General features: G+C 33.4%; 3 protein-coding genes, 1 long non-coding RNA gene and 1 other non-coding gene across 5 annotated transcripts; 4 read left to right on the forward strand and 1 right to left on the reverse strand.

The window, feature by feature from the left end:
- Positions 1 to 11,134: 11,134 nt before the first annotated feature.
- Positions 11,135 to 11,242, forward strand: LOC112768503 (small nucleolar RNA R71). The gene has a single exon (XR_003185922.1). It is a non-coding gene; the product is annotated as a small nucleolar RNA R71 (small nucleolar RNA).
- A 19,773-nt stretch (positions 11,243 to 31,015) lies between these two features.
- LOC112765268 (uncharacterized) lies at positions 31,016 to 32,072 on the forward strand. Its single transcript, XR_003183580.2, has 3 exons — positions 31,016 to 31,175; positions 31,302 to 31,442; positions 31,945 to 32,072. It is a non-coding gene; the product is annotated as an uncharacterized lncRNA (long non-coding RNA).
- A 138-nt stretch (positions 32,073 to 32,210) lies between these two features.
- On the forward strand, positions 32,211 to 32,938 carry LOC140180530 (beta-galactosidase-like). The gene is made up of 4 exons (XM_072221752.1): positions 32,211 to 32,222; positions 32,430 to 32,517; positions 32,605 to 32,723; positions 32,828 to 32,938. The coding sequence occupies exons 1-4, from the start codon at positions 32,211 to 32,213 to the stop codon at positions 32,936 to 32,938; spliced, it is 330 nt and encodes a 109-aa protein (XP_072077853.1).
- Positions 32,939 to 40,091: 7,153 nt separating this feature from the next.
- LOC140180531 (uncharacterized) lies at positions 40,092 to 40,730 on the forward strand. Its single transcript, XM_072221753.1, has one exon. The coding sequence runs from the start codon at positions 40,092 to 40,094 to the stop codon at positions 40,728 to 40,730; it is 639 nt and encodes a 212-aa protein (XP_072077854.1).
- Positions 40,731 to 46,398: 5,668 nt separating this feature from the next.
- LOC112766888 (trans-resveratrol di-O-methyltransferase) lies at positions 46,399 to 49,358 on the reverse strand. The gene is made up of 2 exons (XM_025812791.3): positions 48,386 to 49,358; positions 46,399 to 46,835 (listed from the first exon to the last, which is right to left on the reverse strand). The coding sequence occupies exons 1-2, from the start codon at positions 49,169 to 49,171 to the stop codon at positions 46,530 to 46,532; spliced, it is 1,092 nt and encodes a 363-aa protein (XP_025668576.1). The 5' UTR covers positions 49,172 to 49,358; the 3' UTR covers positions 46,399 to 46,529.
- Between the last annotated feature and the right edge of the window lie 22,731 nt (positions 49,359 to 72,089).

Raw genomic sequence — 72,089 nt, forward strand, 5'->3', positions numbered from 1 at the left:
ATCTCTATTAATCTCAAGGATGAGATATTCCCCCTTTCAAAAAGAATTTGATTTCCTCTTTTTATATATAACAAGCATGCATAATTCCCCCTAAAGAAGTGAAATATATCAAGGCATGCACATTAACTTAAAATAGGGGTACCAAGCCTATTTTGAGTTATTCACCAAATAAGCATACAAGCATTAATCATTAAACAAAATTATGAAGGAAATATCAAAGTATTTAAACCATAATAGAAATCCTTAGCTTACTAGGAGTTAGTTTAACAATTCATATAATCAAATAAACATAAAGCAATAAAAAGTGACTTGATGAAGAGGAGACAATCAATCTTGGTCTTCATCATCATCATTATCCTCTTCATACGGTAGGTGGATGCCGAAATGCTCATATAAGTCATCAATACGACGATCCAAGCGACCCGTGCGATGATCTACACGAGACACACGACGATTAAGTGCTTCAAGTTGCCTACCATGCTCTACTTCAATCCTTTGGATGTTTTGGTTGATGGATTGTAATTCTCTCATTACATCAACCAAGGAGGGTGGTTCTTGAGCTTGAGGTGCTTGTGGAGGAGCTTGCTCTTGAGGACCTTGTTCATCAACATTTCTTCTTCCCATTTTGTTGAGAATATGAGTGTTGATACAAGATTGAGGTGGTACTTCCTTGGCAATCTCATTTGATATATCAATACCAACATAATCAAAGACTTTAGACCATAGGCAAAGGAATCCTAATCCACCATTCCTATCCTTCATCTTGAGCCTAATCATATGTTGTACTATAAAGTATGGCCAATTAATCTTAATCCCATTCATCATAGCCCACATGACAATCAAATCTTCATCATTTACATTCGCATGCCCGGATATTCTAGGTTGCAATACATAGGTGACTAGATATAACAAAGTTCTATGTTCCGCACTCATTGAATTGCAACTAATTTTGGAGTGAGCTCCTTGTACAAGGTTGAACAAATGCATGGCATTGTCCTTTGAATAACCCCATTCATCAATTGGGGTTTTACCACCTTGAAACAAGTCACCTTGATTTGGCAACTCCCAAATGGTGGCTAACTCATCACCATCTAGCCTATAATCCTTTCTTCCTATCTTGAAGAATAATGTGAAATTTGATTCATCTTCCTCATTAATCTCAAGCATGAGTGTACTATAGGCTATGGCAACTAAATCCGGATAATATTTACTCTTAATTTGAACAAAATCCATGAGGCCTTGATGAACTAGAATAGCCTTAAGAGTATCAAACTTATGAATGACAAGAAGGGTCGGATCCAAATACCTCGGAGGAATTTCCTTTCTTCCGGCGAGCCTTGCCTCATAGAATTGAAGATCTTCATTAGAAGCAAAGTACCTTGCCAAAGGATGATTATTTGGAGGTGGAACCACACTTGAAGAGCCTTTTGACTTCTTGATGGTTCTCTTGATTCTAGGCATTGTGGATGATTTTGTTTTATGGGTTTTGTAGAGGAGAATGTGGGGACTTCAAATATGTAATTTGTTTGTAGTGGGTATCTAAGTTTTGTGAGTTGTATGAAGCTATATGTGAGCTTGTTTTGGAGGTTATGGAGGTTTGAATGTGGGGATATGAGTTGTGAGGTTGAAGATGATGAAAAAGTGGGGTTTTGTTGCTTAAAAATGCCAAATTCACGTGTTTTTGTGCAATTTGGTCGTGTTTGCATCAATGCAAAGCTTGGTTGCATCGATGCAACATGCATCATTTTGCCCAAAATCACCAAATTTTCATCCTTTGGTGGTTCTTTCTTCAATCCTTTGAGTTCCATCATGTATATACTCACTTAAACTATTATAAACTTCAATTTGTTGATCCTCTATTGTTTATAATCTTCAAATTCTTCAATCTACCTCAAGATTAATCACTCATTCATCAACTCATAAACCTACAAAACAATGGCTAATTGGATATCTCCAATGCTTAAGTTAGTAAGAGATACAAAAATAGCAATATAAATACAATGAATTCAAACAAATCATAGTAGATTAGAATCCAAGATACCAAGTTCATTTCGGATGTTAAAAAAACTTTCTTTACATAAAGGTTTAGTGAAGATGTCCGCTAGTTGTTTACTAGTTTCGACAAATTTAATAACCACATCACCCTTTTCAACATGGTCTCTTATGAAGTGATGTCTAATCTCAATATGCTTGGTTCTTGAATGTTGAACCGGATTCTTGGTTAAATTTATTGTACTAGTATTATCACATTTGATAGGAATGTGATCAAGCATGAGTCCATAGTCCACAAGTTGTTGTTTCATCCATAAAATTTGGGCGCAACAACTACCGGCGGCTACATACTCGGCTTCGGCGGTAGACAAGGCTACACTTACTTGTTTCTTACTATGCCATGAAACAAGAGAGTTTCCTAGCAAGTGACAAGTGCCGCTAGTGCTTTTCCTATCCAATTTGCAACCGGCAAAATCGGAATCGGAATAACCAATCAAATCACAAGTGGATCCTTTCAGATACCACAATCCAACATTTAATGTTCCTATGAGATACTTCATAATCCTTTTCACCGCACTTAAGTGAGATTCCTTAGGATTAGCTTGGTATCTCGCACACATGCATACACTAAACATGATATCTGGCCTACTTGCCGTTAGATAAAGTAATGATCCTATCATGCCTCTATACTTCTTTACATCTATGTTTTTACCTTGTTCATCTTTGTCAAGGTAGCAAGTAGTGCTCATTGGTGTGTCCATTGCCTTAGCATTGTCCATTCCAAATCTTTTGAGCAATTCCTTGCAATATTTGGTTTGGCTAACGAAAGTTCCTTCTTTTCCTTGTTTGATTTGAAGACCAAGGAAGAAGTTGAGTTCGCCCATCATGGATATTTCAAATTCACTTTGCATGAGGTTTGAGAAAAACTTGCAAAGTGATTCGTTAGTTGAACCAAATATTATGTCATCGACGTAAACTTGTACCAAAAGGATATTTTTGTTTTCAATCATGATAAATAAAGTTGTATCAACCTTCCCTCTTCTAAAACCCTTTTCTATTAAAAACTTGCTCAAACGTTCATACCAAGCTCTTGGAGCTTGTTTAAGACCATAAAGAGCTTTCTTGAGTTTAAAAACATGATTAGGATTTTCATAATCCTCAAAACCGGGAGGTTGTTCAACATATACTTCTTCTTGAATGAAACCATTAAGAAAGGCACTCTTAACATCCATTTGATAAAGTTTGAAGTTATAAGAGGATGCAAAAGCAAGTAACATCCTAATAGCTTCTAATCTAGCTACGGGAGCATAAGTTTCGTCATAATCAATGCCTTCCTCTTGATTATAACCTTTAGCTACCAATCTAGCTTTGTTTCTAACAATTGTACCATTTTCATCGAGTTTATTTCTAAAAACCCATTTTGTTCCTACAATTGTTTGATTACTTGGTTTAGGCACCAATTCCCAAACGTCATTTCGTTTGAATTGGTTAAGCTCCTCTTGCATTGCCATAGCCCAATGTTCATCATCAATTGCGGACTCAATGGTAGATGGTTCAATTTGAGAAACAAAAGCACTATATGCAAATAAATTTCTAAAAGTGGATCGAGTTGTTACCCCTTTCGAAACATCACCAATGACGTTGTCTAGAGGATGATCCTTTGAAGTACGCCAGTCCTTTGGAAGTGCATTTATTTGTGCTTGTGATGGTTCAATTTCTTCAACTTGAACACTATCCTTTGTTGAGCTTGTAGAGGCTTCATTTAAATCTTTTTCTTTGTCTTCACCATTCAAATTTAGTGAATCAAAGTTTTCTACATTTTCATCAAAATCTTTTCTAGCACAACAACGGTTAGTTTCATCAAAAGCGACATGAATACTTTCTTCCATAGTCATGATGCGTTTATTATATACTCTAAAAGCTTTGCTAGTTAAAGAGTAGCCTAAGAAGATTCCTTCATCAGCCTTAGCATCAAATTTGCCTAAGTTATCTTTTCCATTATTTAGAATAAAGCATTTACAGCCAAAGACGTGAAGGTGGGAAATATTTGGCTTTCTTCCTTTGTACAATTCGTACGGTGTTTTCTTAAGAATAGGTCGAATGATAATCCTATTCATAACATAACACGCGGTACTAACCGCATCCGCCCAAAAGTACTTAGGAATATTAGCCTCATTGAGCATAGTTCTCGCCATTTCTTCTAAATGACGATTTTTCCTTTCAACCACACCATTTTGTTGCGGTGTTCTAGGAGAGGAAAAATTATGCTCAATGCCATTTTCTTCACAAAAAGTTTCAAAAAGATTGTTTTCAAATTCTCCACCATGATCACTTCTAATAGATGATATATGTAAATTCTTTTCATTTTGAATAACTTTGGCTAATCTTTTGAATGCTCGAAATACATCACTCTTGTTTGCTAGGAACAAGGTCCATGTAAATCGAGAGTAATCATCAACAATAACTAAAGCATAGTAATTGCCACCAAAGCTCATAGTCCTAGAAGGACCAAATAAATCCATGTGCAAAAGTTGTAATGGCCTTGTTGTTGAAACAATGTTTTTGGATTTAAAAGAGGCCTTTACTTGTTTTCCCTTTTGACATGCGTCGCAAAGGACGTCTTTTTCAAAACGTAGCTTTGGTAAGCCAATTACTAACTCTTTAGAGACCAACTTGCTAAGATGGTCCATGTTAGCATGAGCTACTCTACGATGCCATAACCAAGTTTCATCATTTTTACTAACAAGGCATTTCACATCATTTGAGGAAACTTCATCTAGATTAATCATGTATACATTGTCAACACGGTGCCCAATTAGCACAATTTCATTAGTGTCTTGCCTTTTTATCAAACAACATTTTGAATCAAAGGTGACTAAGTTTCCTTTGTCACAAAGTTGGCTAACACTAATGAGATTATGTTTGAGACCTTTGACAAGTATAACATTATCTATGGAGGTAGAAGAATTTTTACCAACTTTTCCAACGCCGATTACTTTGCCGGTGTTGTTGTCTCCATAGATCACGTTTCCTCCGTTTGTAGGCTCTATTGCGGTGAACTTTGATTCATCGCCGGTCATGTGTTTGGAGCATCCACTATCAACATACCAATTTGTATCCTTAGCTCCAACACGTACCTACAAAACAATTAAAATTGGGATTTAGGTACCCAAGTGAATTTGGGTCCTTGATGGTTAGTATGAGCATAATGCCCATAAGGTGCCCATCTCGTATCTTGACTACGAAAGTTTATATGTTTAATTCTAGTAAAGCATACGGGTGCTATATAACCTACTTTATTACAATAATGACATATGACATTTGGATTATGCATCCTATGCATGTTTCTAAATGGTTGCCTAGGTTGTTTCCTAAATGCAACATCTTTTTATCTATATGCATTGTGATTATAATTTCTAAATGAAGCATGTTGAGGAGGATGTTTAAAGGCTTCATTCCTTTTAGGCATGCTTGCCTTTTGGGCTTGCGGTTGCCTAATAGGAGTTTTAGTATTTTTAAATTTTCCTTTTTCAAAACCTAAACCTTCCTTATTATGAACATGCTTTTGGTTTTTCAACATTTTATCTAAGTTCTTTGAAGATTCATTGAACTTAGCTAAAGTGTTCTTAAGATTTGTAATTTCATTTTCATGCATTTTACAAGATTTGTATGGATCACTACTTGTGCTACACTTATCTTTTCCAAGATTGATATTCTCGTTTTTCAACATCTCATTTTGTTTTAAAAGATCCATATTCTTTTTCTTTAGGAGAGAATAATCTTGGGTAAGTTTTGTGTACACCTCAAGTAAGGCATCATATTCATCTTGTAAATTAAAAGAAGTGGAGTTGTCATCACTAACCTTTTCTTCGCTTGCCATTAAGCAAAGATTTGCAACCTCGTCGTCATCGGAGTCGGATTCATCCTCGTTCTCCCATGATATGTATGCTTTCTCCTTCTTCTTAAATTTCTTGTTTTTGTCCTCCTTTTGAAGTTTTGGACAATTGGGTTTAATGTGTCCAACTTCTCCACACTCATAGCATTTTGGTACCTTTGTTTTGCTCTTGAAGTTTTTCTTCATTGCAAACTTATTGAATCTTTTTAATAAGAGTGCAAATTCTTCATCTCCTTCTTCTTCATTATCATCACTCTCTTCTTGTAGTGATGTTGTTTTAAGGGCGAGACTTTTCTTCTTGCTTTCTTCACCTTTTTGTCTATTTAGCATAGTCATTTCATAGGTGAGAAGATTACCTCGTAGTTGATCAAATGTAAGTTGATCATAGAGCCTTCCTTCCATAATGGCGTTCACTTTGGAGTTCCATTTTGGTGTAAGGCTTGTAAGCACCTTGGTCACAATTTGTTTATCATTGTATTTTGTGCCAAGCATGCTTAGGTTGTTGAAGATCTTGGAGAGTCTTTCAAGAGCTTCTTCAATGCTCTCTTCATCTTTCATTTTAAAATTTTCCCATTCATGAACCAACATAAATACCTTTGATTCTTTAACGTGGTCAGTTCCTTCGTAAGTGATTTGGAGTTTATCCCAAATCTCTTTAGCGGTTTCACATGTAGAGATCTTCATATAATCATGCTCGTTAAGTGCACAATGAATGAAGTTGATGGCTTTATCATTCATTGCCACTTTCTTCCAATCATCGTCACTATATTCATCTTCTCCTTTCGGTACTTGCTTTGAGACGGAGACTTCTCCTTCTTTAGCGCTTGTTGTCTTTGTTGGAATGTGATTTCCATTCTCAATCACTTTCCAAATTCTCACATCTTGAGAACGGATCCAAATTCTCATCTTATTTTTCCAATAAGAGTAATTTGTTCCGCTAAAAAGAGGAGGTCTAGCGGTTGAGTTACCTTCACTAGTGTTGTTGTTGTTAAAGCCTGTGCTTGCCATGATCTTTTCCCTTAAACGGTTAAGTCTTTCAAAAGGTTAAGCTCTGATACCACTTGTAGAACCTATGCACAATTACTCAAGAGGGGGGGTGAATTGAGTATTGCAACAACAATGAATCTTTTTGCGAAAGTTAAAGACAATATACAAAAGTGTTATTGTACTAGTATTTTTCCAAGAGCTTAACTCAATTGCTAAGCATTTATAAGGAGCTTTTACTTTTCAATAGACACCAACTCAAATAAATTGATCAAGCTTTTCACCAATCGGACTTAAGCTATTCCTTAAGTACTTACGAAGCTACTTTTCGATCACAATTTATTTGCTCAAAGGTAAAAGACAATAATATTGAAGAGATGAGTTTGGAGAGATGCAAACGCTATTTAGAGTGGTTCGGCACAATCCTTGTCCTACGTCCACTTTCTTTCTCAATCGCTATTGAGAAGTTCCACTATTGCCAAGCTTCAAGGTGCTCGCGCAAAACTTTTTTCAATCCGAGTCCTTAGTTTCTAACACCTCACGGTATATGATCACCACTCGTATACTAACCCACTCCACTTAGAGATACCTTCTCTAAGATTTGCCTTGAGTACTTAGTATACTTCTTTGGTATCCTCACCGACTATAGTGTTTATAACTCTTGACTCAACCTTGGAGATCACACTCCAATTTACAAAGTGTACAAGAAAACAATTCTCAAAGAATTCTTGAGACGAAATGAGTACTCTCTAGAAGAGTGTATGATTACAAGTTTAGCACTATTGAACCAATTGATATTGCTCTCTCAAATTGTGTATTATAACACCTTAAAAAATGTGTAGAATGAAAGAATATGAACAAGATAGTTTGCAAATACTCAAGTATTTGAAATAAGGCTTCAATCCATCTATTTATAGACTCCCCAAACCTTAGAAACGTTGGGGAGTTAATGGGATGGAGCCTTTTTGTCAAAACTAGCCGTTTTTTATGTTTTTGAATCATTTGCATCGATGCATAACACTTTGCATCGATGCAAATGTGTCTTTGAAGCTGAAATTTGAATTTTCAGCTAGGTTGCATCGATGCAAACATCTTTGCATCGATGCAACAAGTCGTCGCATGCTTTGCATCGATGCAAGATGAGTGTGCATCGATGCAAACCTTAAAGAATGGCTTAAAATCACTTCAAAATACTTAGGATTGATCTCAAACTTGTTGGAGTCAATTCCTATGCTTTTGTACCTTTGAAAACAAGTTTTTAAACCATTTGGCTAGCATCGAATTGCAAGATGTGCATCAAAACATTTTGTGAGTGTGTGTTGAGAGATTTAGCAATTGGTTCTTAACAAGAAGTTACCTAAGTCCTAAGACACTATACTTGTCTTCAAATGTTGTGGACTTGAGTTTCTTGTTGTTGTTGTGTTGCTTTCAACTCTTCATTCCTCAACGTTGAATGTTGGTTGATCTTTCAACATGCTTGTTCATTCAAGTTGTTTGTTGGTTTGTCTTTCATGTCGTTTGTTGGTTTGTCATTCATCAAAACCTACGAATACAAACTTCGCATACAAGCAACATGATTTACAACAACTTCATAGAAGTAGTCTTGATGCACCATTGAGAGGAATCTCTCCATCTCCCATGACTCGGAGGTGGAAGCTTTTTCCTTCCCTTTCCTCTTTCTAGAGGTTTCTCCGGCCTTTGGTGCCATAAATGGTTATGGAAAAACAAAAAGCTTTAGCTTTTACCACACCAAACTTAGAAGGTTGCTCGTCCTCGAGCAAAAGAAGAAAGAAGAGAGTAGAAAAAGAAGAAATAGAGGAGATGGAGTGGGCTTTGTGTTTCGGCCAAGGGGTAGAAGTGGTGTTTAGGTTGTGTAAAAATGAAGGAGTGAAGATGGGTTTATATAGGGGTGAGAGGGGTGTATATGGTTCGGCTATAGAGGGTGGGTTTGGGAGGGAAATTGCTTTGAATTTGAATGGTGAGGTAGGTGGGGTTTTATGAAGGATGGATGTGAGTGATGAAGAGAATGGTGGGATTTGATAGGTGAGGGGTTTTTGGGGAAGAGGTATTGAGGTGATTGGTGAATGGGTGAAGAAGAGAGAGAGTGGTGGGGTAGGTGGGGATCCTGTGGGGTCCACAGATCCTGAGGTGTCAAGGATATCTCATCCCTGCACCAAGTGGCGTGCAAAATGCCCCTTTCTGCCAATCCTGGCGTTAAACACCAGGCTGCTGCCTATTTCTGGCGTTTAACGCCAGCTTCTTGCCCATTCCTGGCGTTAAACGCCCAGAATAGTGCCAGACTGGGCGTTTAACGCCCATTCTGCTACCTTTACTGGCGTTTAAACGCCAGTAACTGTCTCCTCCAGGGTGTTCTATTTTTCATTCTGTTTTTCACTTTGTTTTTGCTTTTTCAATTATTTTTGTGACTTCACATGATCATCATCCTACAGAAAACATAAAATAACAATAGAAAATAGAAATTTAACATAGATAAGTAAAGATTGGGTTGCCTCCCAACAAGCGCTTCTTTAATGTCAATAGCTTGACAGTGGCTCACATGGAGCCTCACAAATGTTCAGAGCAATGTTGGAACCTCCCAACACCAAACTTAGAGTTTGAATGTGGGGGTTCAACACCAAACTTAGAGTTTGGTTGTGGCCTCCCAACACCAAACTTAGAGTTTGACTGTGGGGGCTCTGTTTGACTCTGTATTGAGAGAAGCTCTTCGTGCTTCCTCTCCATGGTGACAGAGGGATATCCTTGAGCTTTAAACACAAGGGAGTCTCCATTTACTTGAATGATTAATTCTCCTCTGTCAACATCAATCACAGCTTTTGCTGTGGCTAGGAAGGGTCTGCCAAGGATGATGGATTCATCCATACACTTCCCAGTCTCTAGGACTATGAAATCAGCAAGGATGTAATGGTCTTCAACCTTTATCAAGACATCCTCTACAAGTCCATAAGCTTGTTTCTTTGAATTGTCTGCCATCTCTAGTGAGATTCTTGCAGCTTGTACCTCAATGATCCCTAGCTTCTCCATTACAGAGAGAGGCATAAGGTTTATGCTTGACCCTAGGTCACCCAGAGCCTTCTCAAAGGTCATGGTGCCTATGGTACAAGGGATTGAGAACTTTCCAGGGTCCTGTCTCTTTTGAGGTAATCTCTGTCTAGTCAAGTCATCCAGTTCTTTGATGAGCAATGGAGGTTCATTCTCCCAAGTCTCATTACCAAATAACTTGGCATTTAGCTTTATGATTTCTCCAAGGTACTTAGCAACTTGCTCTTCAGTGACATCTTCATCCTCTTCAGAGGAAGAATACTCATCAGAGCTTATGAAAGGCAGAAGTAAATTCAATGGAATCTCTATGGTCTCAGAATGAGCTTCAGATTCCCATGGTTCCTCATTAGGGAACTCCATGGAGGTCAGTGGGCGTCCATTGATGTCTTCCTCAGTGGGAATCACTGCCTCTTCCTCCTCTCCATGTTCGGCCATGTGAGATGTGGTTATGGCCTTGCACTCTCTTTTTGGATTCTCTTCTGTATTGCTTGGGAGAGTGCTAGGAGGGAGTTCAGTAATTTTCTTACTCAGCTGACTCAATTGTGCCTCCAAATTTCTAATGGAGGACCTTGTTTCAGTCATGAAACTTTGAGTGGTTTTGATTAGATCAGAGACAATGGTTGTTAAGTCAGAGGGGTTTTGCTTAGAATTCTCTGTCTGTTGCTGAGAAGATGATGGGAAAGGCTTGCTATTGCTAAACCTGTTTCTTCCACCATTGTTATTATTGAAACCTTGTTGAGGTCTCTGTTGATCCTTCCATGAGAGATTTGGATGATTTCTCCATGAAGGATTATAGGTGTTTCCATAGGATTCTCCCATGTAATTCACCTCTTCCATTGCTGGGTTCTCAGGATCATAAGCTTTTTCTTCAGAAGAAGCTTTCTTAGTACTGCCTGTTGCTGCTTGCATTTCAGACAGACTCTGAGAAATCATATTGACTTGTTAGGTTAATATTTTATTCTGAGCCAATATGGCATTCAGAGTATCAATCTCAAGAACTCCCTTCTTCTGAGTTGTCCCATTATTCACAGGATTCCTTTCAGAGGTGTACATGAATTGGTTATTTGCAACCATTTCAATGAGTTCTTGAGCTTCTGCAGGCGTCTTCTTCAGATGAAGAGATCCTCCAGCAGAGCTATCCAATGACATCTTGGATAGTTCAGATAGACCATCATAGAAGATTCCTATGATGCTCCATTCTGAAAGCATGTCAGAAGGGCACCTTCTGATCAATTGCTTGTATCTCTCCCAAGCTTCATAGAGGGACTCACCATCCTTCTGTCTAAAGATTTGGACTTCCACTCTAAGCTTACTCAATTTTTGAGGTGGAAAGAACTTTGCCAAGAAGGCATTGACTAGCTTTTCCCAAGAGTTCAGGCTTTCCTTAGGTTGTGAATCCAACCATGTTCTAGCTCTGTCTCTTACAACAAAAGGAAAGAGCATAAGTTTGTAGACTTCAGGGTCAACCCCATTGGTCTTGACAGTGTCACAGATTTGCAAGAATTCAGCTAAGAACTGATGAGGATCTTCCAATGGAAGTCCATGAAACTTGCAATTCTATTGCATTAGAGAAACTAATTGAGGCTTAAGCTCAAAGTTGTTTGCTCCAATGGCAGGAATTGAGATGCTTCTCCCATAGAAGTCGGGAGTAGGTGCAGTGAAGTCACCAAGCACCTTCCTTGCATTGTTGGCATTGTTGTTTTCGGCTGCCATGGTTTATTTTTCTTTGAAGAGCTCTGTTAGGCCCTCTAAAGAGAATTGTTCTTTAGCTTTTCTTAGCTTTCTCTTCAAGGTCCTTTCAAGTTCAGGATCAGCTTGAACAAGAATGCCTTTATCTTTGTTCCTGCTCATATGAAAGAGAAGAGAACAAGAAAATAGGGAATCCTCTATGTCACAGTATAGAGACTCCTTGAGGTGTCAGAGGAAAAGAAGAATAGAAGGAGGAGGTAGATGGAGGAGAATTCGAACATATAAAGAAGGAGGGAGTTCGAATTGTACCTTGAGGAGGAGTCTTAGTCCCTTAAATAGAAGGATGTGAGAAGAGGGGAAGAATTTTTGAAAATTAATTAAAAGATTTTAAAAAGAAATTTGAAAATTTGATTGAGATTTTCGAAAACTAAGATTGGGAAAGAAATAAAGTGATTTTTGAAAAAATTTTGAAATTAGAAAAAGATATGAGTGAAAAAATTAATTTTGAAAAAGATGTGATTGAAAAGATATGTTTGAAAAGACATAATTGAAAATAAAATTAAAAAGAGAAAGTTTTAAAACTAAAGTTGATTACTTGACTAACAAGAAATTAGAAGATATGATTCTAAAATTTAAAATTTGATCCTTTCTTAATAGGCAAGTAACAACTTGAAAATTTTTGAAGTAAATCTTGAATTGAAGCAAGGATTTTTGAAAATAGTAAAAAATAAATATAAAATGGAAAGAAATTGATTTTGAAAGAGATATGATTGAAAAGATATGATTTGAAAAAGATTTTATTTTAAAAAAATATGAAACCTTGAAAAAAATGTGAATTAAAAACAAAATCTTCCCTCTAGTGTCATCCTGGCGTTAAACACCCAGAATGGTGCCCATTCTGGCGTTTAACACCCAAATCTCTACCTTTTTGGGCGTTAAACGCCCAGCCAGGTACCCTGACTGGCGTTTAAACGCCAGTTTTCCTTCTTCACTGGGTGTTTTGAACGCCCAGCTTTTTCTGTTTGATTCCTCTGCTGAATGTTCTGAATCTTCAATTCTCTGTATTATTGACTTCAAAAGACATAGTTTTAAAAATAATTTTTGAATTTTTGATGATGAGAAACAATAAAAATGCAACTAAGATCAAATAAACAATGCATGCAGGACACCAAACTTAAAAATTTGTATGCTAAGGACTATAACAATGTAAAAATGCATGTAAGAAACAACAAAACATACAAAACAAGAGAATTTGAAGATCAAAGCAATGAAATCATCAAGAACAACTTGAAGATTAATGAAGAACATAATGCATGTATTCGAAAAATACAAGAATAAAAGCATGCAATTGACACCAAACTTAAAATTAGACAATAGACTCAAACAAGAAACATAAAATATTTTTGGTTTTATGATTTTAAAATTTTTTTGTATTTTTTTCGAAAATTATATAGAAAAGAAAATAAAGAGAATCAAAACTTTTAATAAAAATTTCAGGAATCATGCAATGTTAGTCTAAAGCTTCAGTCTAAAAAGATTAGACATGTTTGGCCAAGCTTCAGCAGGACATTACATTCAATAGCTAAATTGATGAGAATCAATCAGCTTTTGTGATGATGGGAACATCACCTTGAAACTCTAGAATTCATTCTTAAAAATTCTGAAAAAAAAAATACCTAATCTAAGCAACAAGATGAACCGTCAGTTGTCCAAACTCGAACAATCCCCGGCAACGGCGCCAAAAACTTGGTGCTCTCAAACGTGAATCACACTTTGTCACAATTCCGCACAACTAACCAGCAAGTGCACTGGGTCGTCCAAGTAATAAACCTTACGTGAGTAAGGGTCGATCCCACGGAGATTGTCGACTTGAAGCAAGCTATGGTCATCTTGTAAATCTCAGTCAGGCGAATTCAAATGGTTATGGAGTTTAAGGTGATGAAAATAAACATAAAATAAAGATAGAGATACTTATGTAATTCATTGGTGGATTTCAGATAAGCGTATGAAGATGCTTTGTTCCCCTTGAACCTCTGCTTTCCTATTGCCTTCTTCCAATCATTCATACTCCTTTCTATGGCAAGCTTTATGTTGGGCATCACCGTTGTCAATGGCTACATCCCGTCCTCTCGGTGAAAATGGTCCTGATGCTCTGTCACAACATCGGCTAATCAGCTGTCGGTTCTCGATCATGTCGGAATAAGATCCATTGATCCTTTTGCGTCTGTCACACGCCCCACAATCGCGAGTTTGAAGCTCGTCACAGTCATCCCTTCCCTGATCCTACTCGGAATACCACAGACAAGGTTTAGACTTTCCGGATCTCAGGAATGGCCGCCAATAATTCTAGCCTATACCACGAAGGTTCCAATCTTAGATTAGAAACCCAAGAGATACGCATTCAAGCCATTGCTAGTAGAACAGAGGTGGTTGTCAGGCACATGTTCATAGATGAGAATGATGATGAGTGTCACGGATCATCACATTCATCAAGTTGAAGAACAAATGAATATCTTGGAGAAGAAATAGACTTGAGTTGAATAAAAAAACAATAGTACTTTGTATTAATTCATGAAGAACAGCAGAGCTCCACACCTTAATCTATGGTGTGTAGAAACTCCACCGTTGAGAATACATAAGAACAAGGTCTACGCATGGCCGTGAGGCCAGCCCCAAACGTGAAAAGGTCTATCAAAGTCTGAGTAAAAGATGAAAATACAATAGCAAAGGGTCCTATTTATAGAAAACTAGTAGCCTAGGGTTACAGAAATAGGTAATTAATGCATAAATCTTCTTCCGGACCCACTTGGTGTGTGCTTGGGCTGAGCATTGAAGCATTTTCGTGTAGAGACTTTTCTTGGAGTTAAACGCCAGCTTTTATGCCAGTTTGGGCGTTTAACTCCAACTTTTGTGCCAGTTTTGGAGTTAAACGCCAGAATTCTTGAGCTGACTTGGAACGCCTGTTTGGGCCATCAAATCTCGGGAAAAGTATGGACTATTATATATTTATGGAAAGCCCAGGATGTCTACTTTCCAACGTAATTGAGAGCGCACCAATTGGGCTTCTGTAGCTCCAGAAAATCCACTTTGAGTGCAGGGAGGTCAGAATCCAACAACATCTGCAGTCCTTTTTCAGCCTCTGAATCAGATTTTTGCTCAGGTCCCTCAATTTCAGCCAGAAAATACCTGAAATCACAGAAAAATACACAAACTCATAGTAAAGTCCAGAAGAGTGGTTTTTATTTAAAAACTAATAAAAATATAATAAAAACTAATTAAAATATACTAAAAACAATGCCAAAAAGCGTATAAATTATCCGCTCATCAATGATGCTATTATTTAAGTGTGGGGAGGTCGCCATCTCTGGCGTACTTTATTTGGTGAACCACTTTTCAGACTCTCTTTATCCTAGTTTGCTTATTTTTTTGTATTTTTATTTTTATTTTTATCTTTCAGTACTTGCACATTTCTCTTTTGCTGTATTTTTTCTTTATTTCTATATTTTGCACTTTAGTTTATATATTTACCTTAGATATTTAGTTTAGTCTAGTTGCAATTTTAGTTATTAAGTTGTGATATAGAACATATAGATTAATTAGTTTAGTTTACCCTTTTAGCATACGATAACTTGGATTAATTGAAAATAAAAAGAGTAAACTAGAAACTTTAATATAACAGAATCACAACAATCCACACACTGTATATATATAGCAATAAATGATTGGTTAATTTACACAATATTTTTTAAGGAAGAACACTAAGATTTTAAGAGCCACCCTAATATTCACATTGAGAATAATGGGAACCCTTGATTTCCACTTGCATGACATACATAACTGATATATGGTTTTTGAGCCAGAGAACACACAACCTGTGAGTTTTTGAGCCTATTTGTATGGTTACATTATTTAACCATAATTATTTCATTCTTGTGTGTTTGTCCTTCTTTTTTATTCTGATAATCTTTACTTTGTTTTAATCTATATGTCCAATATAGAATGTAGATACATACCAATATATGATTGAGGCCATTATTTAAATTGCTCACTTATCCCAAATTAGCCTACCTTTTACATCACTCCTGTTAGCCCCCTTGAGCCTTTTAAATCCCCTTCTGTTCTATAACCACATTACTAGCCTTAAGCAGAAAAACAAAATATGAACCCCAAGTTGAATCCTTGGTTAGCTTAAGATAGAAATTGTGATACACACTAAGTGTGGGAAAATGTAGAAACATGGGTTGATAGGAAAGAATTAAGGTAATAAAATAATTAGGATTTTGGGAGCATGCTCATGTAAAATCAATTTAAACCCAAACACCATGTGCATTGATATATGCTTATGTTTCAAAAAAAAAATTTATATCCTTTTTATAATATGAATAGATCAATAAGGGGACAAAATTACCCCAATAATAAGTTTAGTAGAGAGATCAATGCACATGGAAGTAAAAGAAAAAATAATTTTGGCACATGAGTATGTAACACAAAAGTGGAAAAATTGGGAAGACCAGGATAGTTTGGAATTTTTATGTATATGTTAGGTGAGACCTTAGCCTAATTAAGGATTCAACTTATAGCTCACTTAGCCTTATATATATACCCCTACCTTTACCTTGGCCCCATTACAACCTTTAAAAGACCTCATGATGTTTGTATGTACACATTGTATATTTGTTGATTGGTTAGATGAAGAACAAAGTCTTAGAAAGAAAGAATAGAAAAGAATAGAGTGATTAACCCCAAACACTGAGTGACTAGAGAGTAAACACAAAATCCAGTGAGGGTTCAATAGCTCATCGCCATATATCTCTGCTTAATTGTTTAATTGTCATGCAAGCTTATGAAATATTTTAACCCAACTCAATTGTGACAGTGCTTTAACATGAATTATGTTTGGCTACACATATATGATTCCTTGAAAATATGAAACAAATTAACCACATGTAAGCTCTATATATATAAGTGGATGATAATTAAAATTGCATGATTCATATAGGTAGTTTGCATTTAGAATAAATTGCATTGCATGAGATTCCACCATTCTAACTTTACCCTTTCTCTTGGATTTAGCATGAGGACATGCTATTGTTTAAGTGTGGGGAGGTTGATAAACCCATATTTTATGATATAATTTGTGCTCAAATTGAGTGTTTCTATCAATTCTTCACCCACTTATTCATGTAAATTGCATGATTTTACTATTCCTTCCTTATTTTATGATATATGTGAAAAACATGTTTCCTATGCTTTAAAAATATTAATTTTAATTACCCTTTACTATCATTCGATGTCGTGATTTGTGTGTTCAGTACTTTCAGTTCTTATAGGGTAGGAATGGCTTAAGGGACAAAAAGGAAACATACAAAAATAAAAGGAAAACAGAAAAATAGAGTTTTAAAGGAAAGGCAGCGACGCGAACGCATGGACGATGTGAACGCGTGCCTAGCGCGAAATGGCAGTGACGAGAACGCGTGGATGACGTAGACGCGTGCCTTGAGCAGAACGCAATTGACGCGAACGCGTGACAGACGCCACGTACAAAAATCTGCAGAAAATGCCCCCAGCGATTTCTGGACCCTTTTTCGGCCCAGATCCAAGCCAGAAACACAGAATATAAGCCAGAGAATGGAGGAATCAAAGACATACATAGAACAACTTCATAATACATAAATTTTAGGTTTTAGATGTAGTTTTAAGAGAGAGGGGTTCTCTCCTCTCTCTTAGGTTTTAGGATTAGGATTTCTTTTATTTTTATTGCTTCAATACCAGGTTCAATATTTTCCCTTAATTAATGTTTCTCTTCTATTTTTATTTATTCCAATGCTTTTACTTGTTAATGTTCCAAATTTAGCTTATGAACCTTTTCATATAAAGATTCGAATATTTTATTTAATATTATTTAAGGTATTTCAAATTAATGATTATTTTATTTTATTTATGAATGCTTTTAATTTAATTTAAGATATTTTCCCTTTTTGGCTTTGGTCAAGTAATTGGCAACACTTGAGTTATCAAACTCAGCTGTTGATTGAAATTGGAATTCTTTACTGATTAATTTGTACTCCAATAACTCTAGTATTTTCATAGGAATTGACTAGGACCTGAGGATCAAATTAATTTTTCCACTTGACTTTCCTTTGTTTAGCAAGAGTTAATTTAAGTGGGAGCAGAATCCAATTCTCTTCACACTTGATAAGGATAACTAGGATAGGACTTCAATTTCTCATATCTTACCAAGAGTTTTATTATTTATTTAAATTAATTCCTACAGTTTACTTTCTTGCCATTTACTATTCTTGCTTTTTATCTTATACATTAAAAAACCCAAAAATATACAATTTTCCCATAACCAATAATAAATCATACTACCCTGCAACTCCTTGAGAGACAACCCGAGGTTTAAATACTTCGGTTATAAATTTTATTGGGTTTTGTTACTTGTGACAACCAAACTTTTGTACGAAAGGATTTTCTGTTGGTTTAGAAGCTATACTACCAACGCAATATATTTTTATAAAATTCTAAATTAGCAGAAATCTAATCGTCAAAAATCAATCATAAAGTTTTCAAAAATATGAAGGAAAAAATGAAAAAGATTTTATTTTTGAAAAAGATTTGAAAAAGATAGAATTTTGAAATTGAAATTGATGAGTAAAGCAAGGAAAGATATACTTTTGATTTTTGAGTTTTTAATGAGGAGAGAGAAAAACATAAAATTGATGCAAAACACAAGAAATTATGAATCAAAACAACTAATGCATGCAAGAACACTTTGAATGTCAAGATGAACACCAAGAACACTTTGAAGATTAAGATGAACATCAAGACTTATTTTTGAAAATTTTTAAGAAAAGAAAAACATGCAAGACACCAAACTTAAAATTTTTTAAACTTTAGACACTAATAATTCAAAAATGCATATGAAAAACAAGAAAAGACACAAAACATAAAAATGCAAAGATCAAACAAAGAAGATCATCAAGAACAACTTGAAGATCATGAGGAACATCATGCATGAGTTTTCAAAAATGTTAAGAAAAATTAAAAAGATGCAATTAACACCAAACTTAAAATTTGACACGAGACTCAAACAGGAAACACAAAATATTTTTGGTTTTTATAATTTTATTAATTTTTTTTGTAATTTTTCAAAAATTATTTTGAAAAAGTAAAATAAGGATTTCAAAATTTTTAATAAGAATTCCAGGAATCATGCAATGTTAGTCTAAAGCTTCAATCCAAAATTTTAGACATGACTTAATAGCCAGCCAAGCTTTACATGAAAGTTTTGGTCCAAAAGACTAGACATGACCAATGGCTAGCCAAGTTTCAGCAGATCATTACATTCAACAGCAAGATTGATAGAAATCAACAAGCTCTTGTGATGATAAGTTGAAACCTTAGTCCAAAAGGTTAGACATGGCTTCACAGCCAGCCAGACTTCAAGAGATCATCATGAAACTCTAGAATTCATTCTAAAAAATTTTGAAGTCATAGAATTATTTATTTTCATTTTGAAAATATTTTTTTTCGAAAATAAAAATAATAAAAACAAAAAGCTTAAAATTAAAATAAAATTACCTAATCTGAGCAACAAGATGAACCGTCAGTTGTCCAAACTCGAACAATCCCCGGCAACAGCGCCAAAAACTTGGTGCACAAAATTGTGATCTTCAATGGCGCCAACAACTTGGTACGCACAATTATAATCTCAATTCCTTTTTACAATTCCATGCAACTAACCAGCAAGTACACTGGGTCGTCCAAGTAATAAACCTTACGTGAGTAAGGGTCGATCCCACGGAGATTGTCGGCTTGAAGCAAGCTATGGTCATCCTTGTAAATCTCAGTCAGGCAGATTCAAATGGTTATGGGATGTTGATAATTAAAATATAATTAAAATGGAAAATAAGATAGAAATACTTATGTAATTCATTGGTGGAAATTTCAGATAAGCGTGTGGAGATGCTTTGTTCCTTCTGAACCTCTGCTTTCCTATTGCTTTCATCCAATCAGTCATACTCCTTTCCATGGCAAGCTGTATGTTGGGGGATCACCGTTGTCAATGGCTACCGTCCGTCCTCTCAGTGAAAATGGTCCAAGTGTGCTGTCACCGCACGGCTAATCGTCTGTCGGTTCTCACTCATGTTGGAATAGGATCTATTGATCCTTTTGCGTTTGTCACTACGCCCAACACTCGCAAGTTTGAAACTCGTCACAGTCATACCATCCTAGATCCTACTCGGAATACCACAGACAAGGTTTAGACTTTCCGGATCTCAAGAATGCTTCCAATTGATTCTAGCTTATACCACGAAGACTCCGATCTTTCAGAATAGAGGCTAAGAGATACACGCTCAAGCTATTGCAAGTAGAACGGAAGTGGTTGTCAGGCACGCGTTCATAAGTGAGAATGATGATGAGTGTCATAGATCATCACATTCATCAGGTTGAAGTGCGAGTGAATATCTTGGAATAAGAATAAGCTTGAATTGAATAGAAAAACAATAGTACTTCGCATTAATTCATGAGAAACAGCAGAGCTCCACACCTTAATCTATGGGGTGTAGAAACTCCACCGTTGAAAATACATAAGTGAAAATTCTAGGCATGGCCGTGAGGCCAGCCTCCAAACGTGTACAATGGTCTCAGCTTCAAAATATGAAAACTGGATACAAAATAAATCTCTAAAAGTAGTTTTTATACTAAACTAGTAACTAGGGTTACAGAAAATGAGTAATTGATGCAAAAATCCACTTCCGGGCCCACTTGGTGTGTGCTTGGGATGAGCATTGAAGCTTTCATGTGTAGAGACTTCTCTTGGAGTTAAACGCCAGGTTGCAGCCTGTTTGTGGCGTTTAACACTGGTTTGTGACCTGTTTCTGGCGTTTAACTTCAGAATAGGGCAGGAAGTTGGCGTTTGAACGCCAGTTTGCATCATCAAAACTCAGGCAAAGTATGGACTATTATATATTTCTAGAAAGCCCTGGATGTCTACTTTCCAACTCAATTGAGAACGCGCCAATTGGGTTTTTGTAGCTCCAGAAAATTCATTTCGAGTGCAGGGAGGTTAGAATCCAACAGCATCTGCAGTCCTTTTTTAGCCTCTGAATCAGATTTTTGCTCAGGTCCCTCAATTTCAGCCAGAATATACCTGAAATCATAGAAAAACACACAAACGCATAGTAAAGTCCAGAAATGTGATTTTTATTTAAAAACTAATAAAAAAATAATAAAAAAATCCACCAAAACATACTAAAAGCTACTTAAAAACAATGCCAAAAAGCATATAAATTATCCGCTCATCACAAACCCTTGGGAACTCCCATGCACCCTAATTCAAAATTAGATAAGGGAGAAACTTAGAAAGATGTAGATGAGACTAGTTATAGAGGAATGATTGGTTCTCTTATGTACTTAACTTCCTCTAGACCCGATATTGTGCAAAGTGTTGGATTGTGTTCAAGGTTTCAATCCAAACCTAAAGAGTCGCATCTTTCTGCAGTTAAGAGGATCATTAGATATGTTCATGGCACATCCAACTTTGGTCTTTGGTATCCTAAGATTGATTATTTTTCTGCAGTTAGTTATTGTGATACAGATTTTGCCGGTGATAGAGTTGATAGAAGGAGCACTTCAGGCCTATGTTGCTTCCTTGGAAAGTCTTTGAATGTTTGGTCAAGTAAGAAACAGCTAACAGTGGCTTTATCCACTGTAGAGGCTGAGTATATAGCTGCTTCCTCATGTTGTTCTCAACTTATGTGGTTAAAAACACAGCTTGCTGATTACAAGTTAAATGCTGAAAATATTCCCCTGTTGTGTGATAATTTGAGTGCCATTAATATTTCAAAAAATCCAGTTTTTTACTCTAGGACTAAACACATTGAAGTAAAATTTCATACAATAAGAGAACATGTTCAAAAGGGGGATATTAGCATTCAATTTGTTAAATCGGAAGAGCAATTGGTAGACATTTTCACTAAGCCACTGCCTGAGGACAGATTCTGCATGCTTAGGACTAGTCTAGGAATTTTGAGTTATGATTCTTTGTTTAAAAATTGCTGATGTGCTTGCTGGAGCATTTTGTCTCATAAACAGGTATGAGACAATTCTGGGCATATGAAGGCCGTTCCCTTCAATCAGCGTGCTCTGAGCTTGTCACAAGTAAAGATTGATCTGGGCCAACCTCAGAAATTCAGATCATGGGTGGTCCAATGCGTTTCCTTAAATCCAACCATCTCTGGGCTCAAATATGAATGTTACATTTTTGTTTGGTTGATATTTTTGTTGGCTTGTGTGTTTATTTTTTTTAAAAAGGGTTTTTATTAAAAGTTTTCTGGTCCAAAAGGATTTTCAGTTTGATTTAAATTTTATTCAAAAAGGGTTTTGAAATTTAAAATTAATTTTTAAATCAAATCAAATATTTCTTTTATGAGGTCATGTCTTTTCAATTCATGTCAAAAGATGAAGCAGTTGCATGGTTTATGAAAAACTTCTTTTGGGTACGGTTACCAATACTCCCTCTCTTCCCTCCATTAACTTCTCTTCAACTCCTCGGTTACCTCCACTCTCTTTACTGCTTCTTTTCCCTCAAAAGCCTGAATCTTACCAAATGAGGAAGAAAGCCATTGCTAAAAAGCCTCCTCGTAAAAAAATCTACAAGCCTCCCACAAAGCCTTCAACTCGCTCTCACGACCGAACATTCACACCCTTACCTTCTCCTCCTACCTCTTCTCCAAGAACTGTCCCCATGGCACGGACCAAGAACACTCCTAGGTATCCTGCCTCTGCCAAGTCAACACCACCACCAAAGGCAACGCCTTCCAAACCAAGCTCCTCGAAACCTAGCTCATCCAAGGGCAAGCACCCTACTACTGAAGAACCTGTTCCTGAGACAACAAAACCTAAGCCAAGGTCTGTTCCATTGCGTTCACAAAGAGGTAACCCTCATCTCCCTCTCAAATCAGTTAGAGAACCAGACATTGATCCTTTTGCTCACAAATCTCACTTCATGACATCTCACTCCAACTATAACCCCCATCGATTCAAATATGCCATGAATCACGATTTTTTTGAAGGAGTTATTCAATACCGTACTCTGTGTCCCTCTTTTCTTGCTGATTTACCTGCTTTGAAAAAGAAAGGTTTTCCTTTTGTTGAAAGTCTGGAATCTTTAGACTGGAATCACCTTTTTAAAATAAAAAAACCTGTGTATCCTCTGCTGGTCAAAGAGTTTTATGCAAATATGACTTACCATGAAGGAAGTGTGCATTCTTATGTTAAGGGCAGAGACATTATTTTAAATAATGAAACAATCAGTGATTCTTTGAAGTACACTGATGTTGGGCCGTGTGCTTGTACATAGGGGTGGCAAGCGGGGAAGCCCGCCCCGCCCCGCCCCGCCCCGCCAGAAGCCCGCCATTTGGCGGGCTGGCCCGCCCCGCCCCGCCTAGTGAGGCGGTCCCAGAATCCTAGCCCGCCCCGCCTAACGGCGGGCTGGCGGGCCGGCGGGCTAAGCCCGCCAAATATCCTCTTTTTTTTTTTTTTTTTTTACTTTTAACTATTAAATAATATATATAAAGATATAAAAAAATCTCTTTTGTTTTTTACTTTTAACTATTATAATTTCTAAAAGTATAAACAAATTATAATTTTTGTATTCACAAACATTAAAGTCTTTGTAATTATAAATATTGTTTCCAAAGCAAAATAAACATAATCCAAAACATAATTAACAATATTGTCTCTAAAACAAAACAAACATAATCTAAAACACCCAATTTTCATCTTCATTCTCTTGTAAATTGGGTTGGGGAAGTTGGGTTTTGGTAAAAAAAATTATAAAAATACCCCTTGCTAAAAAAAGACTAAGCCCGGCGGGGAAGCCCGCCCCGCCCCGCCAAAGCCCGCCAAAACCAGCGGTTTAAGCGGTGCGGGTTAAGCGGGCTTTTGCTATTTGGCGGTCCCAATTTTCCAGCCCGGCCCGCCTTTTTTGGCGGGTTACGCGGGCCAGCCCGGCGGGTTTAGGCCCGTTTGCCACCCCTACTTGTACATCTGTAAAGTGGGATGAAGGAGTTGGTATCTCTTACCATGATGCTTTGGCTCACATTTGTGAACATGTTTCCTTAATTGATGGCATCACACCCACTAACAAAGCCCTAGGATATGAACGTGCTCAATTGCACCGAATTGTCGACCACATTTTACTTCCTCAAAGTGGTTCATATCAAAGGGTTTCTTACACAGACACACTTATTTTGTATGCCCTAATCACGAAAACAGAAATTTCTTTTGCCTATTTGATGGCTAGATACATGTTTAATTTTGTTAGAAGTGAGAAAGATAAAGCACTTCCGTATGGCATGTTTCTAACTTGCATATTTGAGCATTTTGGCATTGACCTGTCAAATGAGGATTATGAAAATAGACATTCATATCTAAAAGGGGGTGGTTCAGTGAAACAGCAAAAAGGACCCACTAGATCTGAAAGGGTGGTCTTAGATGATGAAGATGATGAATTTGTCCCTGAGAAATCTCCTACTCCTTCCACCGAGTGTACTTCCATATCTACTGGAAAGAAATCTGCTCTGCTGAATGTTGTCAAGGATGTTGTTCAGGAGTTTGTCTCCCAATCTAATCACTTGATTGCTATGAGCAAAGAGCAAAGGAAGCTAGCAAGCAAGCATGAGAATTTCCTCCGTAAGTCAAGAGATAGAGTGGCTGTATTCATGACTTTCATTGGTAACCTTCAAAAGGATGAAGACCCTACCACTGATGCTGATGAAGAAGTTGATTCAGAGGGAAATGGTTCAGATGCCTAGGATTGCTACATAAAGCTGCTGCTAACTGCTGTTTTTGTCTCATGAATTTTGTTCATTTTGCTGCTTTGGGACTTATGTTTCTTATTTCTGGATGACTATAATACCTTAACAACTACTGCAATTACTTTTAATTTATTAGATATTTTGAACTGTGTTCTAACACCTTCTTGCAGGTTTAAGTTTATGTTTTTGTTGATCTTGCTTATTATCCACCCTTGATGACAAAAGGGGGAGTAATAGGTGCAATAGCTGGAATAAATGCTTGGATTTTGATAGATTTTGATTACTATTTTTTTTTTGTATTTTGACTGCTGCAGATTTTAATAATCTTGATTTGCAAATGTTGTGAACTGTTGGAAATTTGCTTTATGATATGTTGCTGTATTGACCCTGACCCTGATGTGTTAATGCTCTGTTTTGGCTATTAAAATCATCACTGTTTGCTGCATCTTTGGTTAGTATATAGTATCTGTTTGGTTCCAAATAAGCATATGTAAACAGGAAAGAAGAGAAGAGCATAAATCCAGGGGGAGCTAATCTTGAAAAGGAAAGGGGGAGCAACATAAAAGCAAATGACAAAAATCAAAGGGAGTTTCTAAACCTTACTCAAATTCATTTTCTTTTGATCATTGCTTAAATCATGTTTGTCATCAAGGGGGAGATTGTTGAGTTAAAAAATTAATTAATATAATTGATGATGACAAACATTTGATTAGTGGGCTAATCACCAAATTAGTTTTGATTGTTTTGGATAAGTGATGCAGGCCAAAATTAAGAGTTGTAGCAGCCCAACATTAAACAAAAGATATCTCCTGGTGGGCTGAATAGTAAATGAAAATAAAACAAGCCTAAGTCATTCATCTCAAGCTCAATTCTTCAAAGAAGCAAAGGCAAGGCACCAACGGGCTGAACTTGAACAGAACCCGATCCAATCCCGAATTGATTTCAAGTCCCTCTCACTTGTTTTCACCAAATCAACGTTCTCCTTCTCTGTCTCAGTCAAATCACAGAACTCAGAAAAAGTAAGAAAGAGAGCTTAGTTCCTAAGCTAGTCATGAGAGAAGAAAGAAAGAGAAAGACCAAGCTTGAAAGGCAGAAGTCTAATCATCCATTTCAAACCAAATCAAGCTTAGGTAAAGGTTAAAGGTAACTCATTTCCTTTCTCATGCATCAGATCTTCTTCACTTCTTCCCAACTCTCTGCAAGTCCAAAAATGACATACAAGGGAAAGTTGTTTTCTGCCCTAATCTGCTGTATATCTACGCTCACAAGTAAGTCTTAGGGACCAAGTAGCTTTTCAATGGCTCAGATTCGGTTGACCATTGGAAGACTCTTGTGGTTACTGCTTTATGGCTTTTGGTCAAGATAGAGAAGTTAGAAGCAAAGTTTCTATTTTGAAGATTACTGAGAAAAAGGTGATCGGTTGGGTTGGTGAAGCTCAAAACTCAAGAAGTTGACCTAGGAAGATGAACCCAGCAACATGCAAGGAGATAAAAGAGGTTTGTTGTTCATTCAGAAGCCAAGGAGAGAAAACCAGAGCTTGGTGAGTTGTGTTCTGTGAAGAAGTTCCTCTACTTGGATAATGCTTTCTTTCAAAGAGGCATTCAGCCAATACTGAAGAACTAAATCTGAGGCTTGCAAAGCTGGTTTATCACATAGCAAAGAGGCTGTTGATGAAGTCAATCTCCTTCATGTTTTACAGATTGTAATTTACTTTTCAATGTTTATATTTCTGTAATTTCTTGAGGGAAAAGGCATATTGAGAGAGCTCAAGTAAAAGCCAAAAGTGGAAAAAGGCTGAGTGAAACACTTGAGAGAAAAGCCTAGAGTTATTTTCAGATTTCTTTAGGTATGTTCATGTCTTGTATCTTGTACCTGTGAGGTATCCCTTTCTTAGTTGGGTTAGCACTAAGAGTGAATAGTTAGGTATTAGCATAGCCAATGTCGAGTTAGGTTAGACCTTGAGTGTGAAAGGATTGTGTCAATCCTGTGGAATTGGTGTATGTAATACTGTTAACTATAATGGAAATTCCTCCATTGTTGTGGAGGAGACTGGACGTAGGTTGCATAGCACAAGGCAACCAAACCAGGATATATGTTGGTGTTAGCTTTTTTCTTCTCTGCACTATTCTGTTTTCTGATATTCATGAAACAAAAATAAATTGTCTCATAAATTTCTGCTGCTGAGTTCAAACAGAATCATAATTCAAATATTGTTTGAAAGGGTTAGTTCAGAAACTTAAAAGATAGGCATAGATTCAACCCCCTCTTCTCTAAGCTTACCACAACCTTCAAACACAAATACAACAATTGAATGATAGTACGAAAATATTGATATTTTATCTCATGTAAAAAATATACTATACAAATTGTGCTCGAGATTTTCAAGAGAATACAATAGTACTTCAAACTACACTATCTACTCCAAGGACATGTACCCACTGTAATGCACGTCTATTTCACCATGAAACATTTGACATGTGTCGCAATGGGGAAAAAGTCTCTTTACCACAAGTAAATGCTCCTCAAGAATTACTTGAAATCTTCTTAGACCCTTTTGCAGAAAGGAACCATTTCAGGAAACACATTCGTGGTTACAATCATATTTTATCTTTTACTTCGTGCGGTGTACACATAGACGAACAATTAGCTACAGCAAATCATGGTATATATACATTCCGTGCTCAAGGATCAATGTACAACAGTATAGGAGGATTTCATCTCGATCAAGGGACGTGGCCATGCTTCTTGCAACTGTATATATACGATACTGAGCACGATTTATAAAATAGGATGCTGGAGAACACACAACTACATGAAAGTTTGGTTGTGAAGCTACAACAATTGTTGTACCGATATAATTCTTTTATCCATGTATTTCACCAGCTTGCACAATGACTAGATGTACAAGAGTGTAGCTTGGTGATTAGAGAGCGATCTGCTAATCAACCATAATACAGTCTCCCAACTGCTTCACAAGTAGCAGTCATAATAATCAGTGATGACATTGAAACAATGGTGTGTGGACGAGATTTCAAGGTTCAAACTTATGCTGGTAATCTTAGAAGGATTCAGGAATTTGTTGGCTATTATGATCCACTACAATATCCTCTTCTTTTTCCATTTGGAACGCATGGATGGGATATGAATACTCGAACTCAAAGTGGGAACAAAGTATCATGCCGGACATATTATAGCTATATGTTCCAGGTACAAACTCATATTTGCTACATAATTTATAGACTTCCTTAGATGATAGTTTGAACCAATACATCGTTTCACAATTTCTAACCATTTTTTAATATCCTCAAAATTTGCAGATCCGCCCCGATGATCACTCAATAATTTTCCAAGTGGGACGACTTCTTCAACAATATGTTGTTGACAACTATGTGAAAATAGAAACATGCAAGTTAAAATGGATTCGATAAAGACAACAGAAACTTCGAGCTGAACTATATCAAGGCTTACAAGATGCTTTGCACACAGAAGAGACTAATGCTGGTAAATATTTTTCGATTTAATAGCTACACGATTGATCATTATGTGTTCCTGAAGTTAAAATTTCAAACTAATAATACTTTTCTCTATAATTGGTTTCAGAAAATGTTGGCAGAAGAACGATATTATCATCGTTGTTCGTGGGCAGTCTTCGAGACATGACCCAACGGTACGAGGATGGAATGGCTATTGTTCATAAAGAAGCAGAACCACACTTACATGAGGCAATGCTAAGGCAAATGTCCATGGTCCTTACGAAACACTTAATCAATCTTCATCGTGCATGAAAAATTATCAATGTAAACGCAATTACCCAAAAGAGTTCGTAGCAGAGACACGACGAGGTGATGACTCATATCTCAATATAGGAGGAGATTTGATTCTCCAATCCCTATAAACCAAAATGTCATATAAATAAAGCTACATTAATTTTAAAATGATGAAAAAAATACTTATCTGACAAATTTAAAGGGTGAATGATATATTAACACCACTAAAATATGATATAAATAAGGTCACGTCAATATTAAAATAAAAAATAATAGTGATCTAACAAATTTAAAAAGCGAATAATATATTAAGAAAAAATAAAATTAATTTCTTAAAATATATTATTCGCTCTTCAAATTTATTAGATCACCTTTTTTATTTTAATATTGACGTGATCTTATTTATATCATATGTTAGTGTTAGTGTTAATATATCATTCACCCTTTAAATTTGTCAGATAAGTATTTTTTTCATCATTTTAAAATTAACATATCCTTATTTATATAATATCTTGTTGAGAGTAAAATTACTATAAAAACTTTTAAAATGCTAAATTATAAAAGCACATAATAAAGATACATGTATAAATTATCAGAAAAAGGTATAATTAAAAAAAAACGACAAAAATGTTATCCTAATTTATTTCTTTAAAACAATAGAAAAGTGGCTCACTACTAGAAAACTAGTTATTACAGACGGATATTTCTAACGGATTTTATCCCATTGAAATACAGACGGAATTTCAGAGGGATTTTTTGTCGGAAAACAAAAAAAAATGAATTAGCATAAATTACAGACGGAAGAGAAAATCCGTCTATAATTCTGTCAGAAAAATTAATTTTTTTCGTGAAAAATAGTTACAGACGGAAAATCCGTCTGTAATTCAATAGACGAAAATACTGTATTTTATTAAATTATTACAGACGAAAAATCCGTCTGTAATTTAAAATTTTCTGCCGAAAAAATATTATACCTAATCTACCCCGTCTCTCTCTCTCGAGCTCCCTTCACAAATAACTTTAACCTAATCTACCCCCCTCTCTCTCTCGACTCAATTTACAAAGCACTCCATGAAGATGAACACCGTCTTCATTGTGCCTCAGGAAGACGATTAACCTAGCTAACCCTAACCTGTCTTCATTGTGCCTCACTGTACCCTAACCGTCTCTTCATTGTGCCTCATGAAAAACCCCTAACTACCACGAAGAACCCCTAACCGCGACGAAGAGCCCCTAACAGCACTCTACGAAGATTGTTGCCGGTCACCGGCGCTCGCACTGCCTCCGTCGAAGAACCCCTAACCCTTCTTTGAGTTTCTTCGCTCTTCTCTCGCCACTCTCACCCTCAAGCTCACTGAGTCTCACCTCTCTCATGGCTGGTCTCGCCGTCGACCTCTCTCTATCTCTCCGGTATATCGCTTCTCTCGCGGGCGTTTCAGACTCAAGGTCATCGCGCTCTGTTTCTGTCGCTGCTCTGTCACCGTCGTTGCTCTATCGCGCTCTGTCGCAAGCGAATCAATGGAATTCGACCCAATCCCAATCGGTTCCTGCTCCAAAGAGAACCAGAGCATCTACCAGCAGTTGTTTAAATTACGCTGATTCAGGTATGCATTGTTTAAATTACGCCGATAAACCTTAGGGCTCAATTTTTCTACGCCAGTTTTAGCTAGGTTTATCATACTCTGCTTTTGTGGTTCAATTGTTTAATGGTTCCAACTATTGCCATGCTTGTTGGTTCTGATGCTCCCATTGTTCTATTGTTTCGGTAATTTGCAAGATAGAATCAGTTATAAACTATACACTAAAAGAGTTTTGATTTCAATGCTTAAACTACTTTAACTGTAGTAGGTAGATAGAATTTCTCTTCCTCTTTTGAATATTATCCGAATCTGGAAAGTGGAAGCTTGGTTCTTTTACTTGTCATAAGAAACATATCAGAGACTCAAGCTAGTTCTTTCTTTTTGCTGTTTTCAAAGATTATATCTCTGAATGTGCAAAGCAGGACAAGATGGAAAGTAGAGGGAGCAAAGCAATGGCTGCACAGAAAAATGGGCGTTGATCGAATCAAGAAAGAAAAATGGCTTTGATACAAGATGTATGTGATAATTTATTAGTGAAATAAATTTTCAGTACATAGAGTAAATTAATGTTTTCAAACTTGACAAGTTGATAAATTGAAGAGAAAGCTGAGACATGAAGAGAATGTGCATAGTATACTTAATACTTGCTTTCTTTCTTGTCAGGTCTTAAAAAAACAAACTCACTCTTACGAAGAAAGTATAATTAGGAATTTAGGATGGATGAATTAAGTTTTAACTAAAAAAATAATTTTGTGCGGTTACTAGGATCAATACAGGGTGTTTATTATTATTCTATCAAATATTCAGGAACAAAGTCGAAGTGGCTGCGCTAGAACAGAAAAGGCTAGGCATTGGCGATGGATCAGTTGGGATGTTCTCTTCACTTATTGTTCGCGCATGCAGGTAATTCGCTAGTCGATAGTCAATTCCATTCACTTTTCTCATTGCATCCCCTTTCCTTGTTCTCTTTGCTTTCCTTTTCCTTTCTCTTTTTTGTTCTGATTAAGCTCTGAATGTCAAATTGAAACATGATACTATTTTATTTCTGTAAGAAGAATACTGTTTCCTTCTTTGATTTTAGAATTTGCTTGATTGAAAATAGAAGGATTCATGAATAGAAGGATTCATGAACCTTTATGCTTGCTCTTTACTTCCTTTCTAATTCATGTAGTGCAATAACCAAATTGTGCTTTTGCTTCTGCTTGTGGGAGTGATATAATATGACATTAGGCTTTATATCAAAGTCCCTAATGAAATTATCCTTGGTTTTTGATGAATCTGATGATGATATTTGTTGATCCTCAACAACAAGAATCTCTTTGATTGCTTCAGGCATGCTTTGCCCTTTTATCATCTTCTTCCAATATTCTCCCACCAACTGGTACTATATATATAGATTAATGTTACAAGTTTACTTGTTCAGGCTTTAGTGAAGTTCCCTTTTGAAGTTTTAAACAATCTAATTGAATCTCCATTTTGATATGTTGATGCTATTTGACGTGATCAGGCAGGTGATGCATGGTTTCTAAATACTCCTGAACAATCATTGAGCTTCATCCTTGTAGATCAAGGTTTTGATGTATGGGTAGGAAATGTGCGTGGAACACGCTAGAGCCATGGTCATAGGTTTTATTCAGTGAAGAATAAGGTGTGTGGCTCTTCTTTGACCTATAGAGATGCTGACGGCATATGTGATTAAACTGAAAATAATATCAGTGCATAAAGTTCAGTGCTAAATAATTATGAGTCAAAACTAAGAACCAAATGTTCATTTATTCTGAATTTGAATTGGGGGAAAACATTTGCAATTGATATGAATAAGGTCACACTTTAGTAGGTTTTATCATTCAATTATTTAATAGTAAAAGGGTTTGTGCCGAATACTATCAAGCCTTTTCTATTTACTTTGATATGTTTGAAATAAGAATTATTAAATTGTTCTCAGTGCTGAAGCTACTTATATTCAGCACCAAATTGAGTTCCACAGCACTGTTGATGATCACTGATCTTGAGAAAATATTCTAAATTGTCATGATACTTATATTTTCATTTCACTGTCATTTTCAGTGTATATTATTTTTATTGGAATTGTTAGAGCCAGAGTTTGTACAGTGCATCATGTGATTGATTCAACTTTGGTCCCTTGATAGAAATTCTGGGATTGGAGCTGGCAGGAATTAGCCCTGTATGATATGGCAGAAATGATCAATTACATATATTCAGTAACAAATTCAAAGCTATTCATAGTTGGGCATTCACAGGTAGTTATGATTCTGGACATCATCATTTTCACTTGCTATTTGGTGGTTGTTGTAGTATGTATTTTATTCATTTCTCTTATTTCTGGGGAACAATTATGTCTGTTTGGAAATACCTATTTACCTTTTGATTTTCTTTTTTATTACACAATAGAAAAATGGTTGGTATGGTTAAGTGTGGATCTGTTGTGCTGTAGCGTGTTCATCATCCTTGCAATTTGGTTTCTTTTAGTTTTATTTGCTAGTTCATTCATTATTTATCCTGTTTTATTTATGCACACAAAAGGAATTATTTTGTCCGATGTCTTATCATTCTCTCTGCTCTCATTTATGCTCTAAATTTGTTTGTTTGATGTAATATATTTATTTTTGGTCAGTATCATGGTGGGACTAACTTTGATAGAACTGCTGGTGGACCATACATTGCCACTTCATATGATTATGATGCTCCTCTTGATGAATATGGTAAAATTACATTGATCAAGAAGAATCTCTATTTCTAATATTTTTCCATAAATGATCCTTGAGTAATTAATTAATTATTATATGTAGGCAACAAAGCTCAACCAAAATGGGGTCACCTCAAAGAACTCCACAGGGTTTTGAAGTCAATGGAAGAGAGTCTTACAAACGGGAACGTTTCCCAAATTGATTTTGGCAACTCTATCACGGTACCAAAATACATGAAAACAAAATTACAACTCTGCATTATTTTTTCCCTCTAATTGAATTAGAGCAATAATGAATAATTACTTTTCAAAAATAATTATTTCAGGTCACTGTGTATGCCTCAAACAAATCATCAAGTTGCTTCTTGACCAATGCCAACACTACCACCGATGCTACTGTCTCGTTTAGAGGAAGAACCTATGCAGTTCCAGCATGATCTGTTTAGCTTGGCTTGGCTTGGCAAATATACACGCCAAGAGATTTTTTATTCCATAAGATTTGACTACATACTCTTTTAATTAAATATTTGTTTGTGATGAATTATAGTTGATGTATCAACACACTTTGATGTATGGTTGTTACTTAATATTATAGTTGATGTATTAATACACTTTGTTTATATTTTGAATTATATTAATTTGCTTGTTTATAGTACTTTTTTTTAGTTTGATAATACGATGAATTTGTTTATTTTTTGAAATATTATAAATATTCGAATACAAAATAGATAAAAAAAATTATATTTATTAAATTTATATTTATTTTGTATGAAAATAGGTTTATTTTTGTAATAGAAAAATTAAAAAAAAATTATTTTACCTTACCGACGGATTTTCTGTTTGTAATCAGAGTGTAGATGATTTTCCAAAGTTCAAATTACAGACGGAAAATATGTCGAAAAATTCGTCTGTAATTACAGACGAAAAATCCGTCTAAAAATCCGTCTGTAATTACAGACGAAAAATCCGTCGAAAAGTTTGTCGCCTTCAAAAAAATGGATGTAGAATTTACAGAGGAAAAATCCGTCGGTAACTGGTAAAAATCTGTCTGTAATTTTCCGACGAAAAAAAAATTCGTTGGTAAATAATTTCCGACGGGACTTTTACAGAGGGACAAAATCCGTCGGTAATTTCGTCGGTAACCAAAAATCCGTCTGTAATAAAGACTAAATCCGTCTGTAAATCTGTCTGTATTAATCCATTTTCTAGTTGTGGGCTAAACAGGCACGTTAATACCTATTGAGTCGCTAATATATATAATTTAAATAAATAAAAATAAATTATTATTTTCAACAATACACAACTATAAAGAGTTGTTTGAATAGACAATTGTATCAACTTTCCAATGCGTACGTAATTTAAGGTCTATTTTGCAATAGGATATAGAAAATTGAATTTAATTATTGAACCAAGCCAGCAAATTTAGGATAAGGGTGTTGATAAGCTATAATTTTATGATTTATCTTGTATTGAAATGAGTAGATTTTATCAATTTATTTTGTATTTATTCACTGAAATAGCATGGTTTCGTGATTTTTTGTTAAATTGTTCTTAAGAGTAAAAACATATTTTTTAGGCTCTTAAAATGCTAAATTTAATTTACTTTAATTCTATTCGATACCTTGATGTGTTTGTTGAGTGATTTCAGGCTTATAAAGTAAGGATGGATTGAAGAAGTGAGAAAAAAGCATGTAAAAATGGAGAATTCATGAAGAAATGGAGTTTGGAACATTTCATGGTCATGCGTATACACAAGCCTTGTGTACGCATGAATTTCATGTTACGCGTACGCATGGTTCATACATATGCATGTTTTGGGAATTCACAAATTTGCACGTACACATGTCTCATGTGTACGCGACTATCAGCACGTGATCATTTAAGTGAACACGTGGGTCACGATTTCAAGGCTTTTTTGGGCCCAATCCAACTTATTTCTGAAGTATTTCAAGCCAAACTCAAGAAGGAACAAGGGAGGAGCAATTAGAGTAGCTTAGGAATATGTTTTAGGGTATTTTTCTAGAGAGAGAAGCTCTCTCTTCTCTCTAGAATTTAGAGTTTTTAGTTTAAATTCTTCTTAGATTTAGGTTTTGATTCTTGTTTTGATTTTTTTTTTTTTTTACTTTTTATTGTTCTAATATCTCAATTCTCTTAGTTTTACTTGTTAATCTCTCTATTTTATTATTTCTAGCTTCATGAACTCTTATTGATTTTAATTTCATTTAATGCAATTTGATGTTTTATGTTATCTTGATGCTTGTTTGAGTTATTGTTATTAATTTCTTATTGATAGTTATAGATTTTACTAATTCTTGTAATTTATGATACTTTTATGTTTATACACTATAGGTGTTTGATAAAATGTTTGAATTAGTTTTAGAGTAAATTTTTGCATTCTTAACTTGTAATAGAGAAATTAGGCGATCGTGAGTCATTAATATCTAATTTGGATCGATAATTTAGAGTTATTAGTTGATCTTGTATTCATTAACGTTAACCTCTTACTAAGTTCAATTAGTAAAATCGTTATAATTTGTGAATTGAAATCAATTATACCTACTTGACCTTCTCCTTAATTTTAAATATTTTTTTTTTATTTATAAAAATAAATTAGACAATTTAGACACTACAATAAAAAAAATCATAAAATTCATCTTATCTTTTACTGGAATTCTATTGTAAAAAATTATGCAATAGATTCATTCTTTAAAAGATAAAAAATTATCTTAAAAAAAGAAATTAAACATTAATTAATACTTTAATCGAAGGGTTAATATTAAAGAATTTGTGGACTTTTAGAACTCTTCCACGGTAATAATTCACTATAGAAAAATCGCTTATCACCGTTTAAAAATCTGTCAAATTTATCATTGGGTTTTATGTAATGCTTGATGATAATTATTATTTAAAATAAATATAAAAATATTAGGTGGATATTATAATAAAAATTTATAATTTTCATGTGAAAATATTTTTTTTTTTATCCTTAAATGATGGATTGTATGGTTAGATTTTGATATTTGTAAAAGTATTGTTTTTGTTTAAAGTGTAGCTAAATAAACAAGTCACACTTTTAAACAAAGCATCTTCATAAAAAGATGTTTTTACCATCTTCATTTGAGTAGTTGTCAAAATATTATTACCATTGAATTAGTCCATATTAAATTCGATGGTAATATAAGATCATTATTTAAAAATATTTTACAAATTTTTAAATATATTATATATTGAGTAAATAGTCAAATTGGTCTCCGAAAGATAGCTCATTCTTCAAACGAGTCCCCGTAAGAAAAAGATAATAAAATTTGTCCCCGAAAAATTTAAAATTGGTAAAGTTAGTCCTTCCGTCAGTTGGATGATGACGTGTCACGTTAAGTGCCACGTGGCATATGATGACGTGGAGGGCTAATGCCACGTATCACAATATGATTGGTTGACATGTCAGATCGGTGACACGTGGCATGCCACGTGTCAGGTCAGTGACACGTGGCATGCCGCGTGGCACTTGACATGTAAAAAAGTTATTTATAATCAAAATAGTCCTTGAAAGTTCAGACGTAAGTCATTTTCATCCCTAAAATTTTAAAAATTAATCAAATTAGTCCTTATATAATTTTTTTTATTTTTTTTTGATAATATTAAATTTAAAATATTTTTTGATACTACTAATTTTAATAGAAATGTAATTGACAATCAAAAAATTAGTAATTGTATCTTTTCTTCTTAAAATTTTGTTCAATAAAATTATATCTCTCCTTTAATTCTTGTCAAAATTTCTCTATTATTTTCTATTATAAAACATTTTTCTTACATTATTACATTTTGTTGGAATATATATATATATATATATATATATATATATATATATATATATATATATATATAACCTAAACAAAGTTATATGCTCAAAATCAAAATTTATGTATGTTAATCTAAATGAAAGTAATAACGTAATGAAAAAAAAGATGTATAAATTTTTATTAAATTTGTTTAGGTTAACATACATAAATTTTTATTTTGAGCATATAACTTTATTTAGGGTAACAAATACATACATTTCAATTTTGAGTATATATATATATATATATATATATATATATATTCCAGCAAAATGTAATAATGTAAGAAAAAGGTTTTAGAATAAAAAAGAATAAGAGAGATTTTGACAAGAATTAGAGGAGAGAGATAATTTTATTGAACAAATTTTTAAGAAGAAAAGATACAATTACTAATTTTTTTATTGTCAATTACATTTCTATTAAAATTAGTAGTATCAAAAAATATTTTAAATTTAATATTATCAAGAAAAAATAAAAAAAATTATATAAGGACTAATTTGATTAATTTTTAAAATTCAAGGGATGAAAATGACTTACGTCTGAACTTTCAAGGATTATTTTGATTATAAATAACTTTTTTACATGTCAAGTGCCACGTGGCATGCCACGTGTCACTGACCTGACACGTGGCATGCCACGTGTCACCGATCTGACATGTCAACCAATCATATTGTGACACGTGGCATTAGCCCTCCACGTCATCATCCAACTGACGGAAGGACTAACGTTACCAATTTTAAATTTTTCGGGGATAAATTTTATTATCTTTTTCTTACGGGGACTCGTTTGAAGAATGGGCTATCTTTCGGGGACCAATTTGGCTATTTACTCTATTATATATTCATAATCTTGTGATCAAAATTTATTTATAAATTACAATTAAATAAATATGAATCTTTTCATAATAATAAATTATGGTAAATTTATGTGTCAGATCAAATTGTTCTACTAGGGTTTTTTTTAAATAGAGTTCATGTGCTATCTAGATCAATGTTTGATTTTTGTCAATTTTTTTTTATTCCTTTTTTTATGCTCTTCTCTATTTCTTTCCTTTAATTCGCTATGAGAATTCTTTAATAGAATTGTCGGGGTTTGCAAAGACCTCTGACAGTCCATAACTTTAAAGAGATATGCCAATTTCACTCCCCCGAGATTGTATTTATATGTGAAACAAAAAACTAATCTTACCTGATGGAAAGTAAGTTGAGATCTTGTCATTTTACAAATGGAAGGATTGTTAGTACGACGGGTATAGCCAGTGAATTGGCTTTAGCATGGAAGGAGGGCACAGCGGTTGAGGTTCTTGCTCAAAAAGAGTTTTTCATAGCTCTCAAGGTAACTGATCCTGCTTTGAACTGTTCTTGGGGGCTAATTGGGGTACATTTAAATAGCTTGGATAGGATTCGTTCTACCCAATACACAGAACTTTCCTCTTTTGTACAATGTTTCCTTAGAAAGGTTGTAATTATGGGTGATTTTAATTCTATAGTGAGCCTCGATGAGAAGGAAGGAGATGGTAAAATCAGCTTCATCTATTTCTAAATTTGTGAATTTTATTGATGGTGGTGGATTGAAGTACTTGAGTATGATTGGGAGAAGGTTCACCTGGACTAATAGGTGACGAGGACAGGACCAGATCAGGGAGCGGCTTGACCGTGCACTTGCAAACGGTGAGTGGATGGATCATTTTCCATCAGCCTCACTGTCTCGGCTCGCAGAAAACAGTTCAGATCATGTGACTATCCTCCTTGATACAAATCCAGTCATGAAAAAATCTAAACAAAGGTTTAAGTTTTAGGAAATGTGGTGTGGTTTAGAAGAAATTAGGGTAATTATCACCAAAGCTTGAAAGGAATTGATGAATGGCTCGACAATATTTGTTTTGGCTCAAAAATTAAAGCATTGTAAGCACCTTGTTGTTCAATGACAACAACAGAACAAATTTAATTCGAATAAGGACATTGGTGAACTCAATTCTCAGCTTGAAATCTTTAGAGAGGAGGGTATTACAGGGGGAGAACAGATTAAAGTCTTGAAAAATAAACTTGAGGATGCTTACTTTAAGGAGAAAAGTTATTGGAGGAAAAAATCTCGTATAAAGTGGCTAAAAGAAGGGGGACAGAAATACATGTTTTATTCACCAATCATTCCAATCCAGAATTCGGAGAAATAAAATTTGGAAACTAGAAAAGAATGATGGTACGTATGGTACTACCTGTGAGAAAATTGCACAAGTAGCTGCAACATACTTCAAGGATATCTTCACATCGATTGGCCAAGTTAATCCGAAAAATGCATTCGAAGATTTTGAAATCAAAGTTTCAACAATTATGAACAGAAAATTAACTAGACCAATCAATTTTGATGAGGTAAAACGTGCAGTTTTTGTGTTCACCCCTAGAGCGCCCCTGGTGATGATGCATTTACGGCTAAATTTTTTCAATTCTATTAGAGTTTAGTAGAGGATGATGTTTTAAAGGTTGTCCGTAATTTCTTTGTCAGTGGTAGACTACTCAAGAGCTTCAACCATATACAAATCTGTTTCATTCCTAAGATTTCTAATGCAAAGGATATGACACAAGTTAAACCCATCAACCTTTCCTCAGTTGTGTATAAGATTATTTCTAAAGTACTAGTCCATCAGCTACAGAAATTTATGACTTCGCTGATCAGCCCTAATCAGAGTGCCTTCATTAAGGGTAGATTGATTTCAGACAATGTCCTAGTTGCTCATGAATGTATGCACTATCTAAAGACAAAGAAGAGGGGCCTATCAACTGAAATGGCTGTTAAATTGAATATGAGCAAAGCCTATGATTGTGTAGAGTGGCATTTTCTTTGGTTCATTTTGGAGAAACTAGGATTTGGATCTAGATGGATTTGTTGGATACAGGAGGTGGTGACTACAGTTTCTTACTCTATCGTTGTTGAAGGTCAACCTTTTAGTTTTTTTAAACCAAATAGAAGTATCCATCAAGGAGACCCTCTATCCCCTGCCTTTTTCTTTTTTGTGCAAAAGGATTATCCTTTTTGCTAAACAAGACAGAGCGAAATAGCCTCATTGAAAGTATTCAGTTCAACCGAAAATATTCTACTATTAATCATTTATTGTTTACAGATGACTCAATCCTTTTTTGCAAAGCGTAAAAAATAGTTATGAAAATGTTCTCAGTATTCTTCAGTCATACGAGGGATTTAGTGGCCAAAAAGTTAATTTGTATAAATCAGCTCTATTATTTAGTAATAATACTCCTCGTGCTGCTCGATTACTACCATCTCAAAAATTGAAAATTGTTCATATTAGTGCACAGGATAAATAGTGGGTCTTCCATCTACAGTCCAAAAATTGAAAAAAGGCCTCCTTCAGAGAAATCAAGGACAAGGTGAAGAAGCGAGTTCAAGGGTGGAGGAAACTTCTCCCCTCTGCAGGCAGGCATGTTCTAATTAAAGCTATTGGAGAGGCTATCCCAATTTATTCATTATCATATTTTCATCTTCCTGAAACTTTAATTCGGGAGATTCACAACATACACTCCCAATTTTGGAGGGTCAAAAAGGTACAGAGCAAAAAATAGCATGGGTTAGTTGAGATACTATGACAAGACCGAAATTGGAAGGTGGACTAGGTTTTAAGGACCTAGGGGCTCAAAATTTGGCGCTATTAGCAAAACAATGTTAGAAAATTGTCTCTCAGCCACAATCACTCCTATTTAGACTCCTCAAAGGTAAATATTTTCGATACAATTCTATAATGAATGTAGAGATTGGAGCAGTACCTTCGTGGGGGTGGCGTAACATATTGGAAGGGCATAAGATTGTTGAAAAGGGGCTGGTTTGGCGAGTTGGTCATGGGTCCAGTATCCAAATCTTTAGCGATCCTTGGCTTGCTCCTCCACATCTTTGTGTTGTCCCTTCATCTGAGGTTTTCAATCTGCAAAATCAACCACTATTGATAGTCAAGGACTTAATACTTTCTAATGGTTTGTTGAGTCAAACTCTAATTAGAAGTATTTTTTCTGAGGGCACTAGTCAGCATGTGCTAGCAACAACAATTGGGAGTGGAAAAGATAAAATTTATTGGGCTCTCAATAAAAATGGTTTATATGAAGTGATTACGGGGTACCATGTGGCTTATAGGTTATCGCATCCTCCCACTGAATTTTGCCCAGAGATTATGAGACAGCGAAACTTGTGGCGAGAACTGTGGAAGCTGAAAATCTCAGCAAAGATTAAGATTTTTCTTTGGAGGGGCTTTCATAAAAAGCTTCCAGTGCTGCAAAAGCTTCATCATTGCATTCCATTGATTCAACCCACCTGCCAAAGATGCTTACAATTCCCAGAAACAATCAATTATTACATCTTCTATTATGAGAAATCAATGAAGATTTGATCAAAAATGGGTTTACTGGCTGCTAGAAGGGACACCGAAGACTCTGATTTTTATATTGAGTGAAACTTGAGAATGAGGATCTTATGTACCCAACCCAATAGCTTCTCTCAAAGGATGGTGATGGTAATTTTGAGCTGGTCCTTATGAAAGACTAGAAACAGATTCATCTTTGATAATGTATCAACTAGTATGGAAGAGATAATAGCGTTGAATTTGATGCTGCAAAAGGAGCTTCAATAAATCCCCAATTCCTAATTAATGAGCATTTTATTTCCTTTTATTTCTCTTATTATATTATTATATGATGTTATCTCTATAGCAGAGCGTTGGGAGTCTTCCATTTCTTTTACTTGTCCTATATATGGACACTTATATGTTTTTATTTTATAAATGGAATTATCTGACTTTAAAAAAATAATAAATTATAATATCAATACTACAAGTAAAAATGTCAATAATTCAAATAAAGTGTATGAAATGAAAAAGGGTCAACTGAAACCATGGTTTTGAAAATCGAACCGGACCGAACGGTTAACTTGGTTAACCGAAAACCGGTCACTTAGTTGGTCCGGATAAGTTTATAAACCGTCTGATAAAAAATTGGTAAAAAACCGGTCAAACCGACGATTAACCAATGAATCGGCAGAACCGTCCAATTTTTTGGTGGGTTTTGGGTTTGAAAATAAACCCTCTAAACGGCGTGGTTTGGTCCTTTTAAAAAGAAAGAAAGAAAGAAAGCCTAAACAAACTAACGAAGTGCTAAACCCTAAATCACCCATCTTCTTCAGTCAGTACTCAGCAGCAACTCATCTCTCCTCTCTTCTTTGAGAACCATAGAAGCCACCACCACCAATCGAGCAGCCCACCGCCACCGCATCCGGCAGCCACTGTGTCCCACAGCCACCGCGTCCTGCAGCCACAGCAGCGACGGGTTTGAACACCGCAGCCACCACCACTACATCCCGCCGCCACCGCATCCTGCAGCCACCGCGCTTCTCAGTCCGCTCAATGGCTCACTCTGCTTCCCCTTTCAACAAAATCACCATCCAATGGGACAACACCGTTAGTCTTCTTTCCCTCTCCCTTTCCCATTCATTTTCCAGGTTTTTAGTTCTAGACTCGGAGTCTTTGTTTTATTGTGTACATCCACTTTATAAATTGTGTTCTCAATATCATCTTTCTAAGCAAATTCTAGGGTTTCGAATGCAATACTACTCTGTGTATGCTATGCACCTGTTCTAAGAAAATTCTAGGTTCCTAATATGCGGTATCTGTTTTCAATTATTAGACATTTGATGCATATATCGTTGGCAAAGAAGATGCTCCTGGAATTGTTGTTCTTTAGAAGTGGTGTGGTGTGGATTTTGAAATCAAGAATCATGCTGTCAAGATTTCTCAGCTAGCTTAGGTCCCGGATTTAAAGCTCGTATTCCAGAGTAAGATAATAGTGCTTTCATAATATTTGCTGATCTGAATTCTTTATCCGTTATATGATATTATAATCTTCAATTGGATAACTGATGATGAGTGATGAAAATTGAAATTGCTTCCATTTTTTTTGGTCAAAAAATTGCTTCCATTGTTCCAGTCTGTACTGAGGAAAGGTTGGTCTTAATGTCACGGAAGCCCAACATTTGATGGATGGGCTCAATTGGCAAGACGCTGTAAAGGATATAAAGGCCTCGGTTAACTGGCTTAAAGCAAATGGTTCAAAGAAGGTTTGTTACCGTTAATTTGTTTTGAAGATGATCTCATGGATATGTTAATTTTTTCACTAGTTTTTGAATTTTGTAATTTTATGATCATTCCCTAGTTGACTTGAACCTACAAAAGCATAAATTAGCCTTAGCTTTATGATTTGAAGTAAATTAGTTTGAAACTTTTGGTGGTATTTTTTAAGATGGTGGCACTTCTAAAGATGGTGGCTTTGGATTACCTGTTTATGATGGAGATATTGGAACACTTAAAGATGATTATAATTTGTGATGAGTTGCACCTTTGATTAGTTAAGAACTTGTTAGTAATTGTTTATTTTGATAGTAAAACATTATGTGTTTGTCATTATGTGCGTTTGGTTGTTTAGTTATGAACTTTGAAATTGTTTGTGAACTTCTAATATTAAATTATGGATAATTTATTACGTAAAATTTTAAATTTTATTAAGTTAGAAATTATTTAATTTATATATTTAATATTTAATTAAATCGGTTGAATTTCGGTTGAACCCCGATCGAACCATTAAACTATTAAACCAGTGTTTTCACTGGTTTATTGACAGGTTCAGTTCTCGCAACCTTGACTGAAACACAAATATGCACTAAACAATAAAACATCAAAGTACGAGTCCACATAGTCCTTAGAAGAGGAATGCTAGAGGGCCAGCAACTTTTGTGATTTGTAGCCATCAAATAGCCATCAATGATGGTTTTAATGGTATGAGATTGGTGTGAGATTTCATCTAATGGCTCACTTTTTTTTGCTGGTCAGAATTTAACAAAGTTGCTGGTCCCCTTGACTTTTCCGTCCTTAGAATCGTCCTCATGTTGATGGTGATCATCTTGCAGCGTCGGTGGTACCAGTGCTGATGACGACCCCCCGCCTGTGTGGAACTAGGTCTAGCAATGTTCTCCCACATCTTGCAGTTCTCCTCTTGGTCCCTTGGGATATCCTCACCATCCACTGCAATGACATGTCTATCCTCCTCGACCAATCGACTCGCGCTAATCAAGGCGAGCTAACAAGTCACGAATGCGGTCCTCAGCCAAAGGATCCGATCGAAGTGTGCTGGTGAAGAAGGATCCTTTACATAAATGTGGTTCTTGTATGGCTCTCCAACCGTCTCTTGCCAAAGTGCATTAGGGTCCACCATTGATCCGTTGCCTTCCTCTGCACTCTGTTGGGATTCTTGGGTCTGAGCTTCTAAGATTTGTGTATACTTGTCCTACGCAATAAAAAGATATTTGATTACCTTAATTGAAATTAATATTATATGGAGTAAAGTTCTAAATCTGACCACGAAAGATTATAGTGTTGACAAAACTAACCATACATGACAGAAAATTAACTTGTACCTATCAATTATAGCCTCCGCATTGCACATATTTCACTAACTGCGGTTGGGTTTCGTTGGTTAAGTTGCCAATGTGTGACATTTGGGGTGGTGCACTTTTGACTTGGTACATGCTGAACCAAATGCTACATATATGGAGTTGTATGCACTCATAAAGTGTCAATTATGTGCAAAATCTCCAGCTCCTATATTCTGGTAAGCCAATGCAGCACATGCATGTTTGCATGGCAGACTAGTGAGTTTCCAGAATTTGCAAGAACATGTTTTCCTTCCCAAGTGAACACTAACTTTCATAGGCAAACACTTCACCTTATACACCTCTCTGTTGTCATCTCCAGTTGGAATTCGCTGCCAATGATTACTCTCCCCCTTTTCTCTTTTAAGCCTACTTTATTGTACTGAGTTATCCTAACCATATAACCCACTAAGGCCTTCTTGTTCCAGGCAAGAATCCTTAACATATAACATCTTATCTCCTCTACCATAGTAATAACAGGCTTCCCCCTCATCTTCTTAATTCTTCCATTGAAAATCTCAGTTATTGTTGGTTATATTATCCACTTTCGAATACTCACTAAAATGGCTTCTAGTCCACTGGCTAGGCTGGATCCTATCTATAAAGGTACTTCCATGCATGTCAGCATGTGCATTCATCCTCCTAATACTTTCCAATCCATCATTGAACTCTTGTTCAATTGTGGTCTTTGCACATTCAAAGAGAGCCACCTTGAATTCCAAATCCTTCCATTACTTCTGAAAGTTTTGCCAAATGTAAAGAGAGCAAAATATGTGATGTGCTGCTAGCATTATTTCTTATAGTTTAAGACAAAATGACATTTATTATTTTAAAATTTGATAATCATAACACCATATAATCAATGAAACTGACAATAGTATCCGTCATGTAATTGTGCTTGACAAAACAGGTTTAAAATTATACCTCCTGCAACACTGCGTGTAGGTTGACCAGAGGAACCTTCTGTTGATTGTGCATCATCTTCAACAATCTCTGGGACATTGATGGGATGCTCACTATACACATCTATCTTCCTCCCATCAGCTACAGCAGCTTCATACATCCTCACAATGTCTAAATCCACCCCCAGCAATCTCAAATCAGAGTCAATTTTCTTACCATGTTCAAGCCAATAAAAAGCCGAGACCTCATTATACCCAATGTCCTTCAGAAAATCATTGATAAAAAAAACTTATTCAACGTATCCACGTTAACCCTTTCAACTTTCGTTACCACACCTCCCTCATACACCATCTTGCCATCTCGTCCTCTCTGAAACTTCCCTCTGGTGAATCACTAGCTCGATGTGCATAGTATCCATCTGTGTCAGAAATAAAAACACATTTCAAAGCTTAACCTAAAAATCAAGACATTCAGAATCAATCAAACTCATCATAACCCCATGCATTTAAACCATCTATCCAATTTATTTACTTAAAATATACAAGAACATTTCTGAAAAAAATGAGACTTAATGGAATGATAAAACCCTATAAGAACAGAGGATGGTTTCAAACAATAAACCCACACACTATATAAAATCTTTCCAAAACCAAATAATCCAAATACAACTCTATTTCTTACTTGCTATTATCAACTCAAACCATGTTATGAACTTACCGTCTCTGCGTCGTCGTTTTGAAGCCACTACGTGAAGCTCCCTTACACCAACAGTGAAGACCGACTCAGACATTGTGCCTCTCACAGCGATTTTTGGAGTTTTCAATAACTTCTCTCTTCCTCAGAGCTAGTAATGGTGATCAAGTTACAGAAAAAACTCTGCTAGAGCAAGCAGTAAAAGTGAAGGAACGCGCAAAATGAAGAGTCACATGTTTGGGTACCTTAAATCCAATTTTTTAATTTTTATTAATTTTTTAATTTGAAAATCCATGTCAGCCAATGCCACATCACCCCAAGTGTTACACACGTTGGCAACTTAACCAAAACCCAACGCCAGTTAGTGAAATATTAGATTTGCAATGAGAAGGATATCATATTATTGATGGGTACAAGTTAGTTTTATATTTTGTATGGTTAATTTTGTTAATGCTATAATATTTTATGATCAAATATGGTGCTTTATTCTATTATATGATGGTGAATTATATGGTAAAGATGTAAGTTTACAAATTTTTTTTTTAATAAAATGAAAGAGAAATTAATAAAAGTAGGACCTACATTTTGAATAATAATAAAATAATAAAAAATAACTATAAAAAAAATTATATTATCTTTATACCACTTTAATCTTTACAGTAGAGTGCCTCTTATATGAAATACCTATTAAAAACATTAAGACTATATGTAGACGCGCAAATCACTCATCGATAATTAACTATTATACCACAATAATCAAACATATAGTAGATAAATAATTAAATTTATTTACAGTAATATAATAATTATTTTAAAAAATATTAAATTCATATTTTTATACATATGCAATAGCAAACTAAATAGTGATTAATTTTTTGTATATATGTATATGAGATTATAGAATATTTGATAATCAATTTCTATTAAACTCTAATTAGTAGACTCAATAAAATAAAATGTGTATTTTTTCACTAGCTAAACCCAAATTCATAAATAATATTGATTTATTCATTTTATCTTTTTTAATACTCTATATATGCAAGCTCATATGAGATCTGTGTATAGTCTCTCCTTTTAAAAGATAGAAAAATGATTATATATATCGCCATATATATTGCTATGGATATATCTCAATAAGAGACCTTATTCCTAAAATTGAAATTATTTTGTAGTCGCTAAAACCAGCTGAGAATATTAAGTTGGCCCATTCTTCTTTATTTCTCTGCTTTCCTGTTAGGAACACCATCATCAACATGTCAAAGAAGAGTTGTGTTTCAATTGACTCATGATCACTCTTCTCATCCCCCATCACGATGTCTATAACAATAATCTTCCTTCCTTCGCCTTTGCTCATGTGTAGTGCCTCTTTGCAGTTCCTCAGTATTTTCGAACATTCCTCGTCATTCCAGTCATGCAAAATCCACTGTTTTGTTAATCAAAGTAATATAATCAGTTAAAAAGAATTTGACATATATTAATTTTTGACCCATTCATTAAGATTATCTTATTTATTTAGTAAAATCAGGGCATAAATTTGATAAGGATTTAAGCTTGTATCTCCACAGTCATAAAGTATAAATTAAAGTTATACGGTACTGTTAAAAATATAATTATTTATATATTTTTTTTTATATCAGCTTATGTTATTATGAAATTAATATTATAATATAGTATCAAACTTTCTATAATCATAAAATTTTTAATTTGATTTTTTATTGACTCAAAAAAAATTATAAAACAGATAAAAAAATAAAAACTTATGTTAGGTTCTTTTTCGACCCCTCAAAAAGCAAGCTCTTTTTGGATTGACAGCTCCGCATATATACAGTGTGGTTAAGAGCAACTCCAATGCTAAGAAATAGAGTTCCTCTTCTGACATATAGGGACTCAATTACCATTGGAGTGAAAAGGGAAAGAGGACTCTTCACGGGAATGGGAATCAAGGCTGAGAGTCCCTCTAAGTAGGGACTTACAACAACCAATAAAATCATGCAATGTAGTAAGTTAATAAAAAAAATAAAAAATATATTAAATATATATATTAAATACTTATATATCTATTTGATTAATTATTTATATTAATTATTTAATAATTAGTTATATTAAATTATAATTAATAAAAATAATTATGTTAAATCAATATCAAATATTATTTATATTGTTATATTAAATCATAACTAATTAAATTTATTTTACATAAAAAATAAATTTAATTTTTATATATTATAAAATAATTTTTAGTTGGATTATTTATTTTAATATTTTATAATATTGAATTATTTTGAATTTATAAATTTAAATAATATTATTATAAAAAAATAATAATTATATTAATTTTAATTACTTAATTAATTAATTAGGTGGGACCACAATAGGGATTAAAGTTAATTCCTTCTAATGGAGAAGAGAGAGATTCATTGAGTTCCTATTTATTGGTTATGACGCAAAATTTGATGTGGAGTCACTTTTTATGATAGGTGGGCTATAAATAGGGATTAAAATGAGTTTCCTACTAGAAATGGTCTAACATCTTGAAACATTGGGGAAAATATCTAACAATTTAAAAGAAATTATTTGATTATGATAGCTGAGTAAATGGGTATTTAACTTACAACAACAATATATAAACTAATCAACTACATAGTTATACAAAATTTAAATAAAAAAGTAAAGAGAAAAAAAGCATATATAATGATGGTATTTATGTTATTAGCATAACCTCTCTTTTAATTTAATTTTGGGTAGTTCTCTCTAGCATAAAAATTTGTGAAAAGGAGTAAGTAACTGACGGATCATTATTATTAAAACAAATATTTTAGGATTAGTGTGTTTTTTCCTTAAAAATAATAATTAGTAAACATCTTATTATAAATTTTTAAAATATAAAAAACTTAATTAAAAAATTAATAAAATTGTAAGAACTATAATTTGACATTTTATTAATTCTACAAGCAACTTATAATATTCTCTTACCTTCAACAAAATGGCATTAGAAGGAGGAATGGCCTCAAACATGTTTCCTCCAACATATTTAAGGTTCTCATTTCCTTCCAAATCAGCAACAACATGTGGAAGATCCAAAACAATGCACTCTAACTGTGGAAATGCTTTGGCAATGGCCTTTGCAACAGTTCCGGTGCCTCCACCAACATCAACCAATGATTCCAAACCTTCAAACACTCCCTTGCACTTGTCATCAAGTAAAAACTTGCTAACTAATCGTGCATCACTTGCCATGGCATCGTTGAAAAGTTCATTAAATTTAGGAGCTTGCCTAGCATAATCCCAAAACGTTATCCCATATTCCGTTTCAAATGATGTAGGATCATCATTTTTAAACCATGTGGACATCTGATGCCATGGTTTTATAATATTGGGATCTAGGGCCATAAACAAGTGAGGTATCAAACTTAAGGGGTTGTCCTTAAGCAATAGCATAGATGAATCGGTTAGAACATACCCAACTTCAACTTCGAGGTCATTGCTGGTGACATTCTTGGTAGTGAAGAAGTTGGAATGGACCAAGATTCTCATCAATCGATGGACAAAGGAGGTTTTTGATGGATGAATTTGCAATGAAGAAATGAGTTGTGAAAGTGGCATAGGTTTGCCATATTTGTGAATAGCATCAGGTATGCCTAACTCAACAACACATTTAAGAGACATAGAGTTTATAAAATTAAAAGTATGATTCCATATGTGACTTTGGGCTTTAAGAAGTTTACCATTATCCCCCTGTTCTCTACTTTGGAATTCCATAATAATATGTACTTCTGTATAAAATAGATCTCAATAAAAATGAAGATATATATAGAAGAATCAATTAAGTCATTTAAAAGATTTTGGCCACTATATAATAGTCAAATAAAATGGAGTCTTCAATAACACAATTTATAAGTTGTCATAAACTAAATAAAATCATGATAGATGCCTCAATCTGTGGGATAGCCAACCGTAAAATTATCAAAATTTTTATTAGACTTACATGTAACGTTATTAAAAAAATTATTTTTAGTGATTATTTATTTATTTTTAACGACAATAAAAATAGTTATTAATATATTTATTAACAATTGGACATTATCTATTTTATGCTTTGTTGCTAAATAAAAGGAATTAATGGTAATTATACAATTGTCAGTAAAAATAAATATATAATTGTCATTATAACATGTGATAATAACGACACACATAGAATACCGTTGGATTTAGTGTCGCACCTTAGTGGCGGCTCTACCGGCAATTGAGACAATAAATTCTTCAGGTTAAATTATTAATGGAAGATTTTCGTTTTTGAAGATAAATTCGTTATTAATAATTGGAGGGAACAAAAAAAACTGGCACGAAACATAGGGTTGAATTTATTGACGGATAAATAAGCCAGTTAGTCCAATTATTAGCGGAATGCTGCATTTTGGTAACGCGCAATACGTTACAAATCCGACGGTAAGCTTGCTCTAAATTCAAAGCGTGCACCCTCTCTCACTTTTTGAAATACCTTCTCTCACGACAAAAAAAAAAACATTGAGTACCGTCGGATTTTCTGTTGAAAAAATGAATAAAATCCGCTGGTAATTAAGTTACAGTCAAAAGAAATCGAACAGTATAAACATTGCCGGTAAATGTTTACCGTTGGATTTTTTCGTTTGACGGTAATTACCGTCGGATTTTGCGACAGATTACCTACTCAAAAAATTATTTAGTTATCGGTGAATTTTTTCGACGGTAATATTCGTACCACAATATGTTGTTTCTCACACTATTACCGTCGAATTATTCATTCAATAAATCCGATGGCAATGTCAATTTTTTAAAAAAAATTGTGAAATAAATGGTCAATTTTAATTTTTTATTTAAATTTATTTTTCACATAATTAATGGTTAATTTATAAATAATAGAAACCTATTATTTAAAATAAATTATCAAATGCTAAATAAATTAAAAGTCAAGCAAATCAAATAAATACAATGAAACCATAAAACAAAGCACTAATCACTAAAGATCCAAGTAGTCCTCTCGTCGTCGTCGTCGTCGTTCTCATGGCCTTAATGAGGTGGTGTAGAAGGTGGTGGTATATGTGTGCCACCAGCAGGGATGATGCCAGCGGCGCGCAGCTGAGCCTGGTACACTTCCATCTGAGCCTTCATCCGCTGAATTGAATCCGCTCCATCTGCTCCCTCCACTTTAGCATGATCTCATCCGTGTTTGTCACGCGTGTGACGATCTCCTGATACCTCTCCTGATAATCATTCAACTCTTGAGCCTGCTGGTGAAGGCTGCGACTGAGTTTTTAGAATTTTTTTAATTTGAACTTTGTACTAATTTTGTGAATTTAGTTGATTGAGATGGTTAGAAATCAATAATAGTGTTTGTCAAATGGAGAGACTTGGAATCACTTTGATTGGGTTCATTCTACATTCGCGAGCAATCCTATAAATGTTAGATTAATTTTATGCTCTGATGGATTTGCACCGAACTCTAATTTCAGTAACGTATACTCTTGTTGATCTGTTGTAATGAATCTTTATAACCTAACTCTTGAAATGTGCATGAAGGAGTCATACATTTTTTTAACTTATATTATACCCAGTCCAAGCAACCCAAAAAGCAAAATTGATGTGTTCTTGCAACCGTTGGTGGATGAGTTTAATAAATTGTGGATTATGGTGTAGATGACAACATGCTATCACTAGAGGAAAACAATGATCAAGAAGAAGAGAGGTGGATAGAGATGAAGAAGAAGAAGACGAGTTTGATGATAATAAGGAAGTTATCTCGAAAGAGGGAGATGAACTTGAGGAAGAAGATGATAAATCCGAATAAGGGTAACCTTAGTATAGTTTAACTAGCTTGCTATATGTTTAAACTTTAATTAGATTGTTATATAATTATAATGCACGCTAGCCTTAGTTCTATCTTATGTGTTTTTATTAAAATTTAATTAGATTGTTATATAATTATATTGCACGCTAGCCATAACTATTTTCATTCTTGTTTCAGATAGACATGACGACAAGCAGAGGTGTCATGAGTCGGCCTCATGGTTGGGGTAGAGGGAAGGTGACTACTGGCACCCATAGGACTTTTCATTCATCATCCTCTACCTTGGATACCCCTATCACGTCACAGGCACTAGATGCACATTATCAGTATAACACCCTTACTACTCGAATGCCACGCCTCCGGCTACATCAATACGACGACTTTCATATACTTAATAATAAAATAGGAACTTTTAACTCAAAAAATCGTATCGCTGTTTTGTTTGAAAAATCAAAAGTACTTATTCTTTGTACAAACATACATAGATACAATTCACAGCACTTACATATAGATGTATATATACATACAAGACTTCTTATACAAGTAACTTACAAACATTATATGTCCTTACAATCATGACTCCTATCCCTCTTTACAAAGATATAATAATAATGGCGAGGGAAAAGATGATAACTAAGCTCATACAACAATATCGCATATATAAAAATGTAGTAATCTTTTTGTAAGCTTCCTCATCGATTTCCTGAAAAGAGAAGCCTGTAAAAGGGTGAGAACCTAACCACACGATCTCACTAAAGAAATGTCAAAATTGTCATAAGAGGATATATAAAAAGAAAGTTGTTTACAACCGCAGTGATCATCGCTTGTCTTATGAACCTTTTTGAAAATCAACAATTACTTATCCAAAATCCAAATTCATAGTTAAATTATAAAAATCTTAAGAATTACATAAATTGTATGAATAACCAACATGTTCTAAGCATACGTTCATTAAGTCTATAATAAACCAGTTTGATTTTTCATATTTTACTAAACCTCAAACATAAATTAATCAGGCCTCTGGCCCATCACATAATCAATCATGGCCTCTGGCCCAAGCAAAATCAATCAACATTCAAACCACCACAAGTCAAAGTGCATATCGAATTTCCACTAACTTACCAATCTCGGCCTCCGGCCCAAAACATAATCAACCACAAGCTCTGGCCCAAAACATAATCAAATCGTAGGCTCCGGCCCAACATATAATCAATCACGGCATCCAGCCTAAAACATAATCAAATCACGGCCTCCGGCCCAACATATGATCAAATCACGGCCTCTGACCCAACATATAATCAAATCAAGGCCTCCGCACTCCACCATAATCCAAATCAACAAGTCACAAACACAAGTAATTAAACAATCACACATAGAGAATAATTATAACAAGTAGTACAACTAGCAATTATCAGAATGTCAATTAGGCAAGTCAAAACAATTATGCAGACCCAAGTAATTTCAAACAAATGTAATATGATGCATGCCTGTCCTACTGGCTATGAGCTCATGTGTCAGTTATTCTGCCAAACCCGACACAAATCCAATTGGCATCTCTCAGATCAGTCTCTCTGTTGCACATCCCCAGGAGGAATAATTTCGAGGGAGAGTGTCCTACCACCTTCTCCTATAGGTATACTTAGGGAAAAATGTTCCGAGGAAGAGTGCCCTACCCCCTTCCCCTGGATGCCGTAAAAGTTCGTGGGATAGTGCCTAACACCTTGCAACCAGAGAGAGACGTGAGAGAAATATTCCGAAGGAGAGTATTTTACCACCTTCTCCACTTTCATCACACACAATTAAAAGAGAATGTGGGGAAAATATTTAGAGGGAGAGTGCCTTACCACCTTTTGCACTCCCAACCAACAATCAAAAGAGGATGTAGGGGAAAACATTACGAAGGAGAGTGCTCTACTACCTTTCCCACTCCCAACAAACAATCAACAAAGGATGTGGAGGAAAATATTCCGAGGAGAGTGCCCTACCACCTTCTCCACTTTTGCCATACACAATTAAAAGAAGATGTAGGAAAAATATTCCGAGGGAGAGTGCCCTACCACTTTTCCCACTCCCAACCAATAATTAAAAGAGGATGTGGAGAAAAACATTCCGAGGGAGAGTATCCTACCACCTTTCCTACTCCCAACAAACAATCAATAGAGAATGTGGGGGAAAACATTCCAAGGAAGAGTGCTGATAAACTACTATTTTACGGTTTATTCTGTATTGAATTGAGTGGATTTTATCAACTATTCTTACACTTATTCATAAAAATTGCATGGCTTTATAGATCCTTCCGAATTTGTGCTATGATTAAAAACATGCTACTTTGAATTTAAAATTGCTCATTTTTAATCCTCATTTATTAGCATTCGATGCCGTGATGTGTGTGTTAAGTGATTTCAGGGTTTATAGGGCAGGAATGGCTTAGAGAATAGAAAGGAAGCATGCAAAAGTGGAAGGAACACAAGAATTTGGAGATTTGAAAAGCTGACCTCGACGTGCACGCATGGATGACGGGTACGCGTGACCGATGCAGCAGACAAACGACGCGTACGCGTGGTGAGTTCAATATCCAGCAACGCGTACGCGTGGTGGACGCGTACGCGTGATGAACGTCATGTGCTGCAATTAACAGAATTCGCTGGGGACGATTTCTGGGCTGCTTTTGACCCAGTTTCAGGCCTGAAAATGAAGACACGAGGCTGCAGAGTGGTACTAGAAGGATCATTTGATTCATTCATTCACACACTTTAGGTTTTAGATATAGAATTCTAGAAAGAGGCTCTCTCCTCTCTCTATGTTTAGGGTTTCTTCTTTCAATTTCTCCTTAGGTTTAGGTTTTAGTCTTATTTTAATTTAGTTTTCTCTTACTTTTATTTGTTCTAGCACTTTAGTTATCTACTTCTCTCTTGATTCCTTTATTTTGCCCATTTAGTTTATGAACTCTTGTGTTACTTTCAATTTCCTTTTTAATGCAATTTTATGTTTCCATGTCTTTTTTTTATGTTTGCCTTGGTATCTCTTATTGCTTTCTTGCTTGTGTTAGTTATAGCTTTTATTAATTCTTGCATTTTATGATGTTTCTCTTTATTGTATTCTATGTGTTTGATGAAATGTCTCTTTTAGCTATAGAGTAGATTTTTCTATTCTTGACTTGGGTTGGTAACTTAGGTGACCTTGAGTTGCTAATGCCCAAGTGATTGATGGTTGATGTCCATTGACACTAGCTTTCACTAATTCGATTAGTGAGTGGCTAGGACTTATGGATTGGAATTGATGAAGCTCATTTGACCTTCCTTCAATTGTTAGAGGATGACTAAATGAGATTGATCCCTACAACTATCATATTGTGGTTAGTGACAAGGATAGAGATCTTTAACCATTAACCCTTGCCAAGACCTTTTTACCATTTGAGTTTTCTTTACTTTCTTGCTATTTACATTTCTTGTTACTTATTTCAAAACCCCAAAAAGAAGTACATCATAACCAATAATCAACACACTTCTCTACAATTCCTTGAGAGACGACCCGAGATTTGAATACTTTGGTTTATTTTTATTGGGGTTTGTACTTGTGACAACCTAATTAAATGTTGACTGAGGATTAGTTGTTAGTTTAGAACTATACTTGTAACGAGAATTTTTTGAGAAATTCTTTACCGACAATTTTCCTCTGTCAAGTGCCATATCACCTTCCCCACTTCCACACCGCAACAAGAGCGGAAATCTTTCATTCTCAACTTGCCTATCCGTGAGCGGGACAAAGCCACCGACCTCATCGTGGGTAGGACAAAACCACCATCCCCACAATATCAATCATAATTATTAATCATTTTCCAATTAGAATAATCGTAATCATAATCTAAAATCAGGTTCATTCATAACCACAGTCTTAATCAATTCCATAATTCATCATAACCCCATTCACATACAGATATATGTATAACCGGAGGCAATCCTCAACCTCTCCAATTCGTTATCAATTTATCAAACTTAGGTTCAATAATCCTAATCTTTTATCAATGATCAATTCCATTATCTCGTGAGCAAGATAACACCGCCGTCCTCACCGCGGGCAGAATAAAACCATCGTCTCCACAACAAGATCATCTGATTTACCAAGCGTTTATCCGGGAGTTAATCAATTCAATTCATTGGACTTAGCCATACTCTATCCAGAGCTTAAAAATCGATTATCAGACCTTAGACAGGGATTTACAAGCTTGCCAGAAATGTCAAACAGTAAAAAATGGGGAACTTTTAAGAAAACAAGACCTGTGCGTACGCATCACCTTGTGCGTACGCACAACTTGAAAACTCCCCTTGGCGTGCGTACGCACTTGACTCCCGAGAAAAAACACCGCACGTGTGACCACTTTTCGCGTGTGCGACCCCCCCCCCCCAAAATATGGTTTTTTTTTGCATAAGTCTCAATTTTCAATTTTTAATGGCAGTTTTCAATCATTCATAACTTTCTCTACAAAATTTCATTTTTCCTTATTCTTAAACCAGTTTAAAGCTCTCATTCTTGGATTCTCTTCTCGATTACACCCAAGCCTTAATCAACGGCATCAAGCTTCCACCAAGAGTTCCGCAATCAACCCAAGCACCAAAATTCACACCAAGATCAACCAAGCACCCAAGCTATCCCATACAACCTTTTTACATCAATTATCTCAACATTTAAAACTAGAATTTTCACATAAAAAAGGAGAATCAAAGGGAAAAGAGTTCCTTAACCTTAAGCCACGTGTTCATGGGTCAAAACCCTGGTAGAAATTGTATTTGAGCTTCTCTAAAATGATCAAAATCACAATCTTTTAACACACACTCCACCAAAACACGAATTGAAGGGGAGAATCAAAAATGGCTCAAGGTTCTTGGGAGTACTTACCGCAAAACTGGTATAGAATTGAAGAGAACAACGGGAGTAATGCGTGGCCGCAAACAGGACTTCGATCAAAGCTACGGATTGATTTAAAGTTAGAGTGAATAGTAAACAAGGGTTTTTGTTCTTCCTCTTTTCTCTCTATGCGTGCCTCTCATTCAAATAAGGGGTATGTGTGCTGAATTATTGCTAAGTGAGGGGGTTTTGTGCCTTGGGTTTGGGTTTTGGGCCCAACATGGGCCCATTTTGTGAGTTAAGGTCCGTTGGTCCTATCTTGGGACAAAATCTTTAGAATAAATGTCTAATTTTCGTTCTAAATACTTTTTCTTGTCATACATAAAACAAAGTTCAAAATCTCAAATAACTCATATTTTAATTTTCAAAAATCCGGGATCTTATATCCTATCCCACTTATAAAAATTTTCATCCTCAAAAATTAACATAATATAAAAAATATTACATAGCTTATCATTTTACTAAAATATGAGAAAAAACATAATAGGATGCAATTTAACAAAGAGGTACAGACGTGGTTAGATGTGCCGAATAGAGGGCCAAATCGTATCTTAGGAAATCTGAGTCAAAGAATTTCGATAGAAACAATTAAAAAGACGGTGTCTTAGGCCGAAACAAGATGAAATATTACCATCGAATTTTTCGTTGGTATATTCCGCCGGTATAACGGTTCAATGAAACGCATCGTTTTGGTGATTTACCATTGAAAAAATCTGCCGATAAACCCGACGGTAAAATTGAGATAAAATTCAAACGCGAACCCCTTCCCCCTCACTTGTACAAATGATGTCTCTCTCTTCTCGTCTTCTCTCTCCCTCGCCGTCAAACTGTCACCGTCGGCACCGCTGAGAGCTCGTCATCGCCACTGCCTAGAGCACTCGCTGGCGCCGCCGCTGTAGGTCGTTGTCGAGTGTGTTGCTGCTATGCCCGCTGCATCGTCCCCCGCGGTTGCTGTTCACGTTGTCGTCACTGCCGCCTCTGTCACCACCACATTAAAGAGACCCTGCAGCCACTATCGTCAGTTTTATTATTGGTATAGTTATTTTATTTTTTCATATTAATTTGTGAATTTAGCTTTTTTTCATATTATTGGTATGCATCGATAAGTTCCACCCCTCACATGACCTGGCATAGTACAACAAGAGAGATATTGGAATCATGATGTATCCGTCACATGGAGAAGCTTGTAAGCATTTTGATTGGGTCCATCCTACATTTGCAAGCAAGCCTAGAAACATTAGACTAGCTTTGTGCTCTGATGGGTTTGCACCGAATTCCAATTTCAGTAATGCATACTCTTGTTGACCTATAGTGGTGACACCTTATAACTTGAGTTTCGAAATATGCATGAAGGACCTATACATATTCCTAACTTGCATCATACCTAGTCCCAATAATCCAAAGGCCAAAATAGATGCCTTCTTGCAGCTCTTGGTGGATGAGTTAAAATAGGCACTACGATCCTTTTATTCTACCTCAAAATGGACAACAGGTATACTATTTGCCCTATCCGGGTTCATGCAAGTCTAATTGGGTGGTTGTTGTTAAGACTAAGCCAAGAGGTCACATTGAGTCTGATGATAGGACAAAGGGTCAGGAACCTTACCAGATTGATGACCTAACTCCTTCGAAAATGGTGGTTAATACTAGTGATCCGATCACCCTTAGGTCGGTTGTTATGGATGATGACATCATTGACCTTGAAATAGATGACAATGCACTACTACCAGCGGACAACAATCTTCAACAAGAAGACGGGGTCGATGGCAATGAAGAAGAGGAAGATGAGTTCGATGATCAGAAAATTATCTCGAAAGAAGAGGATAGTGAACCAAAGGAAGAAGATGATGAACCTGAATAGGGTTAATATAAATATAGTTCTATCATATGTATTACTTTACCAAACTTTGAGAATAATGTAATATAATTAGCATTGTTTCAGATATTTCAATTACCATCATTCTGTATTTTTAATTTGTATATTTGATATTTTACATCAGGTTTAAAGCACTATTTCAATTATTAATTATCAGGGTACATTATAGATGGACAGAAAAAGATTATTAAAAAATAAAAAACTACCGTCGAAATATACTGACGGTAATAGCGCAGCCAATTTTCCAAAAAAAAAGTTAAAAAAATATTTCCGTCAGCATTACTGTCGGATTAATCCGCCGGTAAGATAGTGCGAAGCCATATGCGATGGTGGCAACGTTATCGTTGGAAAATTTCCGCCAGTCAACAAATTTCATTTTCTTGATAACCATATTCCGTCGCTAAATCCGACATAAATTACCGTCGGTAATTTTGTTATCGACGAGGTCTATTCCGTCGGATAAATACCGATGCAAAATCCGACGGTACTCGACATTTTTCTTGTAGTGAATATCGTATCAATCTGAAGGAGTCTTGCTTTGTTAGATATGTGTTTATAGTTTCTTTATTTCTTGATGTAGTTTATTATTGTTTGTATGTTGCTGGAGTATTCTATTTTTTGTTGTGTTTTTGACAGCTCTCACTTCCCTTCCTAGGAGCCAATAAGTTATTAAGTTATTAAAAAAATGATATAATTGCCTAAATTGAACTGTGCATAATATGTGTTCAATTTCAAACCGTAAATTCTTTTTAATTGAACTGTGCATGATATGTGCTTAATTTCAAGTCTAAATTTTTCAGTTTGATATAGTTGTATTTATACATTTTTTTGGTTATTTTCAAACACTTTAGGCCAAGGTTCTGGAAATTGGACTGGACCAGACGGTTTGACTGGAAACCAGTCATCTGGCCAATCCGGTTGACCCTCAAAACCATTTTGTAAAAAATAGTTAAAAAATCGATCGAACCAGCGGTTAACCGATAAACTGGCCAAATCGGCTAGGTTTTGTAAAGATTTAGTTTTGTAATTTGCATCAGAAATGGCATCGTTTTGACACCGGGAAAGGAAAAAAAAAAGAACCCACTAACTAACACCCAGTCTCAATTCCCTTCCAACCCATTAACATCCAGTCCCAATTCCCTCACTACCTAACCCTATCAGAGCAAACACCGCTGCCACCATTAGTCCCAGCCTGCCTGCTCGTCGTGAAGCCCCACCAGCCACTGTCAGCCCCCCAGCCGTTGACACTCTTTTCTTCCTCACCTTCTCTGTGCTCGTCGCAAAGCCCCACCAGTTGCCACTACTCTTCTCCTCATCACCATCATGAAGCCCGCCTCTGTGATCGTCGTCATCGGCAATGACAAAGGGTGTCGTCATCGGCCTTGTTCTTGTCGCTGTCCTGGACGTCTCTGCTTGGCTTCTCTCTCTTCAAGCTCGCTCTCTCTCCCCCTCCGATCTCACTCTGTCTCATGCGAAATGCGAACGTCTCTGTTCGCTTGTCCTCCTTGTCGTCACCTCCGTTTAACTGCTTGGCCATCACTTTCTCTCGGATGTCTCTGTTGTTCGGCTATCTTGTCTTCTCCAATGAGCACTCCTCCATTTCTTCTTCAGTCCTAAATTTTTTTCTGAAATTAATTATGATTACTATATACTTCTAAGTTAATTATTCTTGTTAATTTTTTTAGATTGATAATTTTTTTCTTTTAAAATAATTTTGTTGACTGTTGATGGTAATTGTTAATTCTGTATTCTGAAGATGTATGTATCATTAGATTGTTGCTTATGTGAATAGAAATTTTGTGTAAATTTGTGTTCAATAATCAACACTTAGTTATTGACCATATGTAATTTGTGTAAGTTTAGGTTCATTAATTAGAAATTTGTGTAAGTAGTGTTTAAAACTAGTTTGTTCTTTTAGTGGTGGAATATAATGTGTTTATTAATTATATGTATTTTGATTTTCTGTAATGGTAAATTTTAATGTTTGAATTTGTGAACTTTCAATAATAAATTATAGACATTTTGAATTTTAATGTTTGAAATTTTGAATTTTGAATTTGATTAATTTTAAAGTCATTAAATTTAAATATTTAAAATTTTATAATAAATTTATAATAATTTTATTTTATATTACTTAAACCGATTTAATTACGGTTCCATTTCAGTTAGATTTTAATAACCGATTCGATTCTCGCAACCTTGCTTTAGGCACACTAAGGTGCATTGGATTAAGGATTATTTGTCATTGTGAAAATTTTCAATTCTTTCACTCACTGTACCTCTTAAAATTCACAAATTTCTGTTTACCTATTAGGTCACATACTTGATTCAATTCAATTTTATTTTAGTATATTTTATCTTGTTTTACCGTGATCAAACTTTATTTGTATACTCTCTAATACTTTCTTGGTTATTCATAGTGTGTTTTTTTACTTTTAATTTTAGAATGAGTAATCGGACTCGAAGGCACAATAAAAAAGGAGAATCCTACAACAAAAAGGCAAAACATACTATCGATAAAGTCTTAAAGCAAGTGAAAGCTTCATTTTGGTCCATGAGACGTTGATTGGTATAACATATACGTAACTATTTAAACGAAGATAGTAAAAATATATTTTTATGAAGATGCTTTGTTTAAAAATATTGTTTATTTATTTAGTCACATTTTAAATAAAAATAACACTTTTATAAATATCAAAATCTAACTATACAATCCATCATTTAAAAGTCAAAAAAAAAAATATTCACATGAAGACAATTATAAATTTTTATTATAATATCCACCTAACATATAAATAAACATCATAAGCTAAATATATCAAATTAACGGAAAGTACTTTAACATGATTTAATTTTACTTATTAGCTTAGCTTGTGTTCTTTTTTTTTTTTTAATATTAATGCCTTTAAAAGTGTATAAGTTAAGGACTCAATAAGTTATTTTACCCTCATATCCTCTGGATTGATTTTTTCAAAATTTGTCTTATCCTTACCTTTCCAAATCTAGCCAACGTTTGTGTATATTTGTTAAGTTCAAGTGATTTAAAAAATTCAATTCCATCATATTTTGTGGCTATGTAAAGTAATAATAACTTTTTTTTATACCTACTTTATTACTTTAAGTATGATGTTATATTTTCAAATAGTTGTGTGATTAATTTTGCCAATAATTTTAAATAAAAGTGAGTGATGAAAATTATAATTAGTATTATATGTTGTTTTTAACTTTTGTTTTGATTTTTTATATTTATAGGAGTGCTAAAATAATGACAACATACTAGTTACAAGATTTAAGGATATTTTGATATATTGAAGACACTAATTTATGTAAAATTTCTAACTTATAGTTGAACTTGTAGAACTAACTTTGATTTTATTTTGTTTTAAAACAATCTTAGATAAAATAAAAGATATTTGTATGTTATTATATATTATGTAAATGTTGATGACTTGCTCAGTAAATTAGTTATATATCAATTAATTAAAAAATAATACGATTTGACAAATTATGTGTGGAATTTGTCTTAAAAGAATTGTTACAAAATCAATAGTGTTTTTGTAACTAAAGAAATGAAAAATGTTACAACATCAAGTTATATTTTGTAATAAAATTTTATGATAGAAAAAATTATATTGTTACGAAAAATATTTCCTAGGTCAAACATTGTTACTATTTTGTAACAAATTTTAGTTTTTGTATTAAAAAAATTGTTACAAAATATTACTTTATATTGTGTAACAATTTTATTTTTTGTTACAAAAATTTTTTGTAACGAAACATATGGTAACAATTCTATAATAATTTTTTTTGTTACAAATTCATTTCATTATAAAAGTCAGATTTTTTGTAATAAATATTGTATTTTCTTGTAGTGTGTATATTCATTTTCAATTAATTGTCGTCCTAATCACTTTTGCATATAATGTAGTACGCATGAATCCTACACGCAGAATTTGGAGGTTGCGACCCAACAATCTCAATAGAGTGGGAGGATGGCAATAACTTCTCTTCTTCTATCGTCAATAATCCTAATGGCGGTGTGGCACGAGACCGCATCCAAGTCGTACAAAAATCGTGTCAATAGGTTATGGTCGTTCTTCATCACCAGCAACGTAACCTCCGCCTTGAGGGCTTCGTCTATCTTAGTCACCAGTCCTGTCGATCCCGAGAATGTCAATTTGCGGGGGCAGATTTACAGCCTCACCCAAAACATTCAGAACCAAGGTTAAGCTAATAAGAGAAGGTGACATGAATGGTTATATCTCTAGCATTAGAGTTACCAATGTAGAACACAGTTGAGTTTCTGTACCCAGAATTTGCTGTGATCTATGAAGCACGAACACTTCTTTGATTCGTCATGTCTGTGTGTGGAACATATTTTGGACACGACACTAGTCGACACTCGTTCGATACATCTGACTTTTGTGTCTAACCGTGCCTTAATAAAAATAATAAAAAAAAATTTCAGACACGCTTGGACACACCTAAATACAATTACATATCAGTGTATCTAGTCTTATTCTTAACATGTATGATTAAAATGAATTTAGAAATAGTTTATATTATTAATTATTAAAAAAATATTAAATATTTTATATAACTAAAAAATATTTAAAATAATTAAAAATTAATTTATAATTTAATATTAATAAAATACTAAAATATCACTACAATTTATAAAAAAAATATTTTATATATATATATATATATATATATATATATATATATCATACTTTTGTATCTTATAAAATTTTAAATTTATACATCTATATATTCCGTATTATATTGTATCATGTTCTGTATCTGTCTCAATATAAGTGCATCTTAGTGATTAATGGATCTTTGTGATGCTGCTCGACCTACTCGTCTTTGTGGAACCTCTCGGGGAAAGTATATGTGGCTGCTGATGGATGAGGGGAGTAGATGAGTTCTTTAATAGCATTCATTGTCATTATGAAAGAGTTGTTGAAATTATCTTTACTTGGTGAATTTATTTCTTAGTTTGGTATCCCAATAGCAAAGTGGATCATAGATGCCCCATTTGATATTTATGGCTACCTGTTTAAAATAAAACAAATAAAAGGTTCAGATCCTAATTCCCTGCATATATTTAAAATGCAAAAATATTTGGTAACCAAAAAAAATTAATAAAAAATAATTATAATTTATTTTATTTAATATTCATTAATTGTTACAATAATTAATAAATATTAAATAAAACAAATTTTGATAATTTTATTTTCTCCCTAGCATTACCATTTAAAATGATCCCAAACAATTTGTGTATATTATAAATGCATCATTTTTTTATAAATTATCAAATTTTATTAAATAAAAATAAAAAAATGTTATAAAAAAATATTAATAGACTATAAAAAATATAAAATATATTAAAACACATACAAATAAATATTTTTTAATATAAAATATTTTATAATGACAAGTATAATTTTTTTTCTTTTAAATAAATAAATATAAAATATATGAATACATAATTTTTTTCATTGAGATCAATCGCAATAAATTTTTATAATATTAAAAAATTCATGTTAAAATGATATTTTTAGTTACATCATATAAAGTATAAATCATTAAATTTTATTTTATATTACTTTTGACAAATAATTAGATTGATCCATTAAAAAATTAGAAACGTATTAAAAAAACAACTACTTCTCTTAAATATATTATAAAATAATATGACTTTTTTTCTAAATATTAGTAAATATGTATTTTATTTAAAATATTATCTATAATATATAGAAATGTTGAGAATTTAATTTTTTCGGGTTTTTTGAAAAAAACAAATTCATTTTGAATTTTTGTTTTTACTTTAAAATAATAAAAATAAAAAATAAGCAACATTGTTGTTTCTAATTTTGTTTTTAAATATAATAAAAATTGTTTTTTTTAAAAAAAAATTAGAGATGATACAAATACTTAAATTGCAGAAATTTACTATGCTCTAACTAAATCATGATGGTCTCTGAACGAAATAGAGAAAATTTTTAACATATCCAACCTTTTATTGTTAATTCGGTTTAATCAAAGTTTATGTGAGACACAAGAGCCAAATCATATTTCAAACTCATACTAATTTCTTAAAAAATAAAAAATAAAAACAGTACATATAGAAATATTTTCTCAATGGAGGATTCTTATTATTCTTAAGTCAATATAAAAAAGTCTTGCTTCTCTAACTAATATTTTGGCTAAATAGATTTTTGCCACTTTGAGCGTTAAAGTTATTTAGCACTATCCAAAAAGAGTGTACAAATTCGAATTTGATATATGAAATCGTGTTTATAGGTTGGAGTCGTTATTCACCATCAACGTAACTTCCGCCTTAAGGTTTCGTCCACCTTAATCACCAGTTGATTCCGAAAATATCAATTTGCGGGGCAGATTTACAGCCTCACCCAAAATATTCAAAATCAAGATTAAGTTGATAAGAAAATGTAACATGAATGGTTATATCTCTAGCATTAGAAGTACCAATGTAAAATACCATTGAGTTTCTATACCCGGAATTTGTTATGATCTATGAATCACGAACACTTCTTTGATTTATCATGTCTACATGTCGAACACGTTTTGAACACGACACTTATCAACACTCGTTCGACACACGTGATTTTTGTGTCCAATTGTGTCTTAATAAAAAATAAAAAAATTCTTCTCCGGACACGCTTACACACACCTAAATACAATTACATATCAACATGTCCAATCTTATTTTTAATATATATTATTAAAATGTATTTAAAAATAGTTTATATTATTATTTTTTAAAAAATATTTTTAATATTTTATATAATTAAAAAATATTAAAAATAATTAAAATATCATTATAATTTATTTAAAAAATATTTTATATTATATATATATATATATATTATATTTTTATATCTTATAAAAATTTTAAATTTACATACCTACGTATTTTATATCATATCATATTTTGTATCCGTATCAATATAAGTATATAAGTGCATCATAGTGATTAATGGATCTTTGTGATGCTGCTCGACCTACTTGTCTTTGTGGAATCTCTCAGGGAAAGTATATGTGGCTGCTGATGGATGAGGCCAGTAGATGAGTTCTTTAATAGCATTCATTGTCATTAGGAAAGAGTTGTTGAAAATTGAAATTATCTTTACTTGGTAAATTTATTTCTTAGCTTGGTATACCAAAAATAGCATAGTACTAGTGGATCATAAATGCCCCATTTGATATTTATGGCTACCTGTTTAAAATAAAACAAATAAAAGGTTCAGATCCTAATTTCCTACATATATTTTAGAATAATTATTTAAATCAGTGTCTAAGAATTTTTAAATTGGACATTTTAATCTTCAAGAAAAATTAATACACAGATCAATCTCTAAAATTTTATTCCGGCAGACAAATCAGTCCCTAGTTTATTTTCTGGCAAAATAATTACTCAGATCAGTCACCAAGAATTTTAAAAACGGACATTTTAGTCCCAAAAAAAATTAATATATAAATTAATCCCCAAGATTTCTCCGTTAGACATAATAGTCCTCCGTTCAAAAATAAAATAAATTAAAATAATTATTATTATTATTAATTGCATAATAATATTGTACTATAATTTTTTATATTTTTGGGACAAAAATAATAATAAATTTATTCATTAGATTCTTATATATATATAGTCACTCAATAATAATAATAATAATAATAATAACAATAATAATAATAATAATAATAATAATAATTAGAGAATATTCTACAAAAAATTTAAAGTTAAAACCATTTGATATTTTTGTATTTAATATAATCAAAAGATGTCCTATGTAAAAAAAATATGTTTGTATTAAAAAACATGTATTTTAGTTTGAATTTATATTAAATACATGTTTCTTTTAATACAAACATATTTTTTAAAATAGAACATCTTTTGATTATATTAAATACAAAATTATCAAATAATTTTAAATTTATTATTATTATTATTATTATTATTATTATTATTATTATTATTGAGTGCAACACATACATACATACATACATACATACATACATACATACATACATACATACATATATATAAGAATCTAATGAATAAATTTATTATTATTTTTGTTTAAAAATACAAAAAATTAATACAATATTATTATGTAATTAATAATAATAATAATAATAATAATAATAATAATAATAATAATAATAATAATAATTTTATTTTTGAACGGAGGACTGTTATGTCTAACGGAGAGAAATCTTGGGATTGATTTGTACATTAATTTTTCTTAAGGACTAAAATATCCGTTTCTTAGGGACTAAAATGTCCATTTTTAAAATTTTTGGAGAGTAATATGTGTATTAATTTTTCTTGGGGACTAAAATGTTCGATTTTAAAAATCTTGAGAACTGATTTGGGTAATTACTCTATATTTAAAATGAGTCCAAACAATTTGTAAATATTATTAAATGCATCATTTTTTATAAATTATTGAATTTTATTAAATAAAAATAAAAATATTATAAAAAATATCAGTAGACTATAAAAAATATAAAATTTATTAGAACACAGACAAATAAATATCCTTTAATATAAAATATTTTATAATGACAAGTGTAATTTTTTCTTTTAAATAAATAAATATAAAATATATGAATACATAATTTTTTTCATCGAGATCAATCATAATGCAATAAATTTTTATAATATTAAAAAAATTCATATTAAAATTCTATTTTTAGTTACAACATATAAAATATAAAGTCATTAAATTTTATTTTATATTATTTTTGACAAATAATTAGATTGTTCCATTAAAAAAATTAGAAACGTATTAAAAAAACAACTACTTCTCTTAAATATATTATACTATAATATGACTTTTATCTAAATATTAGTAAATATTTATTTTATTTAAAATATTATCTATAATATATAAAAATGTTGAGAATTTAATTTTATCGGTTTTTTTGGAAAAAAAAATTCATTTTGAATTACTTTTTGTTTTTACTTTAAAATAATAAAAATAAAAAATAACCAACATTGTTGTTTCTAATTTTGTTTTTAAATATAATAAAAAATTTTCTAAAAAAGAAAAATTAGAGATGATACAAATACTTAAATTGCAAAGATTAGATATGAGTTTTATTGTTAACTCGCTGAGTTGTTGTTTTTGCGTGTCGGACACATTTTGGACACGACACTTATCGACACTCGTCCGACACGCGTGTCTGCTGTGTCCAAATCGTGTTTTAATAAAAAATAAAAAATTTTTCACTGGACACGCTTGGACACACCTAAATACCATTACGTGTCAGCGTGTCCAATCTTATTCTTAACATATATTTTTAAAATAAATTTAGATATAGTATATATTATTATTTATTAAAACAAAAAATATTTTAAATACTTGATATAATTAAAATAAAATATTAAAAATAATTAAAAAATTAATTTATATTTTAGTGTCAATAAAATATCAAAATACCATTATGATTTATCTAAAAAATACTTTATATTTTATATATATGCGTATCCCCATATCTTATAAGATTTTTAAATTTACGTGTCGGCGTGTCCTGTGTCGTGTCGTGTCCCATGTCAATATCAGTGTGCATTATAGGCATCAATAGATTTTGTCCATCAATTTGGAAACGTGGACTCTTTTAGTTGAATTATTTGATATTGTGTTTATCATAGAAAAAAAAGCCAAATTACTATTATAACAATCTACTAATCACTAATATAAGAAAAAAATTGTGAAAAATACAAAGTGATTAGAAAACATACATATTATGAAGATGGTCATTATTATTGTCATGAGGTGTATTTTTATGGTTAGTTTTTTCTACTTTCAAAATATATATATATATATTGAAGGATATCAACTGATTAACACTATCAGTATCAATAAGATTTATAAACAGTCAATAATTAATAATAGATAACATTCATAAATTTACTTAACTAAAATCAATAATCAAGAATCAATAATCAGAATATATCAAACACTTTTAGAAATTTAAATCTACAATCTTAAATCTACTAAAACCAGAATCAATAATCAAGAATAACTAATCACAAATTATCAAACATTTTCAGCATATAAAAGACTTAAAGTAGTACTTACGTCGTTCCACCATCAGGCCAAATCATCATCCGTATGATGGAAGGTGGTAGAGGAGAATTAACTGGCTAGCTTCCGTGAAAGGATTCTGGTGCAGATTTTGAATACCACAAACTAACCGACAAGCAGGGACGGACCCAGTAAGAGCCATGAGGGGGCACTTGCCCCCACTGGGTTTTCATTTTCTTTTTTACAAAAAATAGTTATATATAATAATATATCTCTACTTTAAATTTTAAATAATCCCACTACAAATAAATTATACTCAATTGGCTAAAGTCCCATATTAATTTTTTTATTTTGACTATTATTTAACCTAATTAAATTTAATTTTTGTACCGTCATTCTTTTTTTCCCTTAAACTCTTTTTTTATTTTTATATTTTTAATATTTTTTTATTCCTTGTCTAGTAGTTATTTTCTGTTCATCAAAAAGTAAATTTTAAATTCTCCATTTATTTTTATATAATTTTCTATGACTCTATGTATCTTCCAATTTTATTATTTTTTTTTGTTGATATTTTCAATTACAAATTTTAATTCAAACAATTATAGTTTAGGTATTAATCTAATATTTCTCTTCATGACTTTATATATTTTATTTTATTCTCAATCTATTCATCTTTATTACTTATTTTTTTATCTTTTGTTCTATTATATATATCTGTGATGCATATAAAATTTCAAAATAAATTAATTAATTTACTAATTTAGAATATATTTTTTATTTTTGAAAATAATAAAGACAAAATATTTTAATTACAATACATAATTAAACAGATGAATAAAATATTTTATCTAACATTATATCAAATTAAATTAAAAAATATATAACAAATTTAATTATTTTTAAAAAAAAGAAAGAAAAAAATTGTAAATTAAGGTTATATTATTTTATATAAACATACTTTTATATACAGATTTAATTTTTCTAGTATTTATATATAATTCTAGTTTTAAATTATAAATATTAGTATGTCATTAGTTGTTAATATGTCAATTGAGTCAGTCTTTTATTATTAAATGTTATAAAAAATTAGTGAAAATAACAAGTTATCTATAATTTAATTAAAATATTTTAAGTTTAAATTTTAGAAATAAAAAATATTTTTTATAAATTATATATAATGAATAGTATTTTAAGAATAAAAATATTTATTAATTTTTTAATTTTTATATCTTTATATAATTAATAATGTTCAATAAAATTTATTTTAGTGTATATATTTTTGCCCCCACTCCTAAAATTTTCTGGGTCCGTCACTGCCGGTAAGTGTACCAAGTCGTACCAAGTAATACCTCAGGTGAGTGAGGATCGATCCCACAAGGATTGATGGATCAAACAACAATAGTTGAGTGATTCACTTAATCAGACAAGCAAAAAGGAGTATTTTTTAGTTCAAATTGCATTAAACAGTAATTTAGAAGAGTTAAGAAAGCAAACAGTAAATTAGTTGCGAGAATTATATGAGAAAACAGTTAAGATTTTGGAGATGTTTAGATTTCAGGATTAACAATTCTTATTAACCACTTTGATTATGCAAAGACTCAATTCACATCAAACTTTAAGTGATTAAATTCTAATTTCTTGGTAATTTAATCCTCCTCTAACTCGATCAACTGTCAATTCCTTAGTCACTTAATCTAATTAAAGGGTTTAGGTTCGAATCCTAGTTTATAAGCCATATAAAACCCTAATAATCCAAAGATGGTATGATTATATGTCACGTATCACATTAAGTTCAGACAGGTAGAGAGTTATGAGAATTCAATTTCAAGCTGTTATTCAGGTGATATAACTTTTCCAAGATTCAACAAGAATTCAAGTTAGAAAATAGTTATTTTTCAATATACTCTAATCTGTAGGATGAAGATCGAAATTGATTCTTGAATGTAAACCAATGCAGTAATCAGAAGTAGAAAATAATAGTTATTAAGCCATCTAAATAAACAGAGCTCCTAACCTTAACAATGGAGGTTTAGTTGCTCATGGTGCGGAAAAACCCTAACAGAAAAAGGTGTAAAGTGCGGAAGAGGAGAAGCAGAAAACTAGGTCAAGATATCTTCTCCTTTTATATCTAATCCTAATAAATATAAAATATAATTTCTAAAACCTAAAAATATCTTTTCTTAAATCAAAAGTTATTTTAAAAACTAAATTAAATCAAAAGATTTGATGTGATTCACGCGGAAGCCCTTCAAAATCAGTATTATGGAGCCAAACTTGAGCTACGTGAAGTTTGGCACCACGTTCATGTAAGATTGCACGCATTCCCATGTTTCTGGTGCCAAACACCGGGATGTGGTGTTTTGCACCACTATGGCCGAACAGAATATGGAGTTTGTTGTGATCCTGGCGCTAAACTTGAGCTGAGTGAAGTTTGGCGCCACCTTCAGCATGAAATTGACTCCTTTTTTTTCTTTCTGAACTTCGCCAAATTTGCCCGAATGCTACCTGAAATAAATCAAATTGTAAAATAACTCAAAGTATAATTCATTGTAGCTTAAAACACCTAAATCTTGATTTAATTCACAAATTCAAATGCAAATTTACTAAAAAAAGATAAGAAAAATGCTCACGCATCAGATTCCATCTCTATGGTGTCCGTCCCTGGAGGCGGTGTCACCAAGACAGTGGGCTGTTGAGTGGATGGAGGTAGTATCGTCGCTGTAGACGTAGGGACGTAGTTGGGGTTAGGCACCATGATAAACGACTGTTCCGATGCACCCACAACCAGTGATGGATCCAAAAAATTTTATCAGTGGGGGCAAAATATATATAGTATAATAAAATATGATTATTCCTCAAATTATTTAACTAACAAATTAAAACAATAAAATAATTTACAATAGTAAATAATTTAAAATTTCATTCTTCTGGGTTTCATATTTTGAAAAGATTGAATAATCTTTTCATTGTCAATACAATCAAATGTCTCTCTTTCTATATATGTCACTAAACAATCATTTAAAAATTCATCTCCTATACGGTTGCGAAGCCGACTCTTTATGATGTTCATAGCAAAAAAAGTTCTTTCAACTGATGCAGTTGCTACAGGCAAAACTAAAGCTAACTTCAAAAGAAGAAACACTAATGGATAAACAATATTTTTTCGAGTCTCAACCAATTTCTGAGAAAGAGCACCAATTCCATTTAAGTTTGAGAATTGATCATCAGAACGCACATCTAATATGAAATTCTCAAGTTGACTATCAAGTGCCAAAAGTTGAGTAGAAGAAAATTCTAATGGATAGAATTGAGCTAACTGGATCAACTTCTCCTTATCAAATGCAAGAAATGAGTGTCTTGGATTCAGACATGCTATACAAAGAAGCAATTCAGTATTCACCTCTGTAAAACGATTGTTGAGTTCTTGAAGTTGTCCTGGATTTGCTATGAGACTCTCTACTTCAAATTCTAAAAACCTCCGTCCTCTTGTTAGAAGAGGTCGATGAATTTTTTTGGGATCCAATCTCCAATGATGAAGTTCTTTTGAAATATTTCTCCATTACTAATAGAATAAAATTATAAACTTAAATTAATTAATTAATAAAATTAATTTACAATTCTTATTGAGAAGTTCAGTATAAAAATATAAATAAAAAATTGATCTATTAACAACAGCAGCAAGCTAGCAACTAATAATATCCCAAATTTCTAATTCAAAATAACTCAATACACAAAAATAATTAACAAACAAATTAATAAAACTAAAGTATCAATTACATCAGAATAAATTCAATCACAAATTCACAATTTCTAAACCAATTATATCAAATTATCATTTATCAAACAATGAAACAAATGAGCGAAAAAATGAATGAAGCAACTAAGTGAATTAAGTATATGAACTATGTGCTAACTATTGATTATTATTCAATCACATAAAAATATAATACTCCAACAGAACTTGAATCTCAATTAACATAATGAATTTGGTTAGTTGCTCATAATTTC

Source organism: Arachis hypogaea, chromosome 17 (genome assembly GCF_003086295.3).
Source record: "Arachis hypogaea cultivar Tifrunner chromosome 17, arahy.Tifrunner.gnm2.J5K5, whole genome shotgun sequence".
NCBI classification, from domain to species: domain Eukaryota; kingdom Viridiplantae; phylum Streptophyta; class Magnoliopsida; order Fabales; family Fabaceae; genus Arachis; species Arachis hypogaea.

Excerpts from the sequence above, each read along its gene's own strand:
- LOC140180530 (XM_072221752.1), top strand. Across the intron at positions 32,518-32,604 it reads TGCTCCTCTTGATGAATATG|GCAACAAAGCTCAACCAAAA; the intron begins GTAAAATTACAT and ends TATTATATGTAG. Across the intron at positions 32,724-32,827 it reads ATTTTGGCAACTCTATCACG|GTCACTGTGTATGCCTCAAA; the intron begins GTACCAAAATAC and ends TAATTATTTCAG.
- LOC140180531 (XM_072221753.1), top strand. The coding sequence starts at position 40,092 with ATGAATGTAGAGATTGGAGCAGTACCTTCGTGGGGGTGGCGTAACATA.
- LOC112766888 (XM_025812791.3), bottom strand. The coding sequence starts at position 49,171 with ATGGAATTCCAAAGTAGAGAACAGGGGGATAATGGTAAACTTCTTAAA. Across the intron at positions 46,836-48,385 it reads CTAATGCCATTTTGTTGAAG|TGGATTTTGCATGACTGGAA; the intron begins GTAAGAGAATAT and ends TTAACAAAACAG.